The sequence below is a fragment of the Macaca thibetana genome, chromosome 11, assembly GCF_024542745.1.
Source record: "Macaca thibetana thibetana isolate TM-01 chromosome 11, ASM2454274v1, whole genome shotgun sequence".
Lineage (NCBI taxonomy): Eukaryota > Metazoa > Chordata > Mammalia > Primates > Cercopithecidae > Macaca > Macaca thibetana.
The window spans coordinates 17,877,711-17,949,799 of record NC_065588.1 but is presented as its reverse complement, the minus strand read 5'-3'; the positions used below and the strand labels follow the sequence as shown (position 1 = coordinate 17,949,799).

The 72,089-nt window shown below is 34.6% G+C and overlaps 1 long non-coding RNA gene across 2 annotated transcripts; it reads left to right on the top strand.

The window, feature by feature from the left end:
- The first annotated feature begins 27,126 nt into the window (after nt 1–27,126).
- LOC126930142 (uncharacterized) lies at nt 27,127–63,620 on the top strand. 2 transcript variants are annotated; one of them, XR_007717469.1, is made up of 4 exons: nt 27,127–28,058; nt 43,578–43,654; nt 55,788–55,914; nt 63,026–63,620. It is a non-coding gene; the product is annotated as an uncharacterized LOC126930142 (long non-coding RNA). The 2 variants fall into 2 exon arrangements; XR_007717468.1 differs by lacking the exon at nt 55,788–55,914.
- Nucleotides 63,621–72,089: the final 8,469 nt, after the last annotated feature.

The window sequence follows — 72,089 nt, the reverse complement described above, 5'->3', positions numbered from 1 at the left end:
GAGGGTGGAGTCAGCATCTCCATGATCAAAGTAGGTGGTTTTAAATATTTGCCATTAGATGAAAGTTTCCAAGAACAGTGAGGAAGAGTAGCTCTTATTAATTGTATTCATTTTTGGTTTTTGTTCAGTTTTTTCCTTTTTATGAGGTATAGTTGAAATTTTTCTAAAGGTATCAAAGATAAAAATTCAAGATATCACTGTTTTATACTTGCATCAACTTCTTTTGTACCTCATATAAATGTAAGCTTTTAAAAAGAAGTAAACGAAGGAAATAAAACAAAAACACAGCAACGATAATGCATAAGTCCAAATAACCTTGCTGAGTCATATAATCTTTTTCTTACTCTAAAAAGGAGTAACTATGAATGTGTTATAAAAAGTGTTAAATCTTCCAAGGAAACATCTACCTTTATTAGAATTGAAAAGGAAAAATATATCCCTCAAGATTAATCATTTGAAGTTCAGAAAAATTTGCAGAATAACCATAAGAAGTGCATCTCTAGTCTGGGATTGCTCTCACAATTTCTAATGTTCTTGCTTGTAAACACATTGTAATTATTTAAAACATAGATATTATACATGTATTGATTTAAAAATATTTATTTATTTAATACCTTCTATGTATTAGGCCTTCTCCTATGCAAGGAGGATACAAATGTAAAACATATAGAGCAGGAGATAGAAAATAAATGAATATGCCATAGAATGACAGATGAGATATGTTGCCTCAGTATGTTCAAAGAAATACAAAGTGGTCAGTATACCTGAAGTAGAAGGATCAAGGGAGAAAGTGAGAAAGGCAGATAATGGATAATACCTGATCTTAGAGGCCATGGCTAGGACTTCAGGTCTTATATTGTGTATGATAAGAATACACTGCAGAGCTGGTAGAATGCCACCATCAGGTATATAATTTAATGGAGGTAACTTTTAGCTCTGTAGATACACTGTAGTTAGGCAAGAGTGGAAACAAAAGAACATCTTGGAGGGTATTGTGCTAATGTAGCACTATCAAGACAGAATGATGGCTTAATGTGGATTGGCAATGTTGGTGTATCCGTTAAACTGTTGCTCTCAATTCTCCCCTCCATGTAGACACTGGCAACTACCAATATGTATTCTGTCTCTATGGATTTGCCTATTCTGGATAATTCATGTAATAGAATAATGTGATAGATGACTTTTATGTCTGAGTACTTTCACTTAGCATATTGAAATTCATCCATGTGGGAGCCTGTATCAGTACTTCACTCCTTTTAATGACTAAATAATATTCCATCATATGAAAATACCACAATGAGGTTGTCTGGCCATCAGTTGATGAAAATTTGGGCTTTTTTCACCTTTTGGCTGTTATGAATGGTGCTAATATGAACATACATGTAAGTGTATTTGTTTGAGTGTCTGTCTTCAATTATTTTACATATATATCTAGGAGTTGGCTATCTGGGTCATATGGTAATTCTATGAAGAGTTGACAAACTGTTTTTCTTAGCAGTGGAACCATTTTATATTGCCATTGCCAATGTACAAGGTTTCCAATTTTCTATGTCTTTGTCAACAATTCTTATTTCCTGGGTGGTTTTTTCATTTGGTTTGCTTTTGTGTTTTGTTTTTATTACAGTCATCCTGGTAGGTGTGCAGTGATACTCACTATGGGTTTTTGATCTACATTCCCCTAATGAATAATAACATTGAGCATCATTTCATGTGCTTATTGTCTATTTGTATATCTTCATGACAAGAGCCTGTTTACAACCTTGCTTTATTTTTCATTTTTATTTTTGCATTTTCGTTGTTGAGTTATAAGAGTTATTTATATTTTCTGGAAACTCGATTCTGATCATATATATAATTTGCAACTATGTTCTCCTTTTATAAAAGTTTATTTTTACTTTCTTGATAATATCCTTTAATGAACAAAATTTTTGATTTTGATAAATCCAACGTATCTGTTTCTTTTGAGGTTCATCTTTTTGGTGTTATATCTAAAAATACAATGCCAAATTCACTGTCATAAAGATTTACCCTAGGCCAGGCGTGGTGGCTCAAGCCTGTAATCCCAGCACTTTGGGAGGCCGAGACGGGTGGATCACGAGGTCAGGAGATCGAGACCATCCTGGCTAACACGGTGAAGCCCCATCTCTACTAAAAAATACAAAAAACTAGCCGGGCGAGGTGGCGAGTGCCTGTAGTCCCAGCTACTCGGGAGGCTGAGGCAGGAGAATGGCGTGAACCCGGGAGGCGGAGCTTGCAGTGAGCCAAGATCTGGCCACTGCACTCCAGCCTGGGCGACAGAGCGAGACTCCGTCTCAAAAAAAAAAAAAAAAAAAAAAAAAAAAAAAAAAAAAAGATTTACCCTTACTTTTTTTTCTAAGAGTCTTATGGTTTTAGTTATTATGTTTAGATTGTTGATTCACTTGGAGTTTTTTTGATATGGTATAAGATAGAAGCCCTAATTTATTATTTTTGCATGTGGATACCTTGTTGTCTAGTACTATTTGTGGAAAAGACAATTCTTTCCCCATTGAACAATCTTGGCACTCATACTGAAAATCATTTAGCCATAAATGTCTTGTTTGTTTTGATCATTTAGCCATAAATGTCTTTTTTGTTAATCTTTGTCTTGTTCTTGATCTTAAAATGAAAGCTTTCTGTCTGTCACCATCGAATATGATGTTAACTATAGGTTTCTTCAAGAATACCCTGTTGAGGAATTTTTTTCTCTATTCTTAGTTTCCTGGAAATTTTTATCATGAAAATACCTTCTTTGAATCAATTGAGATTATCGCATATTTTTTTCTTCATTATGTTAATGGCATGCATTGCACCAATTATCTTATATTGCACTACCCTTTCATTCTTGGAATACATCCCAGTAAGGCATGATGCTAACCCTTTTAATATGCTGCTGAATTTATTCTGTTGAGAATTTTAGCATCTATATGCATTACAGGTATTGGTATATAGATTTATTTTTCTGTGTGTTGTCTCTGTCTGGCTTTGATATTAGGGTAATAATGGCCTTGTAAAATGTATTGGAAAGTGTTCCATTCTCTTCTGTTTTCTAAGACCTTGAGAAGAATGGGTGTTACTTCCCTTCTTGAATATCTGGTAAATGTCATCAATGAAAACATTTGATTATGAATTTTTCTTGATGAAAAGTATTCTTGTTAAGAAATATTCAATATTTTTTCTGTCTTCTCAAAGCTGCCATTGAAATCCTCTAATAAAGTTTTCATGTCCCTCTTGTATTTTTCAGCTTTAGAATTTCTATTTGATTTCATTATCTATTAGCATATTATATCATGTACTATAATTATTTATTGATTTTCTCTACTTGTTTATACATTAGTTTTCTCTTTTTTATAGGTCTTTGAACATATTTAAGACACTTGTTTTGAAGTCATTGTTTAGTGAGTCCAAAGTCTATATTTCTTCAGATATAGTATTTTATTTTTTTTCTATAAATGAGCAATATTTCTTGTTTCTTTTCATGCTTTGCAATTAAATAAAATCAACATTTTAAATATGATCGTGTGGTAATGTGGAAATTGGAGTCTTCCCCTCCTCAGGAGTTGTTTGATTGCTTGCTCTAAGCTAGTGTTCTTTATTTCCTTGAATTTCAGAAGCCAGATAAAGTGGTGGGGGGAAAAGAAGAAAGGAGAAAGGAAAAGTAAAGAAAAGAAAGAGAGACAAACAAAACAAAAAAGAAGCAAATGAAAAAATAAATAAAACCTCTCCCAGTTTTTGCTGATGACTGACATACCTTCCACACTTAGGCCATTTACAACTCTGCCTTACCTTTTATTTTCTGCTTCTAGTATGCCTAGAGATTAGAAAGAGGTAAAAGTTTAGGGTTTTTGAAGACTATTACAGAACATGCATCCTGCCCTGGGCATGACTGTGGCATTCTATATTCTTCATTATACATGGTTTGTTTAAATGCTCTAATTTCCTACAAGCAACTCTTTTTTTTTCAGCTTTTTCTCCCCAGATTTGTTGCTTAATTCTATATCTTAATTTTAATCTTTTTCCATGGTAGCTTTGGGTTGTTTGCCTTATAGTGTTTTGGACAAATAGCCACTGCTTATCTATCCTGAATGAATTCCACGTTAGGCGAGACTAGGACAAGCACCTTGTGTCAGTTATTCAGGTAGGTCTAGAAGGGCTAAAACTGACTAATACAATTATTTAAGAGTAAAGTTGGAAGTCCTAGCAAAATAATCAGGCAAGAGAAAGAAATAAAAGGCATCCAAACAGGAAAAGAAGAAGTCAAACTATCTCTCTTTGCTGACAATATGATTCTATATCTAGAAAACTCTAAACACTTTGCCAATAGGCTCCTGGAGACTGATAAACAACTTTAGTAAAGTTTCAGGATACGAAAGCAATGTGCAAAAATTAGCATTTTTATGCACCAACAATGATTATGCTCAGTGCCAAATCAAGAATGCAATTCCATTCACAATAGCCACAAAAAAGATAAAATACCTAGGAATACATCTAACCAAGGAGGTAAAATATGTCTATAAGGAGAACAACAGCAACAACAACAACAAAAGCAAAACACTGTTAAAAGAAATCATAAATGACACAAACAAATTTTAAGTAAAATATTCCATGCTCATGGACTGGAAGAATCAACATATTAACAAATTAAACAAAAAGACATCAAACAAAATGTCTAGAAATAAATTCAACCAAGGAAGTAAAATATCTCTACAATGAAAACTCTAAACTATTCATGAAAGAAACTGAAGATGACACAAACTTAAAGGTATCTTGTATTCATAGTTTGGAAGAATATTGTTGAAATGTCTATACTATCCAAAGCTATCACAATGCTGGTAACACTCTTCACGGAAATAGAAAAAAAAAAAAATCTGAAATTTGCATGAAACCACAAAAGAGCCTGAATAGCCCAAGCAATCTTGAACAAAAATAAGAAAGCCAGAGGCATCAGAGTACCTTACTTCAAAATATGGAATAAATATATAGAAGTCAAACTGCATTGTACTGACAAAAATATAATAATATTAAATTTAAAAACAGATGAAAGGAGCAATGGAAAAGAATGGAAACCCCAGAAACAAATCTACACATCTACAGTCAGCTGATTTTCAACAAAGATGACAAGTACATACACTTAGGAAGAAATTGTGTCTTTAATAAATGGTACTAAGGAAGCTGAATATTCATAAATTTTTGATATAAGTTTTTTGTAAGATATGTGGTTCGAAAATATCTTCTCTCCCAGTCTGTGGGTTGTGTTAGCATTCTTTTTGCAGAGATTTTTTAGGCTTCTTTCTCTCTCTTTTTTTTTTTTTTTTTTTGCTATTTTAGTTTTATTTTTTCCTTAATTTTTAATTTTTAAAATTATTTATATTTTTAAAATCCAGTAAAGTACAAATTACAGATTTTTTCTTTTGGTGTCTGGTTTAATTAATCTGTCTAAATTTATGTCATGTCTTTATATTTTTGAGATACATACAGAATTACTTATGAGTGAGATAACTTTTTAAAAGTTTTTCTTTGGAATAATTAAGCAAAAGGAAATTTGTTGGGAAGAGTTTAGCCAAAAGTTGATAAATGTCAAAATTAATCGAAGGGTATATTTGAAATTATGAAGCTATTTTTTTATTTTTGCTAGCCGTATTTCAACTTGTTTGCTTAATTATCAAAATAATCCTATGATTTTGCTATTACTGCATTCATTCTGCAGATGGCAAACTCATACAAAAATAGGCAAAGAAGGTCAAACAAAAACATTAGTTGGAATTTTAACATGAGTCTTTCTTATCATATTTTTCGTAAAATCAGAATGATCTTAAAATATAAATATCATAAAGTAAAATCTGAGAGTTGTTTTCTACCAAATTTCTACCATATCATGGTTAAAGTATGAACTAAAATACCTGACTTTTAACAACACTTTTTTTTTAACCTCACAGGTCATAACTTCAGAAATACAAATACTATGTTCCGGTAATTTCAAAAATTTAGCAACAGAATTAGATATGTAAGGGTGTTTCTTCATAATTTCTATGGAGTTTCAGTTACTCTTTATATTTAAATTAACTAAATCATTAAAAAATCAACAATCTTAAATAAAATTTGTTCATTCTTGGATTCATTTCAATTTTATAGTTTTATTCTGGTGAGGTAGAACTATATTTTTCTGCCATTTTTCAACGATCGCTAAAATGAATCCACATATACAGAACTTTAACCTCTTTGGTTTTATATTATTTGAGTATAATTCCCAAATAATTGGGGCTCTTTCTTCCAAATGGTAATATATGAAATTCCATTAAAGAATGATATCCTTGAAAGAGCAAGAATTTAATTAATATTAATCCTCTTGTTTTTATATTCATTAATGTACTAATTGCTTTTCCTAACTCTTAGTTTTTACATCTGTAACTAAGTGATTTTTATTCCACATATGTACAATAAAAATCATCAGTCGGGAGACATCTGCTGACTGTTACCGAGTGTCAGACCTGTGAGGGAAATACGTACACTCAAAGAGGTTAATTTCTAGCATAGAACAAAAATATGTAAACAACCGTGTACTCCAGTATATGGGGAGTACATAGTACGCCAGTATGACAAATAGCATCATGAAAGGCACACTGAAAACACAGAAAAAGACATTATTTTCATAGAAGAAATAAGTTATTAATATCAGAATTAAATAGGACTCTTAGCTGATCTTGAAATAATGTGTGGATTTAGAAATATGCTACTATAATTATTAAACATATATTAAATATTTTAAAAGGAAGTATACTAGTTTACTTTTTTCTAGATTACTATATTTCAGCTTCATATGATTCTTGACGTTTTAAATTCTTTGTAAGCATCAGTAATAGAAAAAGATGTGTCATTAATATTTTATAACTATAGAATTATACTTTGCTAGACTTTGTTTCAAAAGACCAATTCAGAGCCCAGTTTTATTTCTAACCCAAATGGAAGAATGCCCACCTACTGAATCATCCAGACCATTTCCTGTAGTATTTGGTTTTGCATATTCTCAAGTAGATCTATTCAGGGTCAGTTCAAATTCGATTGCTAGATGTTAAAACATCACAGTGGAGTAAGATGTTAGCAAGATACCTCTTGTCATTCAGCAGAGATTTTCCTTGTATGGTAGATACAGGAATTTGTATTATTTTTTTAAAGCACATTATAACATTAACCCATTGTGATCCATAATCACATTCATTAACTATTCATAAAAGGGGCTTTCAAAGTGTTCATTGATCTTTAACTTTAATGGAATATACTCCCTTTATAAAAAATGTGCTGCAAATGCAAAGTAATTAAGTATCAAAATGTGGTCTGAAACCACTCAGTGGTAGCATCATTTTCTCACATCCACACAAGTTTGCAGTTTAATGTGTTTTTTATTTACATGTTAAACAGAATGCTTCTGAGAAAGATTTAAAATGAAATCCGTAGCTTTTAGAAAATTAAACAATTCATACTATTTGATTATGTCTTTTAAGTCTAATATTATACACAAACATTTAAGTTATTGTATTTCTCTTTTTTTTTCTTTTAGTGACGGCGTAGTACTCCACATTACATATGTACCAGATGGTATTTAAAATAATAAATATCTTTGGCATTTAATTCTAGCTAAATATTAAGATAGTTCCTCATTTTTGTATAACACTGTGAATAATATATTTTATATAAATATTTGTGCATTTGTCTGATTGATCCTTTAAGATAATGAAGAACCTGTAAGTCAGACACTCCACTCACTTGTGAAGCTTTGAAAAAACACTGGCAAAGAGTAGTTGGAGCAAGATGGCTGATTAGAGCCCCCGCAGAGAACATTCCCTGCACAGGAACATCAAGCTGAACAACCATCCACATGAGGATGCAACTTTATAATAACCAAAACTCAGGGGAGTAAGCACAGTATCTGGTTTTAACATTGTATCAAGGAAAAAGACACTGAATAGTGTAAGAAGGATCATTTGACCATCTTAAATTGCGTAAAACACCTCTCCCCCATCCTCTGGCAGGGCAGTGTGGTGTGGACAAAGTATCCCTATGCTTGGGGGAGAGAAAGCCCAGTGACTGTGGAACTTTACATTGGAACTCAGTGCTTCCCTGTCACAGTGGAAAGCAACACAGGGAAGATTCAGTTGGTGCCCATTGAGGGAACATTTAAACTGGCCTTAGCTAGAGGAGAATCATCCATCCTAGCAGTCAGAAACTAAGTTCTGGCTAGACTCACCACCATGGCCTAAAGTGCTCTGGAGTCCTTTTCAGTTTATTTAAGCCTCAAAATAGAACCCCAGGGTGCTTTAAGCCAGGGGGCTGCAACTACTGGGTAAGACCTAGTGCTGTGCTGGGCTCCAAGCTGGTAGATTTGTGGTGGACACAACCCAGTGAGATACTAGCTTGAGTGGCCAAGGGAGCAGTGCTTGTATCATCCCTCCTCCAACTCCAGGCAGTACATCTGGCAGCTCTGGGAAAAGAAGGAAGAGTAAAGAAGACTTGGTGCTGCAACTTGAATACCAGCTCAGCCACAGTAGGATAAAACACCAAGCAGAGGTCTGAAGCTTCTATTCTGGGCCATAGTTCCTGTGACACATTTCTAGACCCACCCTGGGCCAGAGAGAACCTACTGCCCTGAAGGGAACGACCCATTTCTAGCAGAATTCACCACATGCTGACCAAAAATCCCTTGGGCACTGAATAAACCAGTGGTAGCCAGGCAGTAGTAACCATGGGCCTTGGGAAAGACCCAGTACCATGCTAGCTTCAGGTATGATCCAGCACATTCCCAGCTGTGATGGTCACAGGGAAAAATTCCTTCTCCTTGAGGAAAGGAGAAGGAGAAGTAAAATGGACTTTCTGGCAACTTAGGTACCTGCTTAGCCACAATAAAATATAGCATCTAACAGATTCCCAAGGTCTCCAGTTCCAGGGTTCTGTGGGGTGATTTCTAGATCCTTCCTGGTCCAGAAGGCCCTACTTACCTGAACAGTGTCTCAGGCCTGGCAGGATTCACAACTTGCTTACTAAAGAGCCCTTGGGCCTTGAATAAACATCAGCAGTATCTAGGAAATAGTCACCACATGCCTTGTGTGAGTATCGTGCTGGCTTCAGGTGTGACCGAGCATAGTCCCAGCAGTGGTGGCTGTGGGAGTGTATATGTCACTCTCCCTCTAACTCCTGGCAGCTCAGCATGGAAAGAGGGACTTTGTTTGGGGAAATGTAAGCGAAGAGAACAAGAAACTCTTCCTGGTAATCCAGGGAATTCTCCCAGCTCTTACGCAAGAACATGAAGTCATATTACTACAAGTCTGCAAGAGTCAAAGCATTACTGGGCTTGGGGTGTCCTGTAATGCATATAGAACTGTAGTGACCAAAGACTTAGATCACAACACTCAATTCCCTTTGACTACTTGCAAAGGCTTCCCAAGAAAGACAGGTGCAAACAAGCCCAGACTGAGAAGACTATGATACGTATCTAAGTCTTCAATGACCAGATATTGATGAACATCCATAAGCATCAATACCATCTGGGAAAATATAACTTCACTAAATGAACTAAATAAACCACCAGTGACTAATTCCAGATTTGCAGAGATATGTGACCTTTCAGATAGAGAATTAAAATAGTTGTTTTGAGGAAGCTCAAATTGTAGCTAACACAGAGAAGGAATTCAGAATTCTATAAGAGAAATTGAAGGAAGAGATTAAAATAATTAAAGAGAATGAAGCAGAGATACTAGAGCTGAAAAATGCAATGACATAATGAAGAATTCACTAAAGTCTCTCACTAGCAGAACTGATCAAGAAGAAGAAAGAGTGAGGTTGAAGACAGGCTATTTTAAAATACACAGCAGGAGGAGTTAAAAGACAAAAGAATAAAAATTAATGAAGCACACCTAGAATCTAGAAAACAATCTTAAAAGGGCAAATTTAAGAGTCAGTGGCCTTAAAGAGGAGGTAGATAGAGAGATTGGCACAGAAAGTTTATTCAAACAGATAATAAATGCTATCCAAGCCCAGAGAAAGCTCTCAATATTCAGGTACCAGAAGTTTATAGAACATCAAGCAGATTTAACACAAATAATACCTCAAGATATTTAATAATTAAATTCCCAAAGTTTAAGGATAAAGAAAGGACCAAAGTAAAAAGTGCAAAGGGAAAAATAACATATAGAGGAGCTCCAGTACATCTGGCAGTAGATTTCTCGGTGGAAACCTTCCAGGCCAGGGGAGAGTGGCATGATATATTTAAGGCAATGAAAGTGAAACAGATCTCTTTTATTCTAGAATATTGTATTCAACAAAAATATTCTTCAAACATGAGGGAGAAATGAAGACTTTCCAAGACCAAAATAAATAAATAAATACATAAAAGCTAGGAGATTTTGCAAACATCAGACCTGTTCTACAAGAAATGAAGAGAGTGCTTCAATTTGAAAGAAAATGACATTAACACACAATAAGAAATCATGTGAAGGTACAAAACTCATTGGTAACAGTGGGTACACAGACAAATATAGAATATTATAACATTGTAACAGTGGTGTGTAAATTATTCATATCTTGAGTAGGAAGATTAAAAATGAACCTATCAAAAATAATAACTACAACAATGTTTTATGACATAGTATAAGATATAAACAGAAACAACAAAATGTTTAAAAATGGGTTCTTATAGAGTTTTAGTTAGTTTTCTCTTGTTTTTGCAATGAGAGTTACATTTTCATCATTTTAAAATAATGGATTAAAAGGTGTTATTTCAAGTTGAATGGTAACTTTGAATCAAAAAAGCTACAACAGACACATAGGAAATATAAAGCAAAAAATTAAAACATATCACCAAGCCAGGCCCGGTAGTTCATTCCTTTAATCTCAGCACCTTGAACTCTTGACTTCACTTGAGGTCAAGAGTTCAAGACCAGCGTGGCCAACATGGTAAAACCTTGTCTCTGCTAAAAGTACAAAAAATTAGCCAGGCGTAGTGGCATGCACCTATAGTCTTAGCTACTTGGGAGGCTAAGGCAGGAAAATCACTTGAACCTGGGAGGCAGAGGTTGCAGTGGGCTGAGATTATACCACTGCACTCCAGTCTGTGTGACAGAACAAGACTCTGTCTCAAAAAAAAAAGAAAAAAAAAATAACACCGTCAGAAAAAAATCACTTTCAGAAAAAGGAAGAAGGAAGGCAAGTAGGAAGGTACAAAGACAGGAAGGCAGGAAGAAGGAAGGAAGGAAGGAAGGGAGGACCGTAAAACAACTAGAAAACAAGTAACAAAATGGAAGTAATATGTTCTTTCTTTTCATTAATAACATTGAATACAAATGAACTAAACTCTCCAATCAAAAGACATAGGGTGACTGAATGGATCAAAATATGAGACCCAATGATCTGGTGCCTACAAGAAACATGCTTCACCTATAAAGACACATATAGACTGAAAACAAAAGAATAGAAAAGGATATCCCATGGAAATGCAAGTCAAAACAGAACAGCAATAAAATAGACATAAACTATCTATTCTACAAACCAAAACAGAGCAGGAATAAAATAGACATAAACTATCATATCATCTATTTGGATAAAATAGATGTAAAAACAAAAACTATGAAAAGAGACAAAGTCATTATATAATGATGAAGGGATCGATTTAGCAAGAGGATGTAACAATTATAAATATACATGCATGCAACACTGGAACACACAGATACATAAAGCAAAAAGTATCAAAACTAGAGAGGGGTAGATCCCAAAACAATAACATTTGGAGACTTCAGCCCTTGATCTTCGGCACCGAACAAATCATCCACACAGAAAATCAACCAAGAAACATCAGACTTAATTTTCACTACAGACAAAATGGACCTAAATAGATATTTCCAGAAGATTTTATTCAACAACTGCAGAATTTATTCTTCTTCTCAGTACATGGATCATATCCAAGGATAGACCATATGTTAGGTCCCAAAACAAGTCTTAAAAAACTCAAAATAATTGAAATAATATAAAGTATCTTCTCTGACTACAGTGGAATCAAACTAGAAATCAATGAAAAGAAGAGCTATGGAAACTATACAAACACCTGAAAATTAATTAGTATGCTCCTAAATGACCAGTGAGTCAATGAAGAAATTAAGAAATTTAAAAATGTCTTGAAACAAAAGGAAAATACAACACACTAAAGTCTATAGGATATAGTGAAAGTGGTATTAAGAGGGAAATGTATAACAATAAACACCTACATTTAAAAATTAGACAAAACTTAAACAACCTAATGATGTATCTTTAAAAACTATAAAAGCAAAAGCAAATCGAACCTAAAATTTGTAGAAGAGAATAATACAAATCAGAGTCGAAATAAATTAAATTGAAATTAAAAAATACAAAAGATCAATTGAATGAAAAGTTGATTTTTTTAAAAAGATAAACATAATCAACAAAACTTTAGCAAGATTAAGAGAAAAAGGAGAGAAGACCTAGATAAATAAAATCAGAGACGAAGAAGAAGACATTACAACTGATACAGCAGAAATTCAAAGGATAAGTAGAGACTACCATGAGCAACTATCTGCCAATAAATTGGAATACCGAGGAGAAATGAATACAGTCCCAGACATATTCAACCTACCAAAATTGAACCAAAGACATCCTAAACCCAAACATATCAATAACAAATAATGAGATAAAAGCTGGAATAAAAAAAGTTTCTCAGCATAAATAAGCCCTGGGCCCGGTGGCTTCACTGTTGAATTTTACCAATTAATTAAAGAAAAACTAACACCAATCCTACTTAACCTATTACAAAAAGAATTAGAAAAGAGATCCTTCCAAGAACACTCTGAAGCCAGTATTACCCAGATACCAAAACCAGACAAAGAAACATCACAAAAATAAAACTATAGGTCAATATAATTTTTCATCTGATAAAAATTGATGTAAAAATTCTCAACAAACTGAATTCAACACCTTAAGAGGATCACTCATTATGACCTGGTAGAACTTACCCCAGGAATGCAAGGAGGGTTCAGCACATGCAAATCAATCAGTGTCATATATCATATCAGCAGAATGAAGCACAAAACCATATGATCCTTTCAATTAATACTGAAAAAGCTCTTGATGAAATTCAGCATCCATTCATGATAAAAAACCTGCCAAACAGGGAACATACCTCAATGCAATAAAAACTATATTTGATATTCTCACAGCTAGTATAATACTGAATGAGGGAATAACTGAAAGTCTTTCCTTTAAGATATGGAACTAGGGAAGAATGCCCTCTTTCACTACTGTTATTTAACATTGTACCAGAATTCCTTACTAAAACAATTACATGAGAGAAATAAATAAAGGGCATCCAAATTGGAAAGGAAGAAGTAAAATTATTTTTCTTTGTAGACAATATGATCTTATATTTGAAAAAAGCTAAATTTTTCACTGAAAATTAGAACCGTTAAACAAATTCAGTAATGTTGCAGGATACAAAATCAACTTACAATAATAAATAACATTTCTACATGCCAACAGTGAGCAATCTGAAAAATCAAGAAAGTAATTTTATTTAAGATAGCTAGAAATAAAATACCTAGGAATAATGTCAACCTAAGAAGTGAAACATCTCTACAATGAAAACTATAAAACACTGATGAAAGAAATTGAAGAGGTCACAAGAAATAGAAAGTGTGTTAATGTATTAGAATAATCAGTATTGTTAAAATGCACATACCACCAAAAGCAATCTACACATTCAATGCAATCTCTCAAAATATCAATGACATTTAAAAAATAGAAAAAATAATTCTAAAATTTATATGGAATCACAGAAGACCCAACATAGCCAAAGCCATCTTGAGCAAAAAGAGCAAAACTGGAGGAATCACATTTCCTGACTTCATGTTATATTATAGAGCTATTGTAACCAAAACAGCATGACACTGGAATAGAAATAGACGCATAAACCAATGAGATAGAATAGAGAACAAAGAAATAAATTCACGTTTTTGTAGTGAACTCATTTTTGATGCAGGTTCCAAGAACATACATTGGTGAAAGGACAGTCTCCTTAATAAATGGTGCTGGGAACATTGGATATCCATAAGCAAAAGAATGAAACTAGACACTTGTCTCTTGCCATATATAAAAAAGTCAAAATGGATTAAAGATTTAAATCTAAGACCTCAAACTATGAAACTACTAAAAGAAAACATTGGGGAAACTCTCCAGGTAATTGATCTGGGCAAATATTTCATCAGTAGTGCCCCAAAAGCACAGGCAACAAAAGCATAATAGACAAACCAGATTACAAGTTAAAAAGCTTCTGAACAGCAAAGGAAACAATCAATGAAGTAAAGAGAGACCCCACAGAAAGGGAGAAAATACTTGCAAAATAACCATCTGTCGAGGGATTAATAACCAGAAAATATAAGGAGCTCAAAGAAAAGGAAAAAATATAACCCAATTTTAAAAATAGGCAAAAGATCTGAATAGACATTTTTCAAAAGAAGACACAGTGAAAAAGTACATGAAACAGGTATATGGAACAGATATATGAAAATGTGCTCAACATCACTGATTAACAAGGAAATAGCAATTAAAATCACAATGAAATACTCTCTCAACACAGTGAAAAATGGCTTTTATCCAAAAAAAAAGTAAAAGAAAAAAAACCAGACACACTGGTGAGAAGGCAGAGAAAGATGAACACTCATACCCTGTGAGTGAAAATGTAAATTCATACAGATACTATGATAAATATTACGCAGTATGGAGATTCCTCAAAGAGCCAAAAATATAAATACCATGTTATCCTGCAATCCCACTACTGAGCATATATTAAAAAGGAAGGAAATGAGTATATGAGATGTCTGCACTTCTATGTTTATTGCAGCGCTATTTACAATAGCCAAGATATGAATCAACTGAATAAATGGATAAAGAAAATGTAGTACATACACAGAATCATATTAAAAAATGAAATCTTGTCATTTGCAACAAAGTGAATGGAACTGGAGAACATTATGTTAAGTGAAATAAGCTAGGCACAGAAGGACAAATATCACATGTATTCACTCCTATATAGGAGCTAAAAAACTTGATCTCATGGAGGTAGACAGTAGAATGATGGTTAGAGAGACTCAGAAGGGCAGTGGGAGGGGTATATAGAGATTGGCTAATGGGTACAAAAGTAGTTAGTAGGAATAAGATCTAGTGTGTGAAAGCACAATGCGGCGAGTATAGTTAACAATGATTGCACATTTTAAAGAATCTAGAAGAGTGGATTTGAAATGTTCCCAACAAAAGAAATTCTCAATGTTTGAGGTGATGGGTATTCTAATTCCTCAGACTTTTATTATTACACATAGTATACTTGCATCAAACTACTTCACATACTGCATAACTGAGGTACAACTGTTATGTACCACAAAAGTTTTAAAAATAAATAGAAGTATGCTTAGATTTACCTTTTAAATGACTATATGTAAACCCTTCATAATAAAAACGAAGGCAAAAAGAAAAAAAAAAAGCTTTTAATAACAACAAAGAACTCTTAGAAAACATTGCCAGCTATCATTTCAAGTATTTGTTCTATTAGGCCATACATCATGATTAAGTACTCTAAAGAAAGTTTCTTGAAGACATTCGTGGTGATTATAACCTACTTATTTTCAAACCTCACTAATTTGTTTTTCAGAGGCCTCCCCTAACCTTTATTTGCTAACCCTGATAGTTTCTCATTACTCTTTTAATTTCAAAATCCTTAATGTTCAGGTTTATATACACTTGTCAAAACTCTTTGAAATGTACACTTTAAATGGGTGCAGGTAATGGAACATATTGTATGCCTCAATAAAGTGGCTACAAACCAAAATCTTTAATGTGTCTTATGTGAACATTTGCTGTTTGGCCCTTGCCTATCTTCTTCACATGATCTTAAATAATATATATGTCATGTTCCAGCTTCCTCTTCCTTTGATTTTTTTTTAACAACATTTAATACTACTGAGTATTGCTTTTTTTTTTTTTTTTTTTTTAAAGACTAGTCAAGTGCAGTAGTGAGAAGGGAGGAGAGTATGACAAGAAATTCTGTCTGTTAATGTTTTTGAATAGTCATTTGAAGTAACTCACTACTTTCAGACCAGCCTATTTATTCTTTTTTCTTTTTTTCATACTCTACTCTCTTCATTTCTTTTTACAACTTTCTTTTAGATTTCCTCTAAGAAATTAGAACGTCCTCTTCATTCACTTATATTTACTTCTAATTCCAATTATTGTTTCATCTTCCTAGTCTTTCTCTAAGTACTTTTTTTGTCAGATGATTCATTTAAAATAAATGGATCCAAGTACTTTAAGACAGATATAATTAGACTTGAAGCTTAATACCAGGAAGGAAAACTATGTCATGACAAGATGGGCTTATTTTATGGTCAAGGTGTGTTAGATTGAGTTAATCTGATTCATCAGGGTGCATGTCAATTTTTGTATTAAGACCCTTTTGTGTAACAAACACTATGAAATCATAGAAAAGAGAGACAATTGCCAACAGGTTAAATAATGATAATATAGACATAAGGATTATTATAAGGATAGTAATCCAAGTTGAGTTGCTGAAACTAAATTTTCATATCTCAGAATGATGATTAAAATTTCTGCCTACCTTAGGTTGTTAGGAGGATTTAATGAGATGCCAGTGAAATCCCTTTGCAAATTATACAGAAAATAATGTTTTATTACTTTAAACAATTGAATCTTTAGGTTTATAATATTCTGAATATCAGTTAAAATAATGCCACATTGCAACTTCGTGTGAAATAAAAGTTCAGGGATAAGAATTCATTGAATTCTATCTACTTAATCAAGCTAATTAATTTCCATTTAAAGTTGCAAAAATGCTACATGGTTTTCAGCCTAATAACCTATTAAGTGACCCACATGACTGTTTTACTCTGTACATGTCTCTTTTTCTGTCCATATGTTTTACAATATGCCCTTCCTTTCCATTACCTTTATTTTTGCTTCTGTGATATTATCCGCATAACTGACAGAATTTAAGCTTTATTTACTGTATTGTAAACTCCAACTTTTACTTTAACTGGAATGGATAGCTTTATGTTGGTTTTTTTTTTTTTTTTTTAATTCTTTTCTTTCCCCTCATTAATCACCCAGGGATAAAAACCTTTGAAGTCTTTACACAAGCAAAGGGCAGGTGATCTAAGAGAATCATTGTTGTTTTAATTGAGAAAGAGGCATTTTCTACAAAGTTATTAACGGCCATGCTTGCATTCTGCTGAGAAACAAGAGAGAGGGAAACTCCTGAATAGCAACATGGTGAAAAACATGCTATTACAATTCATTCTCCAGGAAAAATTCAGGGACATGTCAGAAAACTCCGAGGTATGGCTGGAAACTCTGATCTCCACATGGTGACTGTGGAGACCACTGTGCACAGTGTCCAGGACCATCAGGAGGCTCCCTTGCCTAGTTTCAGAGGCTGAATCCTTGTGATCAATCAAGCATAACCTAATGAGTTTTGGTCATGTTCATGAAATCCTTCCTTACTCAAATGTCATTGAAGATAACCTCCTGTTTTCAGCCAAATGTTTGACAGTTTTGTATTTTATCGTTTCATTTTCACGTATAGTTCGTGAGCATCTACAAGAGGTTAAGAAAATGAAAAACTGATTTGATTTACATTTTAAATAATGTTAGTTTATGTGAAAAATAGAAATCGCCAGCAGAGGCAGGGTGGGCATTCAAGGCTAGATGGAAGAGACCAGTTAAGAAGTTCGTCTCACTTTGGTTTATATGAGTTAACTATTTACACTTTTATATTGAGAATTATTTTAATTAAAAAAGTAAATCTTGCATTTTATCAAATCTGCTTTTAACAGTCACAACATTTATATTGTTTTCTATATTGATCTATACATGTGGTAAATGGCATTAATCTATTTTACATTTTGAACTACCCCTGTCTATTTGGAATGTAAAAACCATGGCCAAATTAATATTTTCTGTTAATATTTGACGAGGTTCTGTTTGACTCTTGGATTGATGCTTCAAAGTCTCACTTTTTCATCAGTGTATTATATCAGCACAGACTAATGGCTCTTTGATGGGTTATAATTCCATGCTGTCATTATTTATACTAATCCTCAAATTGCCCTAGTTTTTGGCAAGGAGAGCTCTTTTGGGCTGGTCCCTGTGTCCTTTCAATATTTTCCCATAATTTTTTACCACTTTCTTATTTTCTGGCACAGTAAGGTGATCCTGGTTCACCTTTAACTTTGTTTCCTAGGCTTGCAATTTGCAATTGATCCAAGGAGGTCTGGTTCCTTTAAGCAGAAAATGGAGAATTGTACTTGAAAAACAAGATCTGGTATTGCCTACGCTCATTGTTATAGAGGTATTCCTGCTCCAGTCACTCTCTGTGGACAGAGTTAGAAAACACATATTCATATTTGTACACACACACCTTTACATCTGTATTATTTTTATATCTATTCATACATACTGAAAACCATAATTTCACACTTACATTACCATTCCAATCCAATTCCATAGTGTTTATTTTCATTTTCTCCCTTTTCTTATTTGTAACTCTCTTCCCGGTGAGAAACCTGGCTTCAACCATCTTTAATATATTTAGGTATATGAGTCAACTGCCTGAATGAACTCATCACTGTCCCAGTGTGGATACCCTGTTCTCCCCTGTGAACTTTTACATGTAGCATAGTACCCCATGTGGTGCTCTCCTCACCCCCATCTGGTCCAACACTCTCCACTGTACAATAGCCACATGTGGAGGCCCTACAACTCTGTTGGTGGTCTAACATCCTGTGCTAGGCTGTTGTCCCTTGTGTATGCTCCCTCCAATTCAATCAGGTTGGCCTTTCCTTTTAGGCTCTCCACCAGGCCATCACCTTGATTGAGCTCTAATACCCTATTCCAGGCTTGGACTCCACAGTGGCACTCTCCTCATTCCACCTGACACTCCACATCATATCACCCTCCTCCCAGCTTAGATACCCTTCTCACTCTATCAGGCTCTTACAACCCACAACAGACAGCATCCCTACGCAAGGGAGCTGCCTTCTCATCCTTGGCTTGAATTTTCCATACAGAAAAATTGTCCTCCTCTCCTTCACCCAACTAGGGCTTCAAAACCCCATGCCAGGCTGCTTCCCATAAGTGTGCATGCCATTCTCACCCGACTCAGACTCTGGCATCCTGTGGTCAGATTCATCGACACAACTGCATTGACATGCATCCAATGACAACATTCTTGCGTTTATCATGCTCTGGAGCCCATGCTAGGTCACCCACCTGTGTGAATGTCCCTCTAAACCCATCAGGCAGTAACAACCTCACCAATAATTAGTTCTTCCAATCAGACATCTTCATCACTCTCCTTAGACTTCACTACCTGATTCTAAGAGGCAATTATTTATTACATTTTATATTTACTCAATGTTAAATATTATTGGCATTTTTTTTTTTGCACGTGGCCTCAAATTTTCATCCAGTATCTTTTGACAACTGAAGAACTTTTAATAATTACTATAAAATAGATGGGCTGAATTACACACACACACACACACACACCAAAAAACAAACAAAAAACTCTACTTCTCTACAGCTTTAACCCCTCTGGAGAGGGAGTGAGACAGGGCTGGTAAAAACACCATGAGATTTCCTCCCATTTAGAATATGGCTTTTTCTTAATTGGGCATTCCCATAGGTGCTGTAGATTTTGACTCCCTCTCAGATTCCTATAAAGTTATTTTCTCCTAGTTTCTAGTAGTGTTTGATATTTCCATGGGAAAACTGAGACTTGGATCTTCCTTATCTGCCATTTTGCTCGTGTCATCTTTCATTTCTAAATGATACATTTAGTTTACAGAAGTGACTGGTTTATGTGAATTTATTTCTAATATTTTGTGTGCTGTTTTGAATTTTTAAAACTTTTATTCACTCTTGTTTTACTGGAGTGATTAAGTTTTTCTTACCACCACCATCACACTCCTTTCATCCCTCTAGTGATTTGAAAGTTATATATTCTAGTCTAAAGTGAAACAATCCCTTTAAAATCTTCCTTAATGAGGCAAGAGACTTAGACTTTTTTGAGCACCCCATAATTACTTATTCATATATAATATTTGTGCAACTATTTCAATTCACTTTGTTTTTATAACCAAGTATTAATATTAGTTTATAAAATTTACAATTTAGATTTACCCAAATATTTTCTAAATTAACTAACTTGTTCATATTGTTTCCATTACATAATTTCTTCCTAAAATATATTCATAAGAATTATCTAGAAATAAAAATGTGAGTAAAATTCAATCTCTACTAGTCTCAGAATATATTTATTTTGCTTTTTTAATACGATAATTTAATAGGCATAGAATTATATAGATTGGCTATATTATTTTCTTCAGTATATTTCTTTACTTCAATAATGAATTTTTAAATTCATTATTAAAATATTTGTTGTCTGTTTTGTTTTATAATCTTTTATGTAAACAATGGACAAAAGTGAACAGAAACAAAAAATTCTGCTCGTACACTGCTTGCATTCTATGTGGGAGATAAATATTAAACAAATAAAGAAATAAGCTCATTACATTGGGTTTGCTTGACTGCACCTGGAATATCAAACCTTTTGTACTCAAAAATGTGTTTCATTGGTGTATTTAAAAATTTTTAAAAGAATCTGAGTAAACAAAATGTTTGTCTCTCCTTTCGGGTAATCTCATTTTATATTCAGTCTTATAGTTATGTCTTTGACATCCATCATTACTTCAAATAATTCACTATCTTATTTTCTCTTTTATTTGAATTACACTTAAGTATCTGCTGGACCTCTTGCTTCTGGCTGCTCCAGATTTCTTGATATATTTTCTACTATTTTATTTATGTAGTTTCTGAGCTGTCATCTATTTAATGTACTTCTAGTTCACCAACCTTCTTTGGCTGGGTAAGGTCATCTGTTTACTTGTATTTTCATTTAAACTGATAATTTAAAAGCTGAAATATATTCCTTATTTCTATAGTTTTTGCTATTCTCTCTCCATTATTAATTTCATTTCATGTACTTTACTCAAATTGTATTTTTCTTTAATATTTTCATGCATTTTAATTATAATTAAAATGACTACATTTTATATAGTTAAAATGATTAAGGTATATTTTTAATTATCCTCATTTTATAACATCAAATTGTGCTTTTAATCTTTTTCTATTTTGTTCCATGTCAAAAGTTTCTCTATCCTAGTGCAATGTATATGTTTATATATGTGTGTTTGTAATTATACAACAATAAATTTATTTTAATGAGGCTTGATTTTTTTATCTGGGGAAGAAAAAAACTCAGGTTTTTGAGGAGTATTCTTCAAGTAAGTATAGAATTTGCTTCTGTTGTCTTGGTGCAAAAGTAATTGCAATTTTTACCACTACTTTTAATGGCAAGCCCAAAATTACTTTTATACCAACCTAATAGAACTACTGCTGACCTAATCCTTTTATGATGTTAATTTTTGGCTTAGAAATTTCCAGAATTCCTAATTCAAATACAGATAATGAAGACCTCAAAATGTCTTAAGAATCGGGATAGTGGTTAAGCCTCACAGGAGAAGAAGGAAAATCTTTTCTTCATCCAGAACTTTCACATTTCTCTTTAACATCTACCTGAGATATTGGTTCATTTTCTAACTGAAGCCATAACACTTTGAAGGTAATAGATTTACACAGCATTATCCATTCTAACATCTTGGCTCATCTGTCTCTGAGTGGACATTAAAACCAAATGCCCAGATTAGTAAGATCGAAATTCTTCATCCCCACCCAGGAAGCTCCAGCATTAGTTTGTACTCTGATTTTTAGTATCTCCTTAATTGTAGCTTGTGCATTTTTTTAAATTCTATCTTCTTTTCTTAAAACATACACAAATTAAACAAAATATTTCTTTTTATATTTAAATAATTGGCTACATACGCCCTAGTTTTATTTGTGTATCCATTTGTTGGTTGGCTGATTTCATTATGGCTAAAAAATAACCAACCATGGATTCACCCTGTCAACCTTGTGCATGTCTCCTGATGCACAAGGAGGGCTATGTACATAAGAGAATGATTGCTGGAATGAAGGCTATGTAAATGTTCAATTACATGTAATGCCAAACCTTTTTCAAAAGTGTTGTGAAAATATGAGCTTGTTTGTGTTTGTCTTTTATCTTTGGGATTTTCAGAATTTATATTTTTGGCCAATCAAAATGTATGGTCTTGGTTTGCATTTTCCTGATCAGAAATAAGTTTGAACATGTCTAATATACCTATATTTTTGGTTCCATATATTTTTGTTTCTAGTACATGTATTTCAATTGTCCTCTGTGCATTATTTCATTAGTATTTTTCTCTTATTTTAATAATTTGTAGGCGTTGCTTTTGCATTCTTAATATTGAGCCTTTGTAAGATGTGTGTATTGCCAACATCTTTTCACAGTCTATAATTTTACTTTTCACTTCTTTTAAATTGTTTTATGAGGTACAAAAGCTTTTATGTTTAATAGTTAAATTTGTCAGTCCTTTATATCACATAAAGTCAGTGAAGTGTTTGAAATAGCATTGACTGTCAAGATGCTTTTGAAAAAAATGAGATTTCAGGTAACTTACTAAATTTTTTTCATAATTTTCTTGATGATATATGGGAGAAAATATACACAATAGCTGTACCTTTTAAATCCCACTGTTAAAATAGGTTATTTTTTTTTCCAAAGTGAGTTAATGATGAAGCATTTTCCTGTGTGGGCTTGAGGGCACAATCTGTCTTCACGGGAAGCTTCCTCAGAACCACCAATGTGAACCCCTGAAGGTGCCTCCTTTTAACAAACCCTACAGTTAGCCTCAATATTAGGCTTAGATTCCTGGATCAGTTCCAATTTGGAAAACACACACTGCTTACTAAAATGTCTGCTGCAGTTTGAATGCAATGCAAAGTATTTCTTCACTTTTCATAAAACCTTCAATATGATCTCAAATATATTAAAATATATTTTAATCTCCAGGGTCAGTGATGATGTTCAGGGTTGCGTATTCTTTTTCATGACATAGTCAAAATAAAACTTTGCTGTTTCAAAAAGAAATACATAGTTTGAGCACATTCTTATTTCATTTAACCTGTATGTATTTACTGTCAAAAAGTCTTTAGGTAATTTTCAGATAGGATAACTGAGGTACGTAGGTAGATAATTGATTGATAGATATACATATACATATGTATATATACATGTGTATATATACACACACACACACTAGTAAAAGCATCAATTTCAAATGATCAGTTCTGGATTAGCACAATTTCTATACTGTATAACCTGAGTCTAAACTTTAGATTTATGCAGATTTACAGAGAGTTGAATATTCTAGGGCAACACAGAGAAAGACTGCAGATACCTCTTTCTAAGAGCTATCTTTCTAAATTAGTAATCTGACCTTAGTAGATCACCCATTAGAGCAAAAATCCAATATCAAAATGCATAAATGTTGTAAAGTACAATTCTACTAAGATTCTGTCCAGAAAATCAGAATCATGGATTGAAAAATGTTATTTGGGCTAGCTTAACAACTGAATTGATTGACTGTATGACTAAATGTATTGAGATAACAGAATGGCAGTCAAAACATGGACACAGATAAATATTTTATTTACGAATATATTTTGAATTTCTCAAAAAATTTTAACTATAGTATTACATTCATCTACTGATTCTTTTTCAAATACATAAAGTGGAATTACCTATACTTCACTCACTACATAACCTCACTTAGACACACGAAGAAAATCTTTCTTCGATACTATACATTCTAAAAAGTAGCCCATTAGGAAAAAAGAATCCCTGGCATAAATGGGACGTTGGTAAACTAGATAAATTTTATTGGTTTGACTAGTGCTCAAAATCATTTTCTGAGTAGAAATAAGAAGAATAGCCTATAACTGTTTCTTTGCTCTATCTAGAGCAAGTTTAAACAGGCCAAAATAATCTCGTCTATTTCTCTGGAACTATGCGAAGTTTCGATAAAACACAGGAGAGTAATTTTTATCAGGTGGCCCTATATTTGGCCAAAAAGAAAAACCTGTTCCCAATCTTATTTCTGATGAACATATCAAAACGATTGTGTATGCCTCATCTTTTTAAGAAAGCATATGTTAAATAGGGCAGGCAAAGATAAACTTTAAAAGGATTCACTTGTCCTAACAGCCCATCTGTTTCATACTCCCCGCAGAGCACGTCTCTTTTCTGGGGTCCCTTTCAGGTGCGCTCTTACCTTATGTAACACTCTCTTTATTGTAAGTTCATGCTGTGACCCTGTCAGAATTGCTACAGCAGGGGTGACCTCAGTAATGACCATCCACAGCCTGCCAAGCTAACTTGGTCAGTGTTAGCTGATTAAACTTTTAACAACATCCCCTGTGCGATAAAGGGCAAAATGACAACTTTGCCCATCGTCAAGGTGTCTGTATAATAAACTAATTAGTAAACCACACAGTCTGTGGAGCTTTTAATGAGTGCTATCGGCTGGCCTCTGTAATAAAAACCCAGTCTGCCCCCTTTTGGGATTCAATTAAGGCACAGACTGTCATATGCTCGGTCTAGCTGATCAATGAATCCATTCCGACCTTTGTCGGAGCTGTTTGCAAGGTCAGTGGCAGTAGTGAAGAAAGCCGGCTTGGTAAAGGAGATATACCCAACAGCGGCCGACAGGCTCCAAGTCCAGTTGTTAATATTCTTGTGGTCATTTGACATCAGCAGAAGTTTCTCTCATTCAAAGGTTAGCTGAAAGAGAAGACGGCAATGAAAAAAATATATATTGGTATTTTTTCACAGAAAGGTCCTTCTGTTATTAAAAAATGATCATTAGTCTGTTAACATCTAGTTTTACCTTGCGGTATCTTCCTTTTCTTCACCCGGTGGAATAGATGATCCAAGTTTTGTTCTTCCAAATATAACTTATTGATTTAATTCTTTTCCAGAAGTGAAAACAAATGTAACCTTTATGAAATGTAGTTCTGTTTTTATGATTCAGGATGCTGAGGTTTTTACAACGGAATTAAATGAGAAAACATGATGTTTCTTATTAAAAGTCTATGAAGTCAGGAAATTTTTTATTATAATTAAATGTTTTTAGTACTCTATAATTTTGGATATTGCAGGATTCTTCGAGTCTACATCTCAAACCTTTTTTTTTTACTAATTTGAAAATCCCCATATTTATCGCTACACAAAAATCTTCAAAAAAAGTCATTTTTAAGATATTTAAATGATAGTTTGACTGAATATTTTTCTATTTTGATAAGTTACATAAGGAGAAAATAATTGTAAATTCTGTGGGTTGTAGCATTCCCAGACTTAATATTTGTGGATTTTAGAGTGATCCCAAATATCCATGAGAATTAGCAATCTATAATTTTATTTATACCCAGGATTGAAATGCTTTACTGTCAAACTGTGAGATGCAAAATCTCAGAGCTGGAGAGTGAACCTAGCTGACTGCTCAGCAGCCACAACCTAAAGTACCACTGTTGTTGTATATGCACTGAAATTTGAGAAGTCCTATAGGATATTGTTATTTATACTTAATATAAGGTAAAATATATTATAAATGTAATTTAAGATTTCAGGAATTTATATATAAAAGTATATGTCTATCAAGATTCTTCTACAGTTTACTTTTTTTTTTTTTTACACAAAATGAGCATTTATGTTCAAATTGTGTGGCAATGACATTCAAATTGAAACATTTTAAAGTTCAAACATTTCAATAAACATGTTTGCAGAAAATGAAGAGTCTAATTAAAATTGAATGATCTGCACCTTTGTTTGAGTAACATTGGTATGATTTTAAAGCATTATAAATGAAGATACCATGAAGTCTAGGAATTCTAACTATTAAAGGTTTATCGTAAGGGAATAGTTATACAGCTATAGAATAGGCAATTAGTAAAGTATCCACTGCAGAGTTCATTTTAGTAGGAAACAATAGTGTAAAAACTAAATACCCAACCATAGGAGACTACATATTAAAAATGGTAAGTATGTACACTTAGCGAAATATTGTGCAGCCCTTAGAAATGATGATTCAGGGCCTTTAGTCATAGTCATAGAAAAAGATCCATGCATTTGTCAGTGAAGTGACCAATGTGAAAAGCAATATGCTTACATTTTTATTATGCCTATTTCATAGTATATATTAAATACATATAAATAAAATATATGTACATGTATATTAGTATATTCAAGTACACATGTGTACATGAATATATCTGGAAATATACATGCATAGGTATGTCTATATATATGTATGCACAGGTATATATATATGTATGCACCATGTACATATATAGACAAATCAATAAATAATACATGTATATACATACTCATAAGGGTACGTTCCATTTTTTACATTCAATATTTTCTGATTTCTTCTAATTACTTTTAATAATGTTTTTATGAGGAAAATTTATTATTTAATATTTGCATTTTTTGAGAACAGGTCTTGCTGTATTGCCCAGGCTGGAGTGCAGTAGCATGATCACTGCAATCTTGATGTCCCAGGCCCAAATGATCCTCCCACCTCAGCTTCACGAGTAGCTGGGACTAGAGTCACATGTCGCCATGCCTGGCTAATTTTTTTTAATGATTTTAGAGGCAAGGTCTCCCTATGTTGCTTAAGCTGGTCTGAAACTCCTAGGTCCAAGTGATCCTCCTGCCTCGGCCTCCCAAAATGCTGGGATTACAGGCATGAGCCACTAAGCACAGCTGTCATCAGGAAATTTAAAAAAACACGCATTCTGAAAAAATTTACTCAATTTAAAATAAAATTGCATATCAATTAAAAAATTAAAATAATTTTAAAAATGTAAAATATGAAATTAAATATCTGCAATGCATTTTTAAATTATAAATTATATTACAAATAAATATATTTTCCACTACATTTTTTCCATAATACTGTTTATTTGGTAGTATTTTCATATAAAATTTATCTAGAAATATATATATTTAAACTCAAAGTTTAGCTTGAGATTCAACATATATTTAGATGAAAATTTTATATATTACAGACTTAACTAAATCACTCAATCATAGAAGAGTAGACTTTCATAACTGGAATGAATTGCCTAGAAAACTGCCACCATTTTATTTAATCTCTTTGGAAGTGGAGTCCAGAGAGACAATGTTATTTCATTGAGATTATACTCAAGCACATTAGAAGCCAAAGGAAAAGTCTTGTGGCTTAGTGAGTTTAGGGTTGGGGGATGATGATCTAAAAGGAAGATATAATCGAAAAAAATTCTTGATTTTTGAATTAAACATTTTTAATTTATCTTTTACTAGGATCAACCCTATCTCTTAAACATAACCTCATACCCTCACACAACATATATATAAACATACACACACAGATACCAAGTGAGAATTAACTAAACAAATTAGTGTTTTTGTGATAACTCAGATCATAGGCATATATCTGAAAGGACATATCATCTCAATTTTCCACAGAGCTTAAGTTCAAAAAATGTTATGAGTGCAATTCTAAGGCATAAGAAGGAATGGTCTGTGCCTTATAAATCACCAATTTTTTTCAGTGAGAATGTTGAGTTTTTCATAAGTAAAGATGCTGCATATCTGGTTTGATCATCTTACTCATGTGACAAATAGACATCAGGTTTCTTCATCATAGATGCTTTTTAAATATTTGTTTTAAAAACTGTAGTTGGTCAGTTTGGGTTTAAATAAGTTGATATTGGGGGTAGGGGTAGGCAAAGGTTAGGGGGATAATGAGGAGAAAACACTTCCCATGTTCCCCAAACTAAATGTATTACATAACTTGGCATCAAATCGTGAGTTTATTATCTTTTTCCAGGTTGCCAAATTTCTGACTTAATTGGACTAGTCCTGCAAAATTATGTCTTTGGAATCTATGACTTTATATCGAAGTTAAGTTGCAGCATAAAGAAAAAAAGAACACAAGGTTTGCTAATTCAAGGATGTCTTAATGTTTTAAATCTACCAATATACTATTCAAGTAATTTGATTTCAATTGGGTAAGAAATTATATTTATACAAACTATTTAATTATTCATGCTCAACATATTGAACATTTTCATAAATACAAAATATAAACGTCCTGTGATTGCTCATGACAAAGTGACCTTTGGTGCCTTCACAGATACAATTTCCTTTGTGTTTGATATTATCATATTTCTACTCATACTACAAAGCACCTAACACAGTAAAGGTATGTTATAATTAAAGTAATAATAATGATAAATACCTGATTTTTGTTGGAATACTGATTTTTATTGGAATACTCATGACAGACATTACTAACACTGGAAGTATATTAATCCACAGAAATTTCTAAGCTTTATATTGTAAAATCAGTCCAGCTCCACTTCTTACGAGATATAGGAGGTAAAGGGAAATAATTGACTCTGTTTGCCAGATACTACATGAGACATTTTATAGCTATTGTGTCATTTAGGTCTTACAGCAATATTGTGAAATAAGTACTTATCATTATTTTTAATTAGAAGATAAAACTAAGATTTGCTCAATTATTAAATACTAGACTTAATTGATAATATTATTTTATAATTAAATGTGCCCTTTCAGATTTGCCAATATAATCAAGTATTCCCTGTAATTACTATATTAATTTTTCTATGTATATTTATTTAACTCCAACATGCGAAGTACTTAGAAGTTAACATTCTCTTCTAATAAGAAAAAGCTGGATGAACTCAAACCCAGTAACTTTTATTTGACCTACCAGAAAACCGAAATTGCAGGGCAAAATAACACCCTGAAATCTGGAGAGACAGATGCATCTACAGAAATGTAACAATTGATATCTACTAACTTAGAGGAAAAGCCACTGATAAATGAGGGCACTTAAATGAACTAATATGGCACTTTAGACTTGGGGGAATTGCTGGAGGCTGTGGACTAGCATGAAAATGAGAAGCTCCTGGAGGATACAATCTTAGATCCCCTTACTTACATGGGTTTTCCTTTCAGGGACCCTACTTGGCTCTGACAGTGGGGGAAGAAAGTAACTACTGTCAAACTCTCCCAGACCCCCTTCTCCATTAAAAAAAAAAAAAAAAAAAAAAAAAAAAAAAAAAAGGTTACCCTCCAGAGAAACATACTTTGCCAAAGTTCAATTCTCAAGCCTTTTTCTAGCAAAAGAAAGAAATTCCCTCCCACTCAAGCCCTCTTCAGCTTTCTTGTCTCTTCTAAGGGGGGAAAATAACATAGTCAACCAGATTCTGAAATTCCAATGAATGCATTGCAAACTCTGTAGCAAAAGAAGAAAGGAGAGAATGGGTGGAAAGCGGTGCATTGCTGGGGAAACGGGGAGAAGGCCATGCCACTGGAGAAACAATTGTGACCATCTCAAGCCAGACACACAGACCTATTAAAAGGCTGAGAGTCAATCATTAGACTATAGAATGTTCCCTCACCCTGCACCCTACCACCAACATCAGCAGGGCTCCAGTATAAAAGCAACACATTACATTTAGAAAAGCTACACTTCCTGATGGGTCCAAAAGGCTAAATATCAAGCATTGAGAAAAACACAAGGGCACTAGAGGAATTGGAAGCTGTACCTATAGTTACAACAATCATTAAAGATAGTCCTCTCCTTAGCCAGATCAATACAAATTCTCTCACCAAAGGCCTTTTTTACCTCAGTTCCTTTTACTCATTACAACATTTGGCTTTCTACAAAAAGTTACAAAGCATGCCAAAAGGCAAGAGAAAACACCTTTTAAGAGAAAATGTCATCATCACAAGAAGACTCAAATATGATACATATGTTGAAATTATCAGGTAGGAAATTTAAAATAACTACATGTTAAGAGTGATAATACAAAAATAAACCATTGCATTGCATAATGCAAGCAGAGAGATAAAATTTTAAGAATCAAAAGTATATACTACAAATCAAAAATACAGTAACAGAAATGAACGTTTTTTGTGTGTTCATCAATAGACTTAACACAACTGAGAAAAGGAGGGGAAAAGAACCATTGAACTTAAAAATAAGTAAATAGACACTTTCTAATCTTCAAGGCAGAGTTAAAAGGATGAAATATCAGAACAGAACATACAAGAACTGTAGAAAAACATCAAAAGGTATAACTATGTGTTATTGGAATACCAGAAGAAAACGAAAAAAGACAACATGGCAGAATGAATATTTGAAGTAATAATGGCCAAGTCTATTCAAAATTAATAATCTCCAGTAAACCAAAGATCCAGGAAGCTCAAAGAACATCACTCAAGGTAAGAACCAAACTACCCAAAGCAAACAAAATACTGACATGCTTAGGCATATCATATTCATACTGTAGAATACAAAATACAAAGAGAAAATGTTGAAGGAAGACAGAAGGGGAATAAAACCACTTGAACTATGGAAGAACAAGGATAACAACTGTAATGGTCTCTTTATTATAAAGCACACAACCAAAAATAGAATGGAGCAAAATGTTAAAAAATTTTAAAAAATGATTAATTTAGAATTCTATATCCAGAAAAACTATTGTGCAAAATGTAGGAGAAATAAATATTTAGGCAAACAAAAACTAAGAGAATTTGCTATCAGCTGATGTTCCTTGCAGAGAAATTTGTTTACAAGTTCTTCAGGCTGAAGGAAAATGACACAGGACAGAGACATGACTCTGCATAAAGAAACAGCTTTTAAGAGGACTTATGTGGAGGTAAATCATATATTTATATATATTTACTTTTCTTACCATTAACTAATCTAAATGATAGCATTTTGAAGTAATAATAGTAAAGTGTTGGGTGGTTATAGAATAAGTTATGTGAAATGAATGACAGCAATGTCATAAATGATGGAAGAATGGAGAATACTCTGAGATGCTTACACTACATGACTACATGTGAAGTGGTATAGTGTTATTTGAAAGTGGACTAAGATTAGCAAATTATATACATAACACATATATTTATATATTATAAAATGTATATATATATTATAATTTATAATTTTGTAAGGATGTATAAATGCCATGTTAACAGAACAGATGAAATTAAGTAATATAAACTGTTCAATTAAAACCACAAAAGACAGAAAATGAGTAGAAAACAAGGACAAAAGAACAAACATCATAGAAAACAGTTAAGAACATGTCACATGTAAGTTTAAATATATGAGTAACTATTACTAATGTGAATGGTCTAAAAACAGCAAGGAAGGGAAGATACTGTCAGATTGGATAAAACAAGACCCAATTATATGTTGTCTATAAAAACCTACTTTAGGCCGGGCACGGTGGCTCACACCTGTAATCTCAGCATTATGGAAGGCAGAGGTGGATCACCTGAGGTCAGGAGTTCAAGAGCAGCCTGGCCAACATGGTGAAACCCCATCTTTACTAAAAACACAAAAATTAGCCAGGCATGTGTGGTGGCGGGTGCCTGTAATCTCAGCCACTTTGGAGGCTGAGACAGGAGAATTGCTGGAACCTGGGAGGCAGAGGTTGCAGCAAGCCAAGATCATGCCATTGCACTCCAGCCCATGCCAACTACAGTGAGATTCCATCTCAAAAAACAAAACAAAAGAAAAAACCTACCTTAAATGCAACCACAGGTAAGTTAAAAGAAAAAGAAAGGAGAAATATATACCATGTTAATTCTAATCAAAAGAAAGCAAGTCTGGTTACATTTATTTCAGACAAAGCTGACTTTAGAATAAGAAAGATTACTGGGGACAAAGAGGGTCATTACTTAATCATTAAGAGATTAATTTTCCAAGACACCACAACCTAAATGTGTATGCGCCTACTGGAGGGTTCTTCAGAGAAATAGAACCAATAGAATAGATAGATGATTGATAGATAGATAGACAGACAGACAGACAGAGAGAGAGAGAGACAGACAGATAGACAGATGGGAGGGGATTTACTATGAGGATTTGTTCATAGGATTATGGAGGCTGAGAAGTCCCATGATAGACCATCTGTAAGCTGGACAAACAGAAAAGCCAGTAGCATGTGGCTCATCCAATTCCAAAGAAGGAGGGAAACTGATTTTATTAACTCTCAGTTTGAGGCCAAAGACCTGAGAACCTGGAGGTTCACTAGTGCAAGTCCTGGAGTCCAAAGGCAGGAGAACCTGGGGTTCTGATGTCCAAGGACAGGAAAGAAGGGTATTCCAGGTCCAGAAAAAAAAGAGAGTAAATTTGCCCTTCCTTTGCCTTTTCATTCTGTGTGCTCAGCGGCTTCATGGTGTTGATTCACATTGGGTGCGGGCAGATCTTCGTTGTTCAGTCTATTGATTCAAAAAAAAATCTCTTCCAGAAACACCCAGACATACTCAGATATAATGTTTTATGACATGAGCTCTCAAGGTATCCCTTAATCCAGTCAAATTGACACCTAAACTTAATCATCACTGCACCTAAGAAAAAGAGGCAACACTGATAGAACTGAAAGAGTAAATAATCAAATACATTATCATTGTTGGGGACTTAACACGTCTCTGTCAGTAACTGATAGATCAGACAGGCAGAGATCAGTAAGAATACAGATTACCTTAACAGCCTTATCAATCACCTTAGCCTAATTAACATTTATACAATATTACATTTAACAAGAGCACCAAACATAATCTTCTCGGGTTCACATGGAACATTAATTAAGATAGATCCTATTCTGGGGCATAAAGCACACTTTCACAAATTTTTAAAAATATCATACAAAATATATTTTGAAACCATAATGGAATTAAACTACAATTCAATTAACTAAAAAAAGCAGAACAATCTCCAAATATTTAGAAATTAAGCAATAAACTGCCAAATAATTCACAGCACAAAGAAGAAACCTCAAAAGAAATTTTGATATATCTTTGTGAATTGAATTAAAATGAAAAGACCATTCCTCAAAACATTAGGGATCTAGCAAAAGCAGACTTAAAAAAAATTTATAAGACTATATTTATTTAAAAGCTGAAAGAATATAAAAATAAATAAGCTTCCAGAAAAGAAATTATAAAGTCAATAAATAATGCAAGGGCAATATACTAAAGTAAATTCCTTTCCTATATAACATCAATTAACAATTTCACTTTGAAATTTCAAAAAAAACCCCACCATTTATAGTAACCTTCCCCCACCCCAGTCCCACAAAATAAGTACGTGAGTGTGTAAATCTGACAAAATGTGGATAGAAACAATATGTTGAAAGTACGAAACAATATAAGAAAATCCAAGAACATCTAAATAATTGGAGAGGTATTCTATTATGTCAATTCCTTCCACCTGTGTCTATGAACGTAATGCATTCCCAATAAAATCCCAGTAAGATATTTTTAAGATATCAAAACATTAAAAATGTATATGGAAAGGCAAAGAACCTGGGGTAGCCAACACAATAATAATGAATAACAGAGTTGGAGAACTCACATTATCTATTTTTAATATTTACCATAAAACTATGGTAAATAAGAGATTGTGTACTAGCAAAAGAATAAATACATAGATTAATGAAATAGAATTGAGAGCATAGATAAACTGACACAAATGTAATGAACTAACTTTTAATAAAGTTACTAAGGCAATTACATGGAGAATAGCTAGTCTTTTCAAAAGATGGTGCTGGAAAAATTGGATGTCAATATGCAACAATAAGAAAAAAAACTCAGAACCTACATACAGACCTTATATCTTACACAAATTTAAAAACAATAGATCATAGACACAGATGTAAAATGCAAAATTATAAAATTTCTAGAAGAAAACATAGGAGAACATTTAGGAGACTGTGGGTTTGCTGCCAAGTTTTTGATACAATATCAAAAGCATGTTTCATGAATAAAAACATTTGCAAATTGAATTTTAAAATTAAATTTTTTGTTGTATTAAAGGTGTTGTGAAAAGAATGAAAACACTAGCCACAGACTGAAATAAAAATCTCTGCAAAATACAAATCTGATAAAGGACTTATTTCCAAAATATATAAAGTTGTTTCTTAATGTTATTAAGAAAACAAAAGCACAGTTAAAAATGGCCAAAAGATCTAAACATCTGCCTCACCAAAGAAGATATACAGATGGCAAATAAGCATTAGATAAGATGATCAAATCATTTGTCATTGGGAAAAGGTGTAAATTGAAATACAAAATTAGATATTACAGCACATCTAATAGCATGGCTAAAGTCTAAAACTGTGACAAAGCAAAAGCTGACAAAATGTAGAACAACTGGAACTTTCATTTCTGATAGGAACTTTATTGCTGCTGGTAATGAAAAATGGTATAGCTATTTTGAAGACAATTTGGTAGCATCTTATAATACTAAACAATGTCTTATCTTATGATCCAGTACTCATGCTCCTAGGTATTTGCTCAAATGAGTTGAAAACTTATGTGTATTCCAGATCTACATATTAATGTTTATAGCACCATTATTCATAATAGACTCAAACTGGAAGTGACCAAGGTGTCTTTCAATAGGTGAATGGATAAATAAGTGAATAGGTAAACTGTGGAATATACATACACTGGAATACTGTTTAGCAATAATAAAAAATGGACTATCAAGCAAAGCAAAAACAAGGATGAAATTTTGGCAAAGGCAAAAATATAGAGAAAGTAAACAGATTAATGGTTGCCAGAAATTTGGAGAGAGTTAAATAGGTGAAGCACAGAAAATTGTTATGTCATTGAAACTATTTGTATGTGACTGTAATGGTATAGTCATCACACAATGTACTTGTCAAAACCTACACCTTCACAGAACAAAATGTGAGCCATACTGTATGCAAATTTTTAAAACTCACTTAAAAGGTCAGGGATACCAGGATAGAATGCAGGCTGTGATAAAAGAATCCAGCCTAACAAGTGCATGAAACAACATCAGTGAAAAGAGTTGGGTGAAAGTAACCTTGGAAATGAGTGGAGTCTAAAACTAAAGGCAAAGGAAACTGGACATAAGCACTTTACTCTAGCTGATAAAGTTGCTTCCCACAGGAGTATAGGATAACAATTCTAAAGCATACATAAACACATATAACACAATTTAATAAATGGTAAATAATGGAACCCAACTTATCACTGTTATAGTGGTAGGTTACTGACAAGAACCTGTTGACTAGAGTTGGAGACATCAATATAAAGTCATATTTATCTTAATGAGTATATATAAACAAGCAGAACACATTTACTGGTATTTATGAAAATGTAAACATGGATTAGTGTACACACATATATTACACTCTTCTGTCAACAGAGAAGTGTAGTAGCAATGACACCATGGCAGCAATGGGTACATCTAGTTCCCAGGTTTGAGATTCTAATATCATTTTCCAATAAAAATAACAATGGTTTTTTTTTTTTTCTTTTTTTTTTTTTTTTGAGACGAAGTCCCACTCTTGTCCCCCAGACTGGAGTGCAATGGCACCATCTCGGCTCACTGCAACCTCTGCCTCTTGGCTTCAAGCGATTCTCCTGCCTCAGCCTCCCATGTAGCTGGGATTACTGGTGTAAGCCACTGCGCCCGGCCAACAAGGGCTCTTTAGAGAAGTGGCTAGATTCTAAGATATGAGCAAGTAATATGCAACATGAGTCTAGAATGTCTTATAGTGCCAAAAAGCAAGGAAGTATGTGCTACAAAAAGACAACAAACAAGCACCAATGGGAATATGTCAAAAGGACAAAAGACTCAAAGAATCCCCAATAGCCAAAGATGGAACCATATGAGCAACAAATACAATGCCATTGAATTATCACACAAAATATAAAATATCTATAAATCTATACGGATATAAATAAATAGATAGATAGATAAATAAATGGAGAATAGGCAAATAACCCATCAAGATGAATTGCAAAAACTTTATGTGGATAATCCACTGTCACGGAGACTGAGAATAAATTCCCTGTCTTTAAGTATAGGCTGCACATTACTACTTCTGAAGAATACATTAAAAACAAGGAGAGGGAGTATAATATGTCACAGTGGAGAAAACAGAAAAATTTGACCTTACAAAGATGATTAAGGGTAACACCAACAATGGTAGATTTTGTTGCTATAATGCACCCCTGATGTGATGTAAGGTGATATGATGAGAATGACAAATTAGCTCTTTGGTTTTTCTCTTAGAATCTATAAATCCAGTCTAGTCATGAGGAAAGTATCAGATAAATACCAACTGAGGGACATTCTACAACATACCTGACCAATAATCCTCAGAACCATCAAAGTCATTAAAACAAGTTAAATCTGAGAAACTCACAGCAGAAGGTGTTTAAGGGGAAGTAACAACTAAATGTATCCTGGATAATATCCTGGAGGAGAAAAGGGAAAATCTGTAAAAATTAAAGACATCTTAATAAATTATAAACTTTATTTTGTAGCAATGTTTCAATATTGGTTTATTAATTGGAACAAATATTCCACAGAAAGGTGAAATGTCAGTAATGTAGGGAACTGAGTGTGGAATATATGAAACCTGCCTGCTGTATTTTCACAATGTTTCTGTAAATCTAAAACCATTCTAGAATAAAATTATAATTTAAATAAAAGTCTAAAAAAAAAATCCATGGTAGCTAGACATGCAGGAAGGGAATTCAGAGAGATTAGACAATGACCATATCATGGAGTATCATGAAGGCCATGTTATCACAGAGATATTGTGTACTCTGTTGATTGGAAGCCTTGGTGATGTTATGATTTTATTTCCATTTTAAAAAGACAACACAGGATCTTATGTGGCATACAGATTACTGGATGAAAAAAACTGAAAGTCAACAAACAAAGAACTATTTGAAAGCTACTAAAAGAGTTCCGAAGAGAAACACTGGTGGTCTTGATAAGTAGAACTGATGGGAGATGAAAGACCTATGGAATATGAGACAGGGTTCATGGGACAAGCTAACGATTTTTGTTCTGTGCACACTGGTGTAATAATGGTAGCATTTTCTCCTATAGAGACATTGAAGAAAAATCCTGTTTGAATGTGGGGGTTGCCAATTAAATATCACAGCAATTCTGTTAGTTTCACATCATAGCACCCATTTTTCTTACACACAGAGGAAAGGTGGCTGAGAGACACTGAAATTCACCAAAATTTTTACACTTAAAAGCATTACAGCTGAGACACTATCTCATATGAGTCCAAAACGTCTGATCTTTGCATATTTCACATTGTTTACTCTCTGGCATGGGGAGAATAAATTTCTTTCTCTGTCTCTACAATTTTCAAGGTAAAGTCTCTGTGGCTATTGGCCTACTAGCCTTTCAAAAACACGGGTGAAAACTTTCCAAATGAGAGGAATTCAGTAATATTATCTCAAAATCTACTTTCACCTTTTGGTTTCCTTGAGAATGCAAGGCAAAGGGGCTTAACTTTACTTCTAGCAAAGGAGGGAGAAATTTTCACCATCTTCTGGTAATAAAATAATATACAGGTTGGTATATGTCATTTGATTCAAAATCTAGGGCTGCATTAGCACTTCTGTGGGCCCTACTCACTTTTGACTTTGTATGCCCCTTCTATTAAAAGCATATTCGAAATTATATTTTACACTACAGTTGCAATAATAATATATTAATGTTACACCATAACATTTTCTTTGATGATCTACAGTACCTACAATGCCTAATAGGTAAGTCAACCGGGTTCATATCTCTGTGAAGAAGGTTCCTACAGTGTTAAGGTGATGAACAATAGAAGATATAGCTTACCCCAAATCACAGGTTCTAGAGTTTTCCAAATGAGAATTATTTCAATTCATGATGATGGTCTATAAAATCAATAACTCATTACAGATTACTAAAGCATATCCTCTGGCCCCCAGACTTTTACTAATATAGTTTTTTTTTTTTTTTTTTTCCAATGAGGGATGCAATTCTTCAGTTTTTTTAGATTAAGCCAGCACGTTTTCTTTCCTTAGATGGTTTGTGACATTTATATTCATTTGGAAACCCTGATTTTACTCAACTTATTAATGCTGTTGTTCGTATTTTATGATATTTTTCTCTTATCTCATTGTTAAAAGGAACAGGACTTTAAGAAAATTTGTGTGTATGTGTGCATTTCTTTCTTGCCCAAATATTATGGGCAAGAACTGCTTTCTCAAGTTTTAACTTACATAGTGCATCTGGGACACATTTTCTGCTCTTTTAGGCTTGCCATAAACAAGTAAGTTTAAATATCTCAAGCATTTGGTCTTTGCCCTAAATATGCTAAAGCAAAGGAAATATTTTTTATTAATAATTTTACCTTTTCTAAGAAAGTCATCACATAAGAAGGGCAGCACATTAATTAATTAATACATGTACCCAGAGGAAAATCAAACAGTTGAAATAATAAATGTGGACATGTCTCTGAATATTTGAATAGAATTTTATTATTTAAGTTACTAGCAAATTTAATCTGTAGTCTCAGGCAAGATAATGCTTGGAAGTGTTTTATTCTTAGGACTGAGAATTCTAGATACCTAAGAGTTTACACTTTTGCTCTTTAAAATGTATTTTAATTACTAAGAATGGAATAATTTTAAAGATGATCAATTACTACATTTTTAATAGAATTGATATATTGCACTGATGACGCAAAGACATTATTTTAAACACGTTATTGTTATATGTTGATATCCATATGTATTTTTAGGATCCCAAAAGGCACTTGGATTGTTTTATCCAACTTAAAAAGCTTCTAGACACTTGTACATTTTGAGGTGTTACAATACTTCCATTAGTAGTATAAGATCAATCAGGGAAAGGCGGTTTGTGGCAGAAAATGTGCTTCGTTTTGGACATATCGCATTTCGTTATTGTAGAGATTATAAAATTAAAAAGCATTAAATGAAACAAAGTAACATATAAGTTATCCTAGTCTGCCGACATGTCATGCTGAGTTTTCAAAAATGTTATTTGCAAGTAAGAGTGCATCAGACTACCTGAGTAAAATTTATTTTAAAAAATCCTTTCTTCTTAGGCAACATTTGACAGAGTTTATCAAGGTCCCCAATAGCAACAATGTTGCTAACAATGTGGACTGTTAATTGCTTCAATAAATAAGCATGTAAAGTGTATATTTATATTTAATATTTCAAGTAAAAGTGACCTACATGAATAGAAGAAGAAAAATTTGAAAATGTATAGGCTGTTAATTAAATGACATGAGAAGGGCAAAATTGAGCAAGGCAAGTGGATATGTTTGAAAGATAGGGGTTTTTTTTTCCGTTTCTTCTTAAATTCTCTCTAATAAGGTTATCACTTTTATTTCTCAATTTATTGAAACTACTTGCATCAAAGTCACTGATTCTTCCACATTCATAAATCCAATTGTGAATTTTCAGTCCATATCTTATTCTACAAACAGCATTGGAACCAGGAGATCAGAGTTTCCACTCCCTGCTTTAGCACCAAACTCTTCAATTAGAATTTTTCAGAGAATTTCCTTACGTTAATTTTCTTTCTCCTCTTAACTTCACCCAGTATGAAACATTTAAATGCCACCCATGTGGTATAACTTGAACATCTCACTTGAATTGAAGACCCCTATATCTACCTGATTACTTAATATTTCCATTGAATGTGTCATAGAATTCCCAAACTTTGCATGTTGAAATTTTATGTATATTCACAAACTTGCTCCATCTATAGTGTTTCTTGTCTCAATGCAAAGACTGTTTGGTTCTAGTTAAGGCCAAAATGCCTTGAAGAAATAACAACTCTTCCTCCTCATATATCATATGCAACTAGTCAAAAACTGCTATTGAATCTACCTTTAAAATATACCCAGAATATGATTACTACTCACTACCCTGGTCATAGCCACCATCCTTTTCCCCAAGTATTATTGCAATAACTTTGTCTTCCTGCTTTCATCCTTGCTCCTTCTAAAATCTGTTCACTGCAGAACAACGACACAAAGTCATTCAAACTTAGTGAAACCAGTTCATTGTGTGTCTGTGTGAGAGTGGCAGTAGCGTAAGTGTTGAAAAATGTTTACGTCATTGATTTTGGTCTGTAATGTTAAGGTAGAGCCAACAGGATCTGCTGAAGTATCTGGTGAATGTTGTCAAGTGTAAGAGGTGTCAACAAAAAGAATGAGTGGCCTGAGCAAATAGAATAGAGTTGTCTCTAACTGAGAAGGAAAGACCAAGGAGAAGAAAATTTAAGGAGGAAAAAGATGGGCAGGAGTTCAGTTCTGGACACTTTAACTCTTAGAAGCATATTAAGCATCCAAGTGGAGATGTCAACGCATCTCTGGACAAAAATTTGAAGATTGGGAAAATAGATACAGTTGAATTTATAAATTTGGGCACTGATGGAGGAGAGGTTGCTTTTAAAGCTATGAGCCTTGAAACCAGGTCATTCTTTTGCTTAACACCTTCCAGTTGCTCTGCATCTCCGTCAAGGCCCTACACGATCTGGCCTCTCACTACCTCTCTAACTGCATCGCCTATTTCTCTATGGCTTTGCTCCTTCCACTCTCTCCACTGTTGTTGTTTCTTAAGCACATCAGGCAGACTTCCCACTGAGGGCCTTTGTAATGGCTGTTATTTCTCTTGCAGATGCTCTTTTCCCATCTCTTTCAAATTTTTACTCAAAAATTCAAAAAAAAAGTGATTGCTCCCTAACTGTTCTATTTTACATAGAAACCTTTTTCCTTACTCCCACTATCCTTTATTCCTTTTACCTTCACATATAATTTGGGTATTGCTTAATTTATTGTCTGTACTCTCCCTTATTAATTATTAAATAGGCCCATGAGGAAACTTATGATTTTTTGTTTCTTTGTTTTACTATTTAATTTCTTTTTATAACAGTAGGCAAAATCTCTCAATAAATATGTGTTGGACTTGTTGAATGACTATAGATCCATATGGTGAATGTCAATTTTAAACAGTCTTGATGAAATTATTCTATGTGGGTTGGATGAGAGTATGAAACATTGTTTATAGAGGTGAATTTTCTGATGAGAATTCAAGCTAAAATTATAGTTATCATTATGAAAGGATTAGGTCAAATTCATAAGAAGGACAAAGTGGTTTTCAACATTAATATCTCTTAATTAGCTACTTGAAAATAAAAATAGTTTTTCTGTCATCTCCTCTAGATATACTGATCTACAGGTATCTGTATTTTATTTTATTTTACTTTATTTTATTTTACTTTATTTTATTTTATTTTTTGAGATGGAGTCTCACTCTGTCACCCAGGCTGAAGTACAGTGGCATGATCTCAGCTCACTGCAACCTCCACCTGATGTGTTCAAACAGTTTTCCTTTCTCAGCCTCCCAAGTAGCTGGGACTACAGGTGCCCACCACCATAGTCGGCCAATTTTTGTATTTTTAGTAGAGATGGGGTTTCACCATATTGGTCAGGCTCATCTCCAACTCCTGACCTCAGATAATCCTCCTGCCTCGGCCTCCCAAAGATAGTTTTAATGCAACTTGTCCAAGGACCATGCTTTGAGTAAATGCCTTAGAGAAAGAGAATGGAAAGTTGAAAGAAAACTTCTAGGATTTGAGGGAAGTGAGTTCCCATTCTCACTAAGAGTCATCTTAAAAGTATGTGATTAAATAGCAGAATTAAAAATTTGATTTAGTATTAGAGAGTCTTTCTCTTCTTGGTCAGGACTGATAAACTGAGGAAGATAGACCATTTTATTCCAGGAAGAATTTAAAAATAGATTCTCATCTTTCTGCAGTGATTTTTATGATAGTCTATTTTAAGATATCAGATTAGCAAAAATGAATGCATTGTTCTTTTCAAGTGCTGTGATTATGACTTTAAATCTTTTTAACAGCTATGAAGGGATAGACTATATGTTTCATGGTAAGTTTTAAGTTGAGATAATTGATAATAGGGCCAACTTTTCTTTGAGCATCAAAGTGAATACAATTTTAATTCTTTTGAGCCTTCCTTCCTTCCTTCCCTCCTCTCCTCTCCCCTCCTCTCCTCTCCTCTCTTCCTTTCTCTTTTCTTCCATTTCCCTTTCCTTTCCTTTCTTGATAGCGTCTCACTCTGTAGATGAGACTAGAGAGCAGTGGCAAGAGGCACGATCATGGCTCACTGCAGACTCCACTTCCCCAGGCTCAAGTGATCCTCCACCTTCACCTCCTGAGTAGCTGGAACTACAGACATATGCCACCCTGCCTGACTAATTTTTGTATTTTTCTATAGAGATGGAGTTTTGTCATGTTGCACAGGTGGGTCTCCAATACCTGGACTCAAGCAATTCACCAACTTTAGCTTTACAAAGCTCTGGGACTGCAGGCATAAGCCACTGTGCCCAGCCTCTGCCCATCTTTAATGATTTTCTTTCTCTCTCTCTCTGTCTCTGTCTCTTTCTCATCAAGGTGTACATTTTTAGACCTAATCAAGGCCATATATAAATATAAAAATTTTTTTCATTTGTAAAATTAGTATTTTGTGCAAGATTTTCAATGGAAAAGACACTCCAGAAAGGTATAATTTTTACGATTTTAATTTAATAACATGATTGCTATGGTTAAAATGTGTCTCCCAAAATTCATGTTTTAGAAACTTAATCCCCAGTGCAAGTGTTGGGAGGTGTGGCATCATAGGAATTGATTAGGTCATAAGGTCTCTGCTCTCATAAAGGGATTAATGTCATTATCTCAAGAGTAGATTCTGATAAGCCAGTTTGGTCCCCTCTGGTTCTCTTGCTCTCCCCCAAACTCTCTTGCACTTCACCTTCTGCTGCAGGATAACACAGCAAAAAGGCTCTCACCAGATCTGGGTCCCTTAACCTCGAACTTCTCAGCATTCAGAACTGTAAAAAATACGTTTCTTTTCTTTATAAATTATCCAGCCCATGGCATTCTATTATAGCATCACAAAGAAGACTAAGACATTGACATTTTACATTTCTCAATATTGATGAAATAGGACGTCTATCACAGTAGTAACAGAGGGCAAAAAGAAGGAGGGATTGAGAAAAACAGTAAATTTTTGTTGCTGATGTTATTTTTCTCTTGACATTTTTGAATATATTTGCACTGTGGTATTGGATACTCAAATAAGATTTTAGCTTACTTCAAAATATTGCTGAACTAAATGTTTCCTTTATTTTCATGAGTTTTAAAATAACCAAAATGTAAACAGAAAAACTAGTCCAGGACCAGGTTCTAAAGTGGTCATTTTCTTATTAAAGATTCCCTTCAAGTGTATGTATACAGTTTTATTTAGCATTTCCAATCCCACATAAATACAAATATACACACCTTTTATCTCTAATTATACTCTGAGCTGTTTCAAATCTGTTCCTGTGTAATTGGGGCAGGGTTTGTCTGTATGACATTAACTAGTTTTTTTTTTTTTTTTTTTTTAAAGAACAGCAGCAGAATTTGAAGTGATGAAACCATTTTAATTTTAAACATCCAGCCTTATCTAAGACTTCAATTTAAGAATGGGAACCTGAAAGAAATACATACAATATTTTGTTGAAATAAATCTTTCTTTTCAACTTCCAGAAACATCATGAGATTACACAGCCTGATTTATAAAAGAATTTGGAGCAAGCTTCAGACTTTAAACATTCAAAACTGAGGTTTGTTTATTTCATTTTCTACTTACTAAAAGAAGAGTTTCTAACCTGAACTAAAGGCCTGTGCTATATGTACTTGAGGTACTGGAGTGCTATATGTGCTAACTAAATTGCGACTCTATTTTACCACTGGTGACCTGAGTGAAGATTCAAACTTTCTTCATGTTTTTATTTTTAATATAAATATAAAAATGCTAAGCTGCAGAAAATACTGAATACACATGGATTTAACCTCAAGAAGCTCTGTAAAATTCTTAAATGACATTATAAAAACAAGAAGTTAAACCTAAAGCATCCTCCTTAATATAATTTGAGAAAAATAAAATGTTCATATCTTATGTAAGATACCAGTAACTCCTTGTTAAAACACTACAATGAGTAAGAAACATGCACTGACCAATTTAAAACTTTATTTTTTTTTTTCTATTGAGGATCATGAGATAACTTGGTTAAATTTGTTAAATAAAACAGATATACTAGTCAGTAATTATTGATGGGTGTGATACTTTTGGCATGACTAACAGTTTACTCTTAAAGAGGAGGTTACTAACAGGAAGGGCAAAACACAGTTAGATATAATCAACTCAAATTAGAAAACTCTCTTCTACTGGAAAAAAAAAAAAAAAGACTTTTGGTCACCCTAAGTTACAAAGTTCATGGTTTGGTGCTTTTAATGAGAAAAATGACTAATATTTATATGAAACTTTTCAACAGTTATTTCAAATGCTATTCCTCAAAAAATATCAATTTGTAACAGTATTATCTTTAAAAAATTCACATTCAAAGAGACTAGAGTTTTTATATCTAGTAAGTCACATATCTGATAATTGATGGAGAGAAATCTGAATGCCACTTGTTTGACAATAAATCCTGTGACCCATCTGGTGCCCAGTTAATTTGGATGCCTCTAAAGCATTTATTTCAGACCTATTTATAATTAATTTACCCCCTAAAAACTATTTCAATTTGCATCTGAAACCTATGACACATTTCAAGATATTGAATATATCCAACTCCAGGAGATGTAGAGTTGAGTCTGCCAAGGTCCTTCTTCAGAAAATAATTTGCTTCCCAGCTTAGAGATGTGTGCAGTTCTGTATCCGACAAGCACATGGGCATATACATGTGTGGCCATATGGCCCCATCTAGGGAATGCTGGTAATGGGTGAATGAATGTATAGCAGTTGGACCTTTCCTTCCTTCTATTTTGAATTCCTCTCTGCCCTTCACAGCAGTTACTCCCTAGTATACATCTTGCATCCCAAACTGTGTCTCAGAATCTGCTTCCATAACATCAGGACCAACTACATCATCTGTGGGGCCAGTGCAAGGAGGAATCCCAGGGACCCCTTTTAATAAAGCATCTGACTGCATATTTTTATGTTTAATTACTCACAGCTTTCAAGCCCTATAGTGGGACAAGTCCGTAAGAAAGCTCTCACTCCCTTCCTTGTCACCAGATGAGAATGATCAAACCACGCAAACCGAGCTCCTATGCAGAGGCTCTCCTCCCAGCATGTCTGAATCACAACAGAAACCAAAGTCATATTCCCCTTATTCACTCAAGCCATTTTGAACCTGCTTGGGAGTCTACCCTCCTGTCCCCAGAAACGCCCATAATGAGATTAATACATTCTCATACTCTGTCGGTGCATGTGTCAACATCTAAACCTATCCTGCCTTTTGCAGAATGCTACCAAAACACCCATGTTCCAAAATATTAAAAGTCTCAAGACTGCAGCAGCAGAGGATTGAACCAAATGCAAGGCCATTCTTAGCACTTAGCATGTGATCCCATGTACCTACACAGGTCACAAACATGGAGCCAGCCCTGGGTAAACCCAACCTCCAGCATCAGCTATCTCTTGTCTTTTTATTAATTTTGTGATCTCAGTTGGGGAAGCAAAATTCATAGTATTCATTTTTGGGGAGTCTGTTGTAGCACTCTTGTACCTACAGTTGCTTTTCCACTTTTCTCTTTTCCTGGTGTTTAACGCTGTGCTTCCACACTCAATTTTATGAGTTCTTGTAATTTCCCCAGTCTTATTACTAGCCCCTTTCTAAGAAAGCCCTCCAAGTGGAAGTGATGGTTGACTTATCATTCATGTATTCCATTCCCCCAAGTATAAAAGGGATATCTATCATAGTTATTAACGGCACTTATGTGTGTGCATTGTCCTACCCTCACCACCCTCCTTACACAGTCTAAATTCTACATTCTTACATACCATTTTGTGCAAACATTGCCAATAATTGTGCCTTTCTTTCATTTTATTATTCTCTCCTTGCAAAACTCTAATCAAGTTTAATTGTATTCTCTGGTACTCTGAACCTGGACATGGCTCACTGTCTCAGTTTAAAGTCATAAACAATAGTTTCAAGTGACTGTTAAATTTCCCTCTGTACTGGATTATCTTATAAGCATATCTTGTACATATATACTGTAATTTCTTCCATATTAAAAAGAAAATTTTCTAAATCTATATTTTCCTTTAGCTGTTACTCCATTGTTTTTTCTTAACTTTAAAAGAAAAACTCCTCCCATTTTTGCTTCAATCACCTTCTTTCAGGTGTTTGACTCTACAATATGCTGCAAATGCATTTATTGAGTTCACAAATGAGACCCATGTTGCTAAAAACAAAATTCTAGTGTCATTATTGACACTTTTCTTTCTCTCATATCTGATCAGTTATCAAATTATTTTAATTTCAAAACATATAAAATTTGGCTTTCAATATCCAAAATGATCCCGATTCAATCCACGCTCATCTTTTGATGGGATGATCTTTATTTAAAGCTCCTTAACTAGTCTCTCTGCTTCATTCTTTAACTCCATTAGCAGATTTTTAAGTCCAGACGTCAGAGTTATAATTTTTAAACCTAAGTGGACTTATGTCCCTTCTTATTTGAAATATTCATATGGCCTTCATCTCACAAATTTAAAAAGATCAAAGTCTGCAAGAGCCTAAAGGTAACATTTAACCTGGATCCCCATACTTTTGTGAACAAATATGCAAATACTCTACCTTTCCTTCCTTCTTTCCAACCACACTCACTTTCACATTTTTCCTCAAACAAGCCAAGCACACTCTTGCCTCAGAGTCTTTGTACTTGCCTGCTCTTCCTGGGATGCCTGATACCCTTGAGTAATGCTCGCCAATCTTTGGTCAAATGTCACTTTCTCAATGAGTCCTTCTAAGATCACTCGAAGTAAAGTAGCAACCCTTTTTCTGATTCCTAATCGTCAATTCCCATAGTACTCTTCAGTTTTTCTCTTTCTTGTAGTATTTTAAAGTTTTTATCATTAGTATCTATAGATACTAATATATAATATCTATATATATACCATAGACAGAAAGGTCAAGACAGAGGTAAATTTATTTATTCTGTCTATTGTATGTCTCCTGTCAGTGGAATAAAAGTTTCATGATAGCAAGAATCTTTAAGTGTCTGGAGCACAGCAAATACTCAATAGATAATTATGAATTAATTAATCAAGGTATAACTGATAGGGCTCTTATAAAACATTCTTAAAGCTTTTTACAAGTTCTAACAACCTAAGACACAATTAACATTGTATTAGTGACTCGTTAAAGATTCCTTGCAAGGACAAATCCAAAGATTGAAGTATATATGAATCACTGAAGAGGTAGAACATGAAAATAATGTTTGAAATATGAAAAAAATACATGTTAATGAAATAACTGAAAATGTAGACATTTTATAAGCAGATGATATGTAATACTTTCAAAACCAATATAAAGCTAAGTGGAAAATGACAAGATAGTCTGAATTTGGTGAAATATACTGGCCAATATACTCACAGGTTACAATTCATCCATCATGGCTTTAGCTTATCATGATCCCAGGATACTCGCTGAGAAGGCAGCTTGTGATTTCTTCAGGAAGCTACCGTACACATACATGCGAGATGTATGTGTATGCCTGTGTATGTAAGTGTGTTTATATAAGGAGTGAGCGATGTATTGCAAAGGGAAATGGAGAACTTTGCACTTTTGTTATTAGGTTAAGAGACCAAATCTAGTCCACTTTTTAGAAATATCTTCCTCTTGTTTCAGGTTGTTTAAGCTTTCTTCTTAATGTTTTGGCATGGGTATGGAAAGGCTGTAGTCAAATATGTCATCGTTTGATATTAAAATATGGGTGCATTAATCTTACAATGACCTTTTCCCTGAACTTATTCCTAGAAAAAAAAAAAAAAAGATGCTGCATCTTTTGTAAGTAACTTCAAGGCAAGATATCATACAGCATTCAAATATAAGCATTTATCCAGTTAATCATCAAGCATTACCTACTTTCATCAATGTTCAGGAGCTTAATTCCAGGATTACTTATCCCAAAAAAAAGCTAAATACAAAAATGAGAAGCACAGACCCAAACAATAGAACTTTTATACCATGATAATTAGAAAAGGAACCTATTACCCAGGATTATAATTAGTGACTAACATATTAAATGACCTTTAACATTTACCTTAAGCCCTGGATTTCTGGAAAACCAGCAAGGTTATGAATGCCATATTAGTGATCTTTAATCTTTATTACTGCTGTGGACAGAATTTTAATGATTTTTAAATAGGCAGTGGTCACTAACATATCCCTATTAAAATTAAAAAAAAACTCATAAAAAATTAAATGGATTAAGACTTCAAATGTACCATCATCAAAAGTATTATCTAATTATGGAGTTCAGTGAACAGGCCAAGTGAAATGGTTGGTAATATTAGTTACTTGCCACGTGGGAATGCCCAGGATTTATGCACAAATAGATTCTGCTTCTGTTGCAACATAGTAATTAAGAATTTGTCAGGGAAATTTGACCCTCTAGGGTAGAAATTACTTTGTAAAATAAGAATGGCAGAGCACTAGTCTCCTTGCTGCACATAATTTAACTTGATTATTTATACATCAAAGAGAGTCTGCAGTGACTGCAGTATAATATTTAAGTAGAGGGATATTAAAGAAAGAAGCATCTAGTGAAATCTTTTTCCCAAATCTCCATGAGAAAATAGAAGAAATTTTCATAAAGCATTTCATTTTGCATATAAATTGGAGCCTAGATTGTGCCTGTGAATTTACTGCTGTCAAATTTAATTTTTCTTTAATTCTTCAGACCCAGATGTGAAAGGCTCTGTGTGCAGGCTGCAATTTTCAATGCTTACAGGTAGCTCCCGGATCGATAATGTGTCTTTATGAGAAATTACCATTAATGTTATTGAGTACGCATTTTGTTTTATAGGATAATAAGGTAATATGAAATGCCAATTCATTCATTAGAAGAGGGCTAAGTGCTTAAATGAAATGGGTGACAGGTCTGAAAAAAGATGTAGTAATGGGCAGGAAGGCAAGAATGGATTTTTAATGACCTAATATGTAAAAGTTAACCATGTTTTTGCATTTTCTCTTTATACATGATGTAATTTATAATATAAAGAAGTTTATTTAAGTTACAGAATGCGTTTTGGCTAAAAACCCTCTGCAAAAGTGAATAAATATCAACTAGGTTTCAGAACATTTTTCTAATGAGTTACTTTTACTGAGAACACAGCACCTAAATTAATTAAAAACAAACATTGCCATATGAAATCAATGCTATAAAAATCATCAGTTAATATTAGAATGCCACAAACAAGACCACATTTGATATATATTTAATATTTCTGTTTTTGAAGTATGGTGCTCACAAGAAAAACTAATCCTAAACTTAATGCAAGGGTATAATGCAAGAACATGACATTTGGGAAACTATGTTCAAAGTCATTGGAGATTAGACTAAAAAATGACTTTTAAAAAATCAGTTAAACTGAATGTGACTGTTAGCATAGCTATTAATAACTTTTTATTTTGCCACTTAGGAAAACAAGTTTCACACCTTCTTGAGTAAAATAGTTCTGATTCAGCCCTATGCTGTTAAGCTGAGGGGCATTCTAATTATCTAGAAAGTTGGATGGACTCATTAATTTGATGCCTGTGATTTTATAAAGCACCAGTAGGCACTCTACAAGAAAAGCTTTGAGTAACTCAGTTAAACAAGACTTTTGGAAAAATATAAATAAACATATCTATGCTATTACATAATTTAAATCAAAATTACTTGCTTTTGATATCTTACTTAACTATATGTAATTCTGAAACCAATTTAAACTTATTGGTGGGCTAAACATAGTTTTATGAACAAGATGTTATTAGGCCAAATATCTTCAAAATGAAAAGGACACTAAAATCTTTGAAGATGTTCCCAAATCAAACACTTAAGTACAAAACAACCAAGCAGGAATATTCACAGTTATAAACAAAACAAAGTAAATAGAACAAATGATTTTCAACATTATATGGATTCTTTTATAAATTTAAACAGTAAAAACTTGAATAAGCAAAAATGCATCCCTATTTCATTACTTGAGAAGCCAAATTGTGGAGGACAATATGGACTAATAAAAGTACAGAAGCTCTGAAGTCAGAAAACCTGTGATCAAATCCCAGCTCTCATACCCACTAGTGGTTTAAACATAAACAAATTATTTAACCTCTCCAAATCATTTGCTTTGTCATAAAACGGGCACAAAATCACCTAACTCATCAAGCCAATAGCCTTACATTGAAGTTGAACTTAAATCTGTCTACATCTGAACCTTAAGTGCTGCTGTCGCAAGCTTTAAGCACTGATGCTTCCGGTTTTAAGCACAACCTCCTGTCTTGATCACTCTCACTACTCTGGCCATAAACAACTTTACAGAAACAACCAGTTCCAGATTCCACCCCACCTCCCTTCTTTCAGCTGAGCTAGACATTTCAAGGCTTGATGTATTCCCTTCTCAGCCTGGGTCCTGTTGCTTATCATCTGAACTATTTTCTCAATAACCTCAATACCTTGCATCCTTACCTTTACAGACATCTGACAGATACAATTTCAATATTGAGTTAATTCCATTATCCACTTTCTCTACTCTAATGCAGAGGCTTGACACTGCTATAGAAATGCCATCATTTAAACATTCATATGTCCATAAATTTGTATATTCCATCCTAGTCAATTTCTCAGGTCTTTGGCCTTCTTGGTCACTTGTTCTGTCTACTTCTTTCAGCAATTGTTCTACCTTTATTCTCAAGGTTTCTCCATTCTCTCATCCTTACTCTTAATAAACAAACTTCTATATTATTAGGGAATTTGATTTTATAAAACGTGAACTATTGGCTCTTCTGTCCGCCTCGCCTTCTGATTTTCTATATCCACTCTTACCTTCTGAGAGGATTATATACTTCTCTTCTTTATGACCAACGAACAAGCAGACATCTGTTCTTTATTTTCTAAATGTCCTTCAGAGTTTTGTTTCATCCGTTGCAATTTTTTCTTCCCTTACCATGGTTTTTCCTTTTCCTTGGCTTTACCCTTGCTTTCAAACACATATAATCTTTCTAAGCAATCCCTTATCCCAGGAAATAATAGAATTAGAAATACATTTATTTGAAAGTTAAATTCTCTTATTTTTGTCGATTCCTCTTTTCCCTTTACCTCCACTTTTCTTGAAATAAGATACTTTTTCCTTACTTCCATTTTTTAATAGCTGTAACTTTTTTACTGTCTCTATCATTTCCCTGAAACTATTTTATCAGAGTAGCCAATGATTTCCTAATTACCCACTGGAATTAAAAAAAAAATCTTAACCTACTAGAACAGTGGCAATACCAGTCTGTTTTTGTTTTTTGTTTGTTTTTGTAATCAAGAAACAAGATTTTTTGACTTTTTTCCCCTCAATCTCCAATGAGTTCTCCCCTTCTGCCCACTCCTTAAATGTTGTCAACATTGATCTCTGGTTATTCTTACTCCACACACACTCCATGGAGGTGCCTTTTCCAATTTTCTAGTTTTAGCTACAAACTAATGTTTATGACTCCCCTTTGTATATTTCTAGTGCCAATATCTCCACTGAAGTTCAGATATCCACATCCAACTGCCTGCTAAATATTTTCAAAACTGTCTCAAAATTGTCATGTTTGTTTTTCCCCATTAATTGTTCCTGCCCCCGTAATACTTGCCTTTCATAAAACCATTGGCCAAATATAAATACGGGCTGTAAATATCACATTTTCTTTTCCTTACTCCAACTTCCAGGTAATCTCCTACTAAATTTTTTTTTTTTTTTTTTTTTTTTTTTTTTTTTTTTTGGAGACGGAGTCTTGCTCTGTCGCCCAAGCTGGAGTGCAGTGGCGCGATCCTGGCTCACTGCAAGCTCCGCCTCCTGGGTTCACGCCATTCTCCTGCCCCAGCCTCCCGAGTAGCTGGGACTACAGGCGCACGCCACTGCGCCCGGCTCATTTTTTGTATTTTTAGTAGAGACGGGGTTTCACCGTGTTAGCCAGGATTGTCTCGATCTCCTGAACTTGTGATCTGCCCGCCTCGGCCTCCCAAAGTGCTGGGATTACAGGCGTGAGCCACCGCGCCCGGCTTTCTCCTACTAAATTTATCACTAAGTTGTTTACACATATACAACCTTTCCTCAAACCATGCTGTCATTCTCCTCGTTTAGATCCTCCTCATTCCTAACTTAACTAATGGGTGCTAATTGTTGTCTTTGCCTGTGAATTTCTTCCTCCAATCTTACAAAGTTACCATTAATATCCCAAATAAAGTAAGACCTGGCCAGGTGTGGTGACTCGTACCTGTAATCCCAGCACTTTGGGAGGCCGAGGCTGGAGGACTGCTTGAGTCCAGGAGTTTGAGGCCAGCCTGAGCAACATGGTGAAACCCCATCTCAAAAAATACAAAAATTGGGCCAAGTGTGGTGGCTCACACCTGTAATCCCAGCACTTTGGAAGTCTGAGGCAGGCAGATCACCTAAGGTTGGGAGTTCGAGAGCAGCCTGACCAACATGGAGAAACCCCGTCTCTACTAAAAATACAAAATTAGCTGGGCATGGTGGAGCATGCCTGTAATCCCAGCTACTCAGGAGGCTGAGGCAGGAGAATCTCTTGAACCTGGGAGGCGGAGGGTGCAGTGAGCCAAGATCGCACCATTGCACTCCAGCCAGGGCAACTAGGGTGAAACTTGGTCTCAAAAAAAAAAATTAGCTAGGTGTAGTGGTGCACACCTATTCTCCCAGCTACTCCAGAGGCTGAGATGGGAGGATCACTTGAGTCCAGGAGTCTGAGGCTGCAGTTAACTGAGATCCTGCCACAGCATGCCAGCCCAGGTGACAGAGCAAGACCCTGTCTCAAAACAAATAAATAAATAAATAACATAAAACTAAATAAAATTAAAAATAAAATGTGATCTGATCATGTCACCTGCCTGCTTTAGAATCCTTCAGTGGAACCCTGTTGTCTGCAAAATCCTTGCTATTATCTACTGTGCAGCCCTCCCTGTCCTATGTATCTCTTACCTTAACTCCTGCCATGCCCTGCCTCTTACTTCATGCACTTGAAATCAAATGACTTGCTGTTTTCCTCATGCTCCATACTGCTTCACAGCTCTGTGCTTTAACTCACGCTGCTTAACTGCCCTGAATGCACTTCCCACATTCTTTGCCTGGCTAACTCTTATTCATCCTTAAAACTTTAGTTTCCACCATGCTGTCTTCTCAGGAAATTCTCCTGTATCCTTCCAGTCTAAGTATAAATACTCTTATGCTCCCCTGTAGCTAATGCGTCCCCACAGCCTCACACTGATATGTTGAAATGTTCGTCTTTCTTACTCTACCAGATGTAAGCATCTCATGAGCAAGGGCCGTATGTTTTTCTTTGGGGTTAATTTATTTAAGAGTCTCAATTTGCTGAAGTAAGACCAAAAGCCATTTTATTTCTCCGATGGCTGACACCAACTGAGTCAACACCTCCCACTTTCACGCTCGGTCATGCATTCTCTGTAATGACAACTCTGTTCACTTCTGTAACTTGTCAATAATTTTAGCCATTATAAGAGCCAATTTCTACTTCCTAAGACCCAGACATATCTGTTTTAACATTTGCTTTAATATCTAATTAGACACTCTTTTTAGAAACACTTCCTCTTCTCTCTCCACACTGTCATTGCTTCTCTTTGTAACATTGACTATTTACAGCCATCCTCTGTGTTTCAAATATCCACCTGGGGCACATTCGATGTCATGTAAGAGAGCTGTAGGCCAGGCGTGGTGGCTCATGCATGTAATCCCAGCTACCTGGGAGGCTGAGGCAGGAGTATCGCTTGAACCTGTGAGGCGGAGGTTGCAGTAAGCCGAGATCACGCCACTGCACTCCAGCCTGGGAGAAAGTGCGAGACTCTGACTTAAAAAAGAAAAAGAAAAAAAAGAGGGAGAGATGTAAATACAATAGAATGCATCCATCTAATTCCCTGTCAAGGGAGATCAGATGCGTTTTAATCTGTGCCCCAACATGTCTATACACACATACTCATTGCTACCAATATTAGTTTTTCCAAGTTTAGTAAATGATGTTGATGGCAGTGGTGACTTGTCTGGAGCAGCTGCTGTGAAGATGCTGGCTACAGCAGTGGAGGTGCAACCAGGGCTGCTTGCTCCATGGAGTCAACAGGGGCCAGGAACAGGTGGGAGCCCCGCCATCTACTAAGTCAGCAGGGCAGGAGCCCCACACCTGAGCGTGCATGCTGGTCTAGCCGGGGCTCTGGACCCAGACATCCCTGAACTCTCAGGGGCTCAGGGAGCCCCTTGCTCCTTGGGTTTGAAAGTACCTGCTCCCACTGCCTGGTCTCTCCCTGCTTCCACAGCTTGCTCCCAGGTGGAACAAAGTTGTGGCAGAGGCTTGGTACTATTACATCCCAGCCAGGTGTGCGCAGATTCAGGGCAGCCTGACACAATAGTCCCCTGCCACTTTTGGTCCCCTCCAGACTGCTGATGAGTGCCGGAGGGAGGCTGGTAGGGGGCAGGGGGAGGCTGAGGGTGGCTCTGCACAGGCATACAGAGGCTCCTCGGCACAAATATGCCAGCCTGGGCACCATGGATGGCATATTGACAGCAGGAGGCAGGCAGGTTCCTGAGTGGAAAGGGGCAGGTCCCTGGTAAAGTCCCACCTTGGAACGCCTGAAGTCTGGGGACTGGGCTGCCAGTTCCAGGCAAAGTCTGCTGCCAAGAGTAAGAACTTCATCGATGACCATTCAGCCAATTGGGTAGTGTGTTTTCCAGACCCACTCATGGCCACCCGTGGACAAATTAGCACTGACTTTCACCCTTCTGAGCTCATAAAAACTCTCCAGACTCAGTCAGACTCAGACAGATGTTGGATGGACCTGCCTGCAGAAAGGAGTGACACACTTCTAGTCTCCTGAGAGCTGTTCTGTTGCTCAGTAAAGCTCCTCTCCACTTTGCTCACCCTCCAGTTGTCTGCATACCTCATTCTTCCTAGATGCTGGACAAGTACTTGGGACTCCAACCTGCTGACCACTGCTAGCAGATACTAGGCTAATCACAGTGAACACAGCAGATAACATGTCTCATCCAGTGGAACTTAAAGCTTTGAGCTTTAGCAAGCAGTGCCTATAAAAGTTATGGCACCTATAACTAGGCAATTGTACCAGTGCCTAGCATTTGTTTGGTTGCATAATTAATAATGAATCATAATCTGTGCAATGAGAGCAGGCAAATTACCTGATATCCAGAGGGAATTAAATACAGGTTTTTTCTTGTTTTTCTTTCTTTTTTTTTAGATTTTTAACTTATAGGAACTTGCCCACTTTTCAACTGAGTTGCAATTTTTACTTAAAATGACCCATTTTAAAGCTTTAATAAAAATCATTGTTATAAAAATCTAGATTAGGTTGAAATAACACACAACTCATGTTTTAGTTGCTTGAAACATTATAACAAACAAACTTGCTTAAGTCACAGTCAGTATGGAATTTAAAAGGCTGATATGCAGAAGGTTGCCAGTCAGGGCACCAGGACAAAGAGAAAGTTGAGAAGCCTCTAACCAGCAATTTAATGCTACAACCTATCTGTCCGTAGCCAACTGGAAAGAACCAGTCACATGATCCATCAATTTGCCAAGAGAGCAAGGAATTACAATATTCTCATTTACAAAAAAAACTGCATCATTAAAAAATAAATTAAATACCAAAGAGGCAAACCACTGCCCCCAATATTTTTTGTTTGTTTGTTTTCAGAGACAGGTTCTTGCTCAGTTGCCCGGGCTGGAATACAGTGGTGGTGTGATCGCAGCTTTCTGCAATCCTGAACTCCTGGACTCAAGTGATCCTTGTATCTCAGGCTTCAAAGTAGCTTGGACTATAGGTATATGTTCCAAGTTCTAATGGTGGCCTTCAGTGTCTCATGGACCTTTTCCAAAGGCTTCTGACAGCCTTATGATCTACTCTATGATGTCAGAAAATCAAACGTTACAAATCTGAAACTTTCCTGTAATAATCAAAAACAAAACTCTTTGCTCAAACCATTTTTATCTGAATTAATAATTTGTTGGGTAGAATACAAGATATTTGAAAATAATAGGATGGCTAAAATCCATGTAAGTAGGAAGTGACTTAAGGCAGCATTTCTTATTCTGAGAATTATTAGTATGTCTGGCTATATAATTTCTTTGTTGTTGGGGCATTCTTGTGTTTATAGCATCCCTGTCCTCTACCCATTAGTTGGCAGTAGCACCTCAGTCAAGTTGTGTAAATTAAAAACATATCTAAATATCGTCCTCTGGCAGGGCAAATTTCCAGGGAACAAAATTATCTCTTGTTGAGAACTACTGACTTAGAAGAACTTATTACAAGTCTGTTGGGGTCTGCATGTTTCCTAAACAAAGGAATGAACACACAAGACAACATAAGACAAGACAAACATGGCGGCCGCCCCGAATAGCGCACTCTGCTTTATTTTATACAGTCGTTTGTGGAATGTTGCCAAGTCACAAGACACATTGTTGTTTTTCTGACCTTTCCCTTTCTGGATTTTTAAGATGTTTACACATAAACAAGTCCCCAGGGTCTGCTGTTTACAGCTGGCTCCTTTGTCCTCCCTGTTTGCAGGGGAGGAACACCCTGCTTCGTTTGCAAGAGCAGAACGTCTCCTTTGCCAGCACGTAGTCCTCTACACAAGTCTACTGACCCTCACATGACTTTGTGTTGTAAACTAGCAATCCCACGGAATGAATGTCTCCAGGGCTTTCATCCTAGAAGAATCTCATCCCAGAAGAATTTCTTGTGCTACTTTTTCTAGATTTCTTCCCCTCTACTTCAGCAGTAGATATTAGGTGACCATGCTATCCTCACAACTGCTTTTAGTTTCTTGAACTAGTATAGCCAATGTATTTTCCTTGCAGAAGCCTGAATGGCTCCTCCATTGGAAGAAATCAGGAAGGGATAAGGTTGAGAAGAATTTTTAGTCAGTCTTATTTAAGCTGAAAAGAAAAGAAATCTTGACTTCAACTCTCTTAAACGTTATAGAAGTTTCTGATCTTTGAAAGCAGAAATTCCAGATGTAGGGCAAGCTTCTATATTGGAATATTGGTTCCATAGTATCAAGGTCCTGCATTCTTTTCATTTTTCCAGTCTGACGTTCATAGGATGCCACTGGGAATTGGTGCCTACATTGATTTTAGGTGTTATGACATTAACAGATCCAAAGCAAGAATGGAGACTGTCTCTCTGTGGCTCTCTGTTAGAAGAAAACATTTCCGAGAATAGAGGCCACTAGAAAGAAGATGAGGAAACCAAGTTTATTCCAAGTTACCCCAAGTCTTGGGGTAAATGAATTAATAACTCTGTGCTTCAGTGTTCACATCTATTAGGTAAAGAGATTAGATCAAACGATCTTATGAAAACCCTACTCACTTTAAAACATTATTCACCTATGTGAATACTGCTTGCTTTCTTTAGTTTAAATATATGATTGGAATCATCTGAAAGCTAAATAGGTATTAAAGTGAGTTCACTTTCCCATTGCAGGGTGAAATTAATTTCTCTTGAGATGACTTCATGGTTGAGTTTTTTCTTACTCTCCTCTGTAAAGTGAATGGCTACAAGAGCCTGGAGTTGTTGCTGAGGAGGGAGAGAAGTTCCTCTGAGTACTTCTAAGGTCCCAGAGGCACTACCCATCTCCAGCTCATCCAATCAATAGCCAGTTAGAACTGAGGAGAAACAGTGTGTAAAAATTATGAAATCGATCTGTCGTGCCCCACTTGGGCCATTATTCACTCTCTGCACTTCCGAGGTTGTGAAGGGACCACTCAGGTTAATGGAAACACAGTGGCAGACCTGATCCCGTGTTTTCTCATTTCTCCTCTCTTGCCCTGGAGTGAATGCATGGGTCTAAGGGAGTCAGAGAGGCCAGGCAAATCATGATGGAAATTCCCATCGAGACACTGTTCGAAATTCATCAACACTAATAATGACACCTAGACACTCTACTAGTGGAAAAGAAACAATTTGGGAAAGTGAGAGGGAATTTTATCCTACAGAGACAAATAATGTAGTATGCATATCCAAAAATAGGAAGGGCATTAATTAAGTAACGGATAACCTACCTCAGCAAACATTTGTAAATTGAGATTACAATTGTTTGTCACGAAGTATAATTACTGACATTTTTGAGGCACTTGAATATTACTTATTTTTAAATGGTCCATCTAGAAAAGCGGGCGAGTTAATGCAAACATTTGGCACTTTTTAATGATTACTGAGTTTCATTTGTAGTTTTGTACAAATACTGAATATCATGATGGAATGGAGAGAGTTTTGTAAGTAAATAGATTCTAATATTAATCAGTTTCATAATGTTTAACAAGTAATTTAAAGATCGTAAGATTTTTTTCTTAAAGTTAAGTGGTTAGTGTAGAGTCTATGATCTTTTATGGATATAGAATCCTTAAACTATGATTATTTGATTTGTATTTAAAAGGAAAGCTTATTGTGCCATTTATCTCCACTACTAGGCATAATAAAACCTCAATTAATTCCACATTGTTTTGAGGCCTGCAAGTCAAAAGAGTGAGGTGAAATGTAAAACTGTTTTTAATTTATCTTACTGTAAAGCACAAAATAGTTTTTTTAAAACCTTCTTATCAATAATTTTAAAAAGAAACTGCAAAGTTCATAAAATTTCCTTTAGGGTTTCAAACAGAATCTCATCAAAGTAATCATCTAAACTTCAGTTGAATGAAGAAAAAACTGAAGATAAAGAATAAAATATGAGTCACCATATGTTAAAATAAATTGATCTTAGCCTCAGTTTCTGCTGAGGCCACAAGATGATTGATGTCAACATTCTAAAGTGAGGTGAGAGACAATCATGCAAAAGGCAGTTTAGAGAAATGGATTTCTAACTCTTAGCTCTTTTCACAATAAGGGCATAAAACTGGCAGGGTTTTGATTAGGCAGCGATTTCTTTAGAGAATGCTGTGAGAGGGAGGTTGGTGCTTCTCACTCTACAGTTGCATTGAAACTTTAAGAAGACTACTTAGCTTAACGTGTCTCCTGTAGTTTGATAGGCACAGTGGACAGTGTCTCCTCTGACTCATACTTAAGAAATCTGAAGCATGAAAGATTAGGTGTCTAGCTACCCTGAGAGCAGAGGGATCAACAGGTACTTTTTGAGATTATATATATGCATACATATATATCATATAAATTATCTATAATTTAATTTACTGTGTACGTATAGACATTATGTATAATATATTGTAATTATTCTTATTAAAGTATCATTTAGTGGCTCAAATAACCATTGTAACATGATATGTCCTCATGGTATTTGAAAAAGATTATTTATTTGGTGTTTGCTACACATGAGCCTGAGAGTAAGGATGGCTTAAATACTCAAAACCAAAGTTATGGTTTTCTCTCAAGGAACTTCCTGATGACTATGAAGACCAAATGTGATTTTTTGATAAATACTTTAATGGCCAATGTTTAGGAAATTCTCTCACATAATGAATGATTCTCCTTTAAGAGGCAGAGAAACTGAGCAAAAACATTTATGAAACAATAATCGATAACATTAAAAGTGAATTTGCCTGAAAACTGATTGTACTTTGTCTGGAGTATCATAAGAATAAACTTTTTAATGTTTGTAGCATGGCTGGCTGACCGGCTTAATATCATGTGTTGGTGACTTTAGAACAGGAGACAGCAAAACACTAGAAGGGTCTGTGTCATTCTTGACCTGACCAGTTCTCCAAGGATTATAATATGATTTCTATTAATATTTGTATTCTAAAATTTGTTTGGACAAAATTTGGAAAGGTTTGAGATATTTAGCTTTTTTTTTTTTTTTCTTTTCTTTGGTTAATGCTCAGTTATGGATATTGGCTCCTATTTGAACTTGAACTCATACTTTAATATGCATGTGATATCAAGCTGCTTACAGTTTCTCGAGGGTACCATATGCTTTTTACATCCATATCTATGTACATGACCTACTTCTGGGTCTTTCTCCAGATCTTCATGGAGGCACATATTATTTCCAAAACTCAGCTTTTTGAAGATATTCTGATACCTTCATCCCCCAAATAATTTATATTTTCAAATCTCTTTTTGCTCTTAAACATCATCACATTTTTCCATTTATGTTTCTCTACAAAAAGTTTTTAAGTAGACATAGCTTGTTTGGTTTTGTTTTGCTGTTTTGTTTTTTCTTTTGTTTTTACCTTCTCTATCACACCTCCAATTTGATTTTCATAACACGGCAGATATTTAAAAATTGTTTGCTGAACCGAATTAAACTAAGAAAAGTTAAGATTATTTTGCTTGTTATATTATTTTGAGAATCCATTTATGTAAAACTTTCCTTTTCAAAAATTATATATCGTATGCAATAGGTACTCCACATTCTAGTTTTAAAATGATAATTATGTACTCTTCATTAGAAATTCATTTCTTATATATCTTTTTTTCTCAATTATGTAGTGACAACTTTATCTACGCCAACTTATCTTGAGAAATGTCCATAAGCATTATTTCCTTTATCTATAAATCCAAGGGTAGGGAAGTATGAAAATCAGTGAATAAATTGGAATTCTGGTTCTTCAACCAGATGTTGTCACTCTCTTGCCACTTCCTCCAACATAAAATGGTAGTATAACTACCATTTCAGCTTTCAATTGTATCTACTAGAAAACAATTCTGGGGGGAAAAAATGACTCTGTTTTTATATGAAAAATGGCCCTTTACCCATTGCAGTTAGGCTTCCATCCGAATGCTGCCTACAAGAATCTTTCCCTGAAGTCATCGGGCTTCCTTCCACATTATTAAATTCAGTGTTTCCTTTCTGGCAGCATTTAACACAGACAGGAACTGCAGGTTTTTAACTTTACTCCTGCCTGCATCGGATGCTTTAACGCAATCTTCTTTGTAAAATCCTCTTCCTCTAGTTGTTGTCTTCTAAATGTTGGAACCCCAAAAGCTTTGTCTGAATTGGACCCTTTTCTCTCCCTATGCAGTCTCAAATAACCTAAAGTCCCATGGCTGTGGTGGCATCTGCAGGCCAATGACTTCCAAATCTATCCCTTTTGACTTGATTGCTCATCTGAACAGCAGACTTGTACATCAAGGCCTGCTCTAATACTTTTATGTAGGTATCTACTAAAATTTATCTCAATTTTTACTTGGCTCCCATTAACTTTTAATTCTTGACTTGCAAACTGGTTCCTCGTGTTTTTCACAGTCGTATAATGAAAATATCAAAAATATTTTCCAATCATTCTTGATCCCTCTCTTTCCTTCATTTTCTCTCCCTCAAATCTCCATCCCATCTTCAAGATTTGTTCACTTAACTCCCCAAAACATATTTCATACCTGATGACACAATTTTTTTTTTCTACTCCAAAAGTACTGCCCTTGCCCAAGTCAATGTTACTTCTCATCTAGGACTGCATCATTAGCCTTGATTTCCCTTTGCTACCAAACCCCATTACCTCCCCCTCCAGGTATTTAACACAGAAGGTAAAACAGTCTTACACAAAATAAGACATTTCATTGTCTTGCTCAGTACCATTCAATGTTTTAGCTTCTGTGTGTAGAGTTAAAATTTGCCTTACACTTGCCTTACAATTAACAATATTCTCACCTTACAAAGCTATATCAACACCCAGATCTTGTATCATCTTGAGATATTTTTCCTCCTAAAACTATACTTCAAGCAGACTGATCTTCTTCCTCTTTGAGTATATTAGGCTTGTTCTGCCCTCGGAACCTTTGCATTAGTCTTTCTTCTGCCTGCAATAATCTTCTGCCTGAATTTCACATAACTTTATCTTAGACTAAATATCATCTCCTCAGAGAGGAGCCCTTTGACTACCCAATCTAAGGCAGCCCACCATCACACCATTGAATCTTAATTCCCTGCCTATCTCTAAATAATGTGATATGTTGGACATATTTTCATGAGTCTCCTCTGAATTGTTGTTTGCTTTTCTTTTCGGCCTATTCCCTTTTAAATAGATATACCTGAGATTAGGGACTTTATTTTATTCAATGTTGTACAAACCAGATATAGAATAGTGTTTTTTCCATAGTAAATGTTTCTTAAGTACTAGATAACTAAAAGAATTATAAATATATCTTTGGGACAGTCACGTTTTATACTTTAGTAAAGGTTGATTTTTAAAATGAGTTTAAGCAATATGATATATATATTATATACAACATATAATGTAATATATAATGTGATATGTGATATATATCATGTCATATAAATGTGATATATGTGAAATATATCACATTAAAATATATATATCACATATATATCACATTAAAATGTATATATGAAATATATATAATATATACACATAAAATTTCTCAACTTTCATCTGAAAATTAGACTAATTTTTTCCCCAAAATGCTTGGAGCTAACCATCTTTATCAGCACAGGCTGTGTATTCTAATAAATTACATATCTGATTTGAAACAATGCTTTCTATATAAATGTGAATATATATTTTTAATTGCCAACATCTCTGCTCATCTTAAAGTCACTTGCAAAAATCCCCAATTTCATGAAGAGGTAACCCTATATAGTAGTTAACATGGAGATTTTGGGGATTCAACTTATCTTCCATTTACCTCTTTTTGTGATCCTCAGTTGTTGACTTTATCAAACGTTTTTTGTTTTTCCTACTCATAGTTAAATTTAAAAACCCCAATAAAAGCATTGTGACATGCCAGCTTCTCTTTTCATATCATAGATAGATAACATGTACATAAATATCTTTTTTTAGTCTGCTTTTACTTTTAAATGTAGTTAAAATAATTTTATTAAGTGCCCAAGAGACACTGGAGAAGGCAAAGATTAATTTAGGAAACCAATCCTTAAAATAAAATTTGTAAAGTTTATATAACCTAGGTACCTGTGGAAGAAACGATTTGTTCATTATTGTCTATTTTTTCCTCTCTCATAACAGAACCTTCTACTTTTAGTCGGACACCACCATTTCTGCCACATTCCCTTGGGAGAAATGATGTGTGCAAGTCCTGTCCGTTAGGAGATCAGCTTTCAATCCTCTGACTCTCCTCCCCATTCCTCTTTGGCCAGCAAATGAAGAAACTGGAGCTTTGCCTTTAAAGTAGAAGATGGAAACCATGTGTTGAAGATAGCAGAACTCCCCTAGCAGAACAGACTCCTTACCTCTTACACTAGAGAGAAATAAAATTTTTATCTTCATTAAGACATTTGACTTTGGATCATTTTGTTACAGGTGTTTGGACTGTACTCTAAATAATACCATTCCCCCAAAAATATACAAGTTCCTTTTGTCATGTCAAGTTTCAAATATGTGAGTAAAAATTGAATTTTAGAACAACGTCAGTAAGTTGGATATTGCCTATAATATTTTATTATTTTTCAGGATAAAAAGTAATGCCAAATGAGAACAGGATATGGCTGCAAATCAGCATGAGGGGTATTTTCGGGGTAATGAAAATGGTCTAAAATTGGATTATGATGCTGGTTGCACAATTCATGTAAGTTTACTAAAAATCATTGAATTGTATACTTAAAATGGGTAAATTCTTTTATGTAAAGTATACCTAAATAAAACTTAAAAGAAAAATATTGTGCTTATATACTAATAAAAAGAAGCCAATAACGTATTAATTAGCTTTCTGGTTTATTTTGTTTTACCTAAGTATATTATTATTTCAAGGTCTTTCCCTGCTGTTAATATATTTAAAAATCAGGAAAGAGCTATAAAGTCAAAATTGGGGATACCCTTTCCACAGATAACAAACTTATTCACCACCTTTTGGATTTTTTGGGGGGGTCAAAGCTACTTTTTCTATTATGCATTCAATTCTACCATATAACTATATTTACTCACTCAAAGACTGCCTGCAATGATTTGGATAAACCAAGTAGCATTAATTCCTGTACAAGTCTGGATACATTAGACTGGATACATTTGGAGAAGTAATAGCACTAGTATAGCTTAGGGACAGCAATATGTAATAGAACAGGATGAGAAGAACAAATGTTTTAAATATAAATTTAGTTCTACTTTCAAAGAATATTGTTTTATTTGGATTAGTTCTGCATTATAAACTAGTTAGCAATTTGAAAATCCGGTATAAGTTGGATGTCTCTAAGTACATCCTTCAGGTAGGCCATAAAGCAAGAAGGATTTCAAACACATATTCTGTTTAGTCTCATATATATATATATATATATATATAAAGTAGTGTCACAACTAGTGCTGGTATCTTTAAGCACAATGACTTCCCATATCTTCCAAACCCATCCATATGCTTCTACTGAAGCCTGTAATTTTATGATAATTCTACTTCACATATTATACAGTAATAATTTGCCTATTCATCTATTTTGTATTTATTTATTTATTTTGAGACAGTTTCTCTCTTGTTGCCCAGGCTGGAGTGCAATGGCACGATCTTGGCTCACCGCAACCTCTGCCTCTCGGGTTCCAGCGATTCTCCTCCTTCAGTAGCTGGGATTACAGGCATGCACCACCATGCCTAATTTTTGTATTTTTAGTAGAGACAGGGTTTCACCATGTTGGCCAGGCTAGTCTCGAACTCCTGACCTCCGGTGATCCACCTGTCTCAGCCTCCCAAAGTGCTGGGATTACAGGTGTGAGCCACCACACCCGGCTTCATCTATTTTTCTTATTACATTATGAGCTCCTAAAAAAGGATAAATATTTTTTTAAACCATCGAAGCCCCTTCATTACAGGTGCATGGCAGATAATATGCACTTGATAAATTCTTATTGATCTTACATGAAATTTCAAGACCTAGAAGCAGAAATTAGCACTTCTAAAAAATGGACAGCCCATCTGTAACTGAACTGAATTTGTCTTAAATTCACAACACCTGCTCCCCAATATTAAGTTTTTTTTTCAGATTTCAAAAGAAATATTAAGACTTCTAAAAACTACATGTGTGAAGACAAGTACATCTTTTTTTTTTTTTTTTTTTTTTTTTTTTTTTTGAGACGGAGTCTCGCTCTGTCGCCCAGGCTGGAGTGCAGTGGCCGGATCTCAGCTCACTGCAAGCTCCGCCTCCCGGGTTCACGCCATTCTCCTGCCTCAGCCTCCTGAGTAGCTGGGACTACAGGCGCCTGCCACCTCGCCCGGCTAGTTTTTTTGTATTTTTAGTAGAGACGGGGTTTCACCGGGTTAGCCAGGATGGTCTCGATCTCCCGACCTTGTGATCCGGCCGTCTCGGCCTCCCAAAGTGCTGGGATTACAGGCTTGAGCCACCACGCCCGGCCGACAACTAAATCTTAAAGAAATAAGTTAAACAATGAATCTCATTTCTGGAGATATATCCAGGATCTAAATTTACTTTTAAAGAATGAAGACAGTCAAGAAAATACTGATTTTGACTTGTCAGGTGTCATAGAATCTGAATAGTTCTAAATGCCTCTAAATGAACATCTAGATTTGATTCAGTTACAAATAGAAGCATTTCTAAATATCTGCTGTAATAGTTTAATATTTCTATTCTTATTTCATTAAGAATGTTTCCTTGCTTTCCTTGATTTTAAAAACTTGAAATGTATTATTACGTGTGTGTGTGCGTGTGTGCCCACATGTGTGCACATCACTTTCCTTATTCGCAAAGCAAGTGCTTTGTTCATAGTGAAAGTAAAGAGACAGAATGTGGATAATTCAGCAAATAAGATGATAGAAAGCACTTATTGGCGACGGGTCAGTGGCATCATCCACTGCAATGAAGAATAGAATTTTTATCAAAGTTCCTTGTCTCAGGGTAGCACTTCAAGAGTAAATCATATCACTGATTATAGTCTATAAAAAGATTTTGGAGGCTTCTAATGGAAGTAATTATTTTTTCCTGGTTCTTCTGTATAACAGTATTCTGACATACTGATTATCAATCATATTAACTTAGAAATAATATATGTTCAGTTAAGTTATAAAACTCTTGATCATGTCATATGAAGTCTACATCATCAATTACTGACTATTGGAAAGATTTTCTTGCTGTTATAAAAGTCAATACTAAACTACAGAAAAAATATATTTCATTTTCAGTGGCAATAAGTTACAATATTTACAAATAATACATTTTAACTACATAATATTTATTTTAACCACATAATATTTTAACTACATAATGATCTGGGATCCCAGGAAATTAGAAATGTCTTATGACCTTGGATTATTCAGAACAGGTAACTGAATACAGTATTTTTTTCCATTTTCCTAACTTTATGGGGCTGCTTTTTAATTGGACTCTTAGTAAAGTCTAAGATTCTCCCAACAAAAAGACAGTCTAAAGGCCCATCGTTGATATCAAGCTACCCAGACCCTATTATAGATACCCGTATGTAAAAGGAGTTAACTCCACTTCCTAAGAAATACGTAATTGACCAAAAAATGTTGTAAGAAATAAAATGGATACAGGAGTGCTAAAGAACATATCCTTACTTTGAGATCAGTAACAACCAGTTGAAAGATTTTTTCACTTTCCTGTCAGCTTCTGTAGCATTGTAAGGATACTGCCTTGGGCTATGCAGGTAGCCTTGAGGTGACGAGAATTTTTAAGAACACTATTTGAACATCAAATATCATTGAAACACCGAATGCCAACTAAATAGAATTGATGCTTAAAAATACAAAATACACAATAGCTCACCATAATCAACTTAAATTGTGCCCAGCTATTGTTGACTGAAAAATGAATTTGAGGTTAGACTAACAGAATACATGCTAGTCCCAAATTTCTATTTTCAAAGGCCATTTATATGAAAGTACAAGCGTCCATCAGTTGGGGCACTTCAGATAAAGTATTTCATATTTAATATACATTATAGTCAAGCCATTTGATCTTGCAAATAGTGACTACACATTGATCCTTGGAGAATACAGCTGTAAAGCTGAAAGCAATATTCAGGAAAGTTTCACAACATAGATTTTTAACTTTTCCTCAAGTTGAAACTCAGTATGAAGTAAGTTTTTGCAACTGAAGATACAAAAACAAATGACAAACCCTAGTGAAATATATATAAATAAATGCTCTTTAATAGTAATGAACACCCCTCCTAAGAGACACAATTTTCTACCCAGCTAAGTAACTGATGTGTGAGATAAATAGCAGAAAAATGGGGCAGTAAGACACAGGGAAATGTGTGTTTATTTGTCTCTCAAGAGTTGAATCGTACTGACTAGCTAGCTACTTGTGAATGATTAATGAAATAGGAGGAAAAAACACAGAGAGAAACAAAAAGGAGAAGAAAAAAAGGGGGGAAATGCCCTTCATTCCTCAGATAAGAGAGAGAAAAACACAGCAGTACCCATTGCCCAGAACAATATTATTTGAAAGTCTCTCAGCATTCAAAAGTCAAACTCGAGAGGCCAATGCTTATTTATTTACAGAATTTCACTGTTTATTTAAATGACTTGTCTTCTTTTTTGAACTTGAGAGATATTTGTTGCAAATTAAGGAAAAACACTTTTTTTCTGTCTGACTAAAATATCAAACTACTCTTGATGTTGTTTTCCCCAGAAGAAATTAAAGAAATTTCACAAAGTTTTGTTGCAACACTGAAAATTTAGATTTGAAAATTCAACACCACAGATGTAATCACAGCCAGACAGTAATTAAGCATCAGGCCAAATTTGGTCCTAGAAATGTGTATGCAGAATGTGTGACTTTAGTGGAAGTCTTCTGTGTGTTTTCAAGGGCAGACTTTGGTCAAAGGCTTATTGAGGGAACTAGGAATAAAATGCTTCTAAAGAAATAGGGCACCTTTGTTTAATAATATTTACTTATATGCAAATCTTTTCTTTTTAATTTAGATATATTGTGAGTAAAATTGTGACCACTTTCTGACATTTCCCATATTCACTGAAAGACAAACGCTCATTTTCATCTTCAGTTGTTTTACTATTGTGTATAACAGAAAGGATAGAAAATCCTCTCCATGAAAGCTTTCATTTTCAAATTGTTAGCATTTCTAGGATAGTCTCAGGATAGGTTTTGGGTGATATGGGAATATTTGGGAGGAAGGGGGGCATTCTCATTTGGCAAGTTTGCTGGGAAACGACCCCATGGAAGTTGCCCCAAATACTTATGGAATATTTTGGTTTTTTCTGTGGCTTTTAATTTACCTTAGTATTTGGCAGCATAAAGGGGGAAAATGCTTAATTTAAACTGTGCTAGGATATGATGTGAGATGTGTCTCTGCTTGTGTCTTATTTCTTTTCTGATAGAAAGATTTTAGCGCCACGTATAATAGCATTCTTGTTTCTGAATCTGAGCCAAGGGACCCTTTCTATACGAGTTGCTCTGTAAACTCAGACGAATATGAGCAGCTGGGCTGACCTTGAAAGCCAAATGCTCATTATTATTAATGAACTTCAGCAAGTTTCCTCACTTCTCTAGGCCTCATTTTCTTTCTTTATAAAATAAAGATAACAGTTATTTATAGCATCACCGGAATAACCAAAACAGTAACAAAAAATGTATGCTAAGTTCCTAGTGTCAAACATGTAAGAGGTTTTTAATTATTCTTACTGTTTTTGTTTCTCATTCATGTTGTTGTAATTGATGCATCATTATTGTGGCTCTTCTTCTTCCTCTTCCTCTTCTGATGATGACAATGAAAATAATCTAGGGTATAGACTACATAATTTGTATAGTGCTTTGTGTATTTTGATAGAGACATCACAAATAATTAAAAAGTCATGTGCATTGCCTAACATCTTTAGCAGTATAATAAGAAAGTCAAATATTTTTTAGAAATTCTAATAAACCACATATAATTTTTTTGATTTAATTTTTTTTTACATGTCAGAATTTTTAAAACCTGTAGCCAGTGAATTCACTGTTCCTGGTTTCTGCCACATTTTTTCTTTCGCATTGAGAGAGGAATAGTCATTCAGATTTCCCTGAATCTCAGAGGGCCCGGTAATATGTTTTCTGTAAAACTCCTATGAAAAGTTTCCTTTTAAAAAAATCATTCTTTCTCCGAGGACTAATAGTGAATAAAAGATTCCACAGTGAAAGCTATCGGGGAGAGCAGCAAGTTGTATCCAAAATAAAAGTCATGCCCAGTCATTTGTGAAGTTATGATTACTTGGTGCCGAAATGGCTTCAAGTGATGAAGGACTGAGTCCTTTCCTTTTCTACAAGAACACATTTCTGTCTGGTTAATTATTGTTTCCTATTATTTTGCCTTTATTTTGTGATAGTTTTCAGTATCCACACTACCACAAACATCATCAGGCCTAGTACTGTCTGGCTAGATAAGAGAATGTGGTTTTTCTTTTTCTTTCTATTAAGCATTCTCAAAGTATATACCACAATGTGAAAGTCAGAACCTGAAACCAACATTTAAAGGCAATAGTCATTATATACTCGGCCATGGTCACCTATCACGAATATTCACCAAAAAGAACTACCTTTGGACTATACTCTAAAAATTTAATAAGGTAAACCCTATTCTTGTTCTGGGTTTGTCAAGTAATTTATCAAAAGAATACATGTGTAAATTTATATTCCCAAAGGACAGCGTACCAGAGAAAGAGAGAAAAACAAATTTGGCAACGAGATACCCTATATTCCAAGTCGACTCTGTTCATTACAACTAATCAGTTCAAAATTTTGGTTATAATCTACATAGCCATGACTATGTGCTGTTTTTCTTTAAACTAGTTCTTTCCTATTTAGAAAATCAAAAGAAAAGGCAGTTATGATGTGCAAAGTTAAGTGGTTCTCTATTGCCAAGGTAAAATTTAAAATTATGTTAATCACCAGCAGTTGTTAATTAAACTATTGCTCATTGGACCTTAACACTAACTTTTACTCCATGTCTATAATATCACTTATTTTCTGTTAATGTTATAACCCTGGTAATTCTGAAAGATAAAGCAAGTGCCTGGCTCTATCCTTAAATGTCAACCGTTTAAGTGGTTTGACTTTTATTTTCTATTTACTTTGGTCAGTGTAAATTTCTATGGGTTTTGCTGGTTGGGGGAAAGGGGATTTGAGGATCTGTAGTTCTTGGTTATTAATATTTGACTTTGTTAGTGCTATCTATTTACTATATGACTTTGGGGAAAAAAATTAGATATTCTTTCACAGCCCTTAAAATGCACGGGGAGTGTAATCACACATTGGGCCTGCAATCTCTATATATTGCTGTTCCCTTCAGTTTCACATTTAGGTAACAATGGTTTTTGATCTTTTATATATTTTATTTTCTCACTCCAGTACGTGTTTGTAGCATCAGGAATTTGTGTTTTTTTCCTTAAAACATTATATAGATTATATAACATTTTATACAGGAAATGTCGCAACGTGTCAGAAGCATGGCTAATCTATCCCAGAGTTTTAGTTTTAGACTGCGCTACCTGTAAGCACGTTGTAAGACTGCATAGGAACCTCAATGCCGCCATCCTCTGAGCTAATGGCACAGTCTAAATATCCCCTACGTGGAACCCAATTCTAGCAATGAGTACGGCAGAGAACAACTCTGGGCAGAGTAAATAGGATGTTCTCATAGATATTATTTACACGCTAAGAAGCTCTCTTCTCACAGAGGTCTAATTTACCTACCTGGAGTTGGCCATGGGAGGTAGAATGACAGAGCACAGATAAGTAGGGCCAGTGGGGCAAATCTGCGGCTCTTCCAGTATTCTGTAGTTCAGTTTTACCAGATTTCCCTAAGTGCCAGCCTGTACTTGCTTGGTGATAGAGCCAATTCATAAACCACAGTGCTTAAAAGGAGTTAGCTTTTCCTTGCTCTTCTGAGTGGTATATAATTACTATTTTTCAGTATTTTGTAGTCCACAAGCAATCAATCTACTTTCTATCTCAGTAAAAATGTCTATTTTAAACACACCCAATCAGTCAGGATTTTCTAACCACAATCTAGAACTTTTAAGAGCTTTGGGCCCCTTAGTCATAGTGTTCACAGCAGCATTCCTAGGTGGGTTGATGTGATCTCCACAAACAGTCCCACCAATCTCCAGGCTTACTCTTTACTGGAGAGGTAAGTAAGAGATAGTAATTTACAAAATTTTGCTAAGTTATGTGGGACAGAGAGAACAGAGATACCCTTGGAACTTTGAGAAGTAAATTATTCTCTGGGAGAAAATCATCGTATTATGAATGTAGTTCAGTCAATTTTTATTATTTTTGAGACAATGGCTCACACTGTCACCCAGGCTGGAGTGCAGTGGGACAATTAGGGCTCACTATAGACCCAATTTCCCAGGCTCAGGTAATTCTCCCCTCAGCCTCCAGAGTATCTGGCACTACAGGTGCCCAACACCATGCCCAGCTAATTTTTCCTTTTTTTCTTGTAGAGACAGGGTTTCACCATGTGGCCCAAGCTAACCTTGAACTCCTGGACTCAAGCAATCCACCTGCCTCAGCCTCCCAAAGTGTGCTGGGATTACAGGCGTGAGCCACCATGCCTGGTCATAAAGTATTCTTAATGGTCATCAGGTTCAAGGCTTATCACATTGAATTATGACAGTATGGCTGTAAATTCAAGTATCCATGTGAAAAAATATATATATCGAAAAAATGTATATCAAACGTTATTCTATAAAAACGCAAATTGCGCCTGGCTGGACCTCAAAATGGGTATGGAAAAAAGTCCTTAGCCAAGTCTCTCATGTTTTTTCAATCACTTGTAACCTGTTGCACACTTCAGGTACTTCTTGCATAGCCTTTACCCTCTTGGGTGTAGCTAAAGAAATAGTGGGGATCAAATAAAGATCACTTCATTTGATCCCTAGCAATGCACTCTTAGTTTCCATAATCAGTTTCCCTCATGTTCCTGCCAGACAGGCTGTTGAAAAAAAGAGGTTAAGAACACTTACTGTACTCCCTCTACTACCATTTTCTTATTTATTACATCCAGTAAGGGCTTGGGCAATTATAAAGGTTCTCTTTTATCATGTCCATTTGAAACCAAGGGAAGGGCTAACTCTCTCATTGACACTCAATGTTCATTCGAATTGTGCATGTCAATA